This window comes from Peromyscus maniculatus, chromosome 5, assembly GCF_049852395.1.
Source record: "Peromyscus maniculatus bairdii isolate BWxNUB_F1_BW_parent chromosome 5, HU_Pman_BW_mat_3.1, whole genome shotgun sequence".
NCBI classification, from domain to species: Eukaryota; Metazoa; Chordata; class Mammalia; order Rodentia; family Cricetidae; genus Peromyscus; species Peromyscus maniculatus.
In genome coordinates, this window is record NC_134856.1 from 84,471,680 (window position 1) to 84,543,768 (window position 72,089).

Sequence of the window (72,089 nt, forward strand, 5' to 3'; positions counted from 1 at the left end):
TGTATTTTAATGACTTTCTGATTATAATACACACATATATACATATATATGTATGTATGACCAAAGGTATATCCCTGGCTATATTTGTCCATAAACATTTTTAGCAAAAATCAATTACAAAACAAAATTCAAGGATTGAAAAGTTGTTTAAAAGTCCATGAATTGTTCAAACATTAGTATTAGACAGCATGCATAGTTCCTTCAGTTGCTCACTGTCTACAGGAGGTCAGTGTTAATATCAATTTTGAAGAGAAGAAAGACATTTCATAGGCTGTTTTGCCTACCTGTAATATTAGTGTGATATTCAATAAAATAATCTCAGTAGTCACTTTCCTACTCCAAGATATAACTACCTATTTAATTGTTACATTTTGTTATAAAAATTTGAGACAAATTTAACTCCCATATAGCTATATTCCTAATCCATAAAACAAAAATAATTTCAAACAAATGTGTTAATAAGCAATCTGCTTGTCATTCTTTTAGGTTAAGTATCTTAAAGCAATGTATTGGTTGAAATATTAAGGCCACTCCGTGTCATTAAAAGGGAGGTTTATTTTGTGGGGTAACTTACAAGTGAAGGGATAGGTAGGTTGCAGGGTCTGGGAAAGGTGTAGCGCATTCCATCAGTGTTCTCTGGAGAACTCTGCTCAGTCTACCTCCAGCGTCCAAGGTCCAGGAAGCGAGAGAGCAGCCCATGTGGATCTCAGGTCTTCAGGGTCCTCTCTCTGCCCCACCTTGTAGGCGTGACAGTTACCGAAGCCTCAATGCGGGTTGGAACTTCCAGGTCAAAGCTGGACCGGCTACCCACTACATCTCCCCCTTTTGTCTAAATAAGAAGGTTCTATCCAAATACAAGACTATATACAATAGGAATTATTATCAAATATTGTTCAGGAGTAATAAGGGATAATGACCTAGATAAGATGGAACTACAACCAACACGAGCAATATCAAACAAGAGACACATGCTGAAATACTAAAATCCAGAGAGGTCTGGAGCATAGGTAAATGGCATGTTACAAAGATCATTCCAAAACGTGTCCTATCCTAAATCTAATACTTAATAAGTTCTATCTATGATAATATTGATAATATTATATATTATACATATAATATATATATATATATATATATATATATATATATATATATATATATTAAGTTGTAACTATAACTGCTAGTCTTCAATCCATCAAAGACCTGAGAAAGAATATAATGATACCTGAGAAATGGAAGATGGATGCAAGCAACTTTCAGGAGTCTTGCAAGAGTAGACAGAGACAGCTGGCAGCCTGGACAGTCACCTAATGTTTTTCAGCATTGTTGGTGTATTCAAATTGGCTACAGGCCTAGAGTATCTGACAGACCATTTTCAGAAGCAGGATTTCTGAGATACCATCTTACCTTGTCTTGGCAGAGTACAGTGGCCGCTTTCCTTGTGTCCCACTTGTCCAGAAAGGGCCTGCTAGCAACCTTAGCTAGTGGCAGCTGGAGGCAGGAGCCGGGATGGCGGGGAGCCAGAGCCGGCACTCAGGAAGCAGGGGTATGCCTCACTCATAGCGTTTTTTCCCTGGTCTGGGGCTAAGCTAGGGAACTGAGACTGGACTACCTGCCCCTTTTTTTTTTCCAGGAATGGAACTGTATAGGCGTTCCCTGGTTCTATGGAACTTTGCAGGTGGGTTTACATACCCACCAGCCAGGGAGGAGGCTGAGGGCGGGAGCCACCCAGGCCTTTAGAATTTGTCCCATGTGAGCACCAGATATTGGCTGAAATATTAAGGCCACTCCACGTAGTTAAAAGGGAGGTTTATTTTGTGGGGTAACTTACAAGTGAAGGGATAGGTAGGTTGCAGGGTCTGGGAAAGGTGTAGCGCATTCCAGCAGTGTTCTCTGGAGAACTCTGCTCAGTCTACCTCCAGCGTAGAGAGCCACCCATGTGGATCTCAGGTCTTCAGGGTCCTCTCTCTGCCCCACCTTGTAGGCGTGAAAGTTACCGAAGCCTCAATGCGGGTTGGAACTTCCAGGTCAAAGCTAGAACGGCTACCCACTACAGTAATGAGCTACACTGTGGAGTAACAAACGTTAATGAAAATTCGTCTCAGTCTTTGAATTGTCTATAAAATATTAGCATACTTAGATAATGGCTGTAGACATCAATATTTGCTAAACTGTATACCGCTGGAAAAAATGCTTTTGAGAAAAAACAGGATCTACATCCAAAATTATCTTAAATGAAGAGGTATGAAAATGTCCTAAGGGAGAACTGCTAAATAAAAAGATACAATTTATAGTTTAAAACAAAAAAATTAAAAAGTCGAAAGTCTAAGGACTATACTTACCATGGCTGGATAAGTTGCTCCCAGAAGCTATAGGTTATTAAATAAAAATCCTCAGTCCTATAGTGCGATAGCTCCTTATGTCCTATCGACAAGGAAGGCCTCTTAGCTCCCCAAGCAATGAACTCTTCTTACTCATCTTGGTTGCATAATAGAGTTAGGTGATTACACCCTATTGTTGAAGACACTCAAACCTTGGATACATGACATAGAAAATTCAATCTGGATTTCAATTAGAAGCTTCCTCCTTGCTGACTAGTTTTCAACATCCAAGAAGGCGCTATGCACGCTTCTGGTGAAGAATAATCATCACTGATCCTATCCAAATGTGACTCCTATGGTCTATGAAAACAATTTGCCAAGCAGGATGTGTACAATTGAACAGTAATGGTACTACTGGTATGGGTGTAACCTACTAATCTATGACTGAATTGGAGACCCCCTCCACAGGAGGACTCCATTTTCAAATCAGCTAAAATGCATGACAGAGGATATCATAAACCAGAGTGGGGTGCTTTGAATACTGTTTTTACCTTTTGTTTTGTTTTAGGATATGGCATAATCCTAACTTCTAAGTACTTATATTTTGTCTGCCTACTTTTAGTGGGAAGAGACACATTTTCTAGTGAAAGTTGACTACAGAAACTCAGGACTGCACAAGGGGCTGAGAATAAATGGCAAATGAGGGTTCAGCCATAAACATAACATTTATAACATCTCCTTTAAGACTCAGGAAATGGTTAAAAGGGGACATGGAAAGTATTTTAGTTACAAAAGATAGGGAGAAAGGCTGTGAATTATCATGTCTTGTGCAAGACACAGCTCTCTTACCCATACCCACACCAAATGTAGATAGATGCAATGAATCTACACAAGAATGAAATAATCAACAGGCAGCCATGGGTGAAGGAAGGGATTAAGGAGGCAACCATCTTTTGTTGAGCTATTAGCTAATGATAGATCCAGGGAGAGGAAAACTGTTGCCTGCAATGTGTACCTGCTGGTGATCCCACTAGGCTTTAATATGTAGTTCCATCTCAAGACTACAAAGAGCTCTGATAAAATGAATGGATCCCAAAATTAATGAAAATAAGACTAATGATTCTGTGAAAAGTACTCCCTGATGAGAGGAGTTTGATAAGAATGTTAGGGAGAGAGGAGAAGAGATGTAGGCGACAGTAGTAAGAAAACATTGCATACATGTTATAAAATTGTCAAAATTTGTTTTAAAGAAAAAGAAAACTTAGTATCTGAAAATACTTAAATAACTGGGATCATATACTTTCAAGACTTACACATAGTTTAATATTATGATAATAATTACATGTTCTCATAAACTAAAGAATTTACTGTTCCATTCTGGAACTGACATATTTTGTACAGCTATAATGATATGGATGGCTCCTTAACTCTTAACAAAAAAAAAAAAGCTGAGCTAAAGAACAAGCAATCCAATTTATTTCTGAATTGTCACAAGGCACATAGACATGTGTGTATTGGGGGAGTGGATCCAGATGGAAGGGGAGGTAAAGAATAACTGGGAATAGAGGGGAGGAAAACCCTAGGATATAGGATATATTATGTGAGAAAAACAAATCTATTTTCAATAAAAGAAAAACAAAATAAAACATTCTTATAAAGTACTATGTTTAATGCAAGTTTGGATATCCTTTTAAAAAACAAAACCATATCACTTTTCCTCAATCCTACCACTGAATAATTTCATGTCTTTTCTGAAATGTGTTTGAATATATATACACATGTGTTACATAAATCTGTATACAATATAAATTCATGGTTTTATGCATCACTGTATGTCATTATAAAGATTTTTTTCACTTTAAAATGTCTAGGATGGGAACACAGGTATATTTAAGTTGCATTTTACTATTTGAAATATTGTATTATAATTTCACTATATATGGCTATATAGTTTATAGCCATAAGTCTACCTGAAGATACTCAACTTCAATTCAGTATCTCTGTTCTGGTTATTATAAAATAAAGACTAGATTTAATATCTCACATTGCAAAACTGGCAACCTGAAGTAGATACACAAATTAGCATTTTTTAGATATGGAGAAATATGTCAGATGTATATTCATTTTTATTAAGAAATTTTTTATTCATTTTATATACCAATCATAGATCCCCCTCTTTCCTCCTCCTTCCAACAGCCTTCCTGCCCAACCCACGCCCCATTTCCTCATACAATTAGGTAAGCCCTCCATAGGGAGTCAGCAGTGCCTGGTACATCCAGTAGAGGCAGGTTCAGGCCTCTCTCCTTGTCTCAAGGCTGTGTGAGGTGTCCCACTACAGGCAGTGGTCTCCAAAAAGCCAGCTCATGAACCAGGGATGGATTCTGATCCTACTGCTAGGGGCCCCTTAAGCAGACCAAGCTACACAACTGTCTTGCTTATGCAGAGGGCCTAGTCCAATTCCATGGAGGCTCCACAGCTGTTGGTCTAAAGTTCATGAGTTCCTACTAGTTTAGTTTGGTTGTCTCTGTAGGTTTCCCCATCATGATCTTGATGCCCCTTGCTCATAGAATCCCTCTTCACTCTCTTTGACTGGACTACTAGAGCTTGGCCTGGTGTTTAGCTGTGGATGTCTGCATCTGCTTCCATCAGTTACTGGAGAAAGCTCCATGATAACAGTTAGGTTATTCACCTGATTACTGGGGTAAGCCAGTTTAGGCACCCTTTCCACTATTGCTAGTAGTCTAAGCTGGGGTCATCCTTATGGATTCCTGGGAACTTCCCCAGCACCCGGTTTCTCCCATCCTCATGATGTTTCCCTCTATCATGGTATCTCTTTAGGAATACACACATGCACACACACACACACACACACACACACACACACACACACACACACACATCCTGTTGAGTACATTAGGAGTTGCTTATATGTATATGATTTCAAGGGTGATCACTCAGTTTTAGCTAACCAATTAGGAAGGTCATCCCTGGAAAATACTAATTCTCACTCTCCTAGCTGTCATTTGTTGCCTGTAGTTCTTTGTCCTGGAGTAGGATCCCTGAGTGTTAGCATATCTATTGATGTTGTCACCTGTTCAGGTCTTATTTAGGCAGCCATGTTGTAGAGGTGTCAATGGTATAACTTCCCTGTATTTTCTAGGAAACAGCAGACTTCCTGGTCCCTGAGCTGTCGCAATCTTCCTGTCCCTTGTTGCATGATGTTCCCTGAGCCTTGGGTGATGGAATTGTGTTATAGGTGCTACAACTGAGGCTGGGCACACCATGATCAATGTTGTCAACATTTGATCGGTTGTGGTTTTCTGTAACGTTCTCCATCTGCTACAAAAAGAAGCTTCTTTGATGATGAGTAGGGGCCACTTAGTTCTTAGGAATTACATTAAACTATGGAAAATTGGAATTATGGTGTTCTAGGAATTACAATGAACATCTGCTTAGATGGTTTTATCTAAGTATTAATTTAATTCTATGGGAATATGGAATCAAGAGAATTCAGTGTTTAAAAATACTGGCTGCTCTTGCAGAGGACCCAGGTTAGGTTCCCTGCATCCACATGGTGGCTCACAATACTAAAGCATTGATGCCATATTTGGTCCTCTTCAGGAATCAGGTGTGTACCTGATGCATGTCCATGCAGAATACACATATACACTAAAAATAAATCCTTCTTTTAAATTTTAAATGTAAACTCTACTACAAGTTAATTCCATTTTCTCTCTCCAAAATTTGTTTTATTTGTATTATATATCTCAAGCCTATTTAATATGAGCTACTAATATAGTTTTTATTTTAATGTAATTATATTTTTAAGCCACTTGAGAGAATATAAAAATACATTCACACTACCCTCCAAACTTTGAGTATAATTGCCTTTCTGTTTGTTTTCTTTGCATTAGAACAGTCTGTACCATTTCCTTCCTTACAAGAACATTTTCTTTTCTTCCTGCTGGGCACATTGTGTAAGGAGAAATTAACTCAGTCCTCTCTGACTCTCATTATTTTGCCTTCACATCTAAAGCATAATTCTGATGAGTTGAAATGGTCAGTTTGATGTATTTTTCTTTCAAAACTTTGCAATGCCCCACTATTTTTAGGTTCTTTTTTTCTGAGATCGCATGTTTTAATTATATTTTATCATTAAGTGGTTTATTTATGTATAAGAAGTTGGTTTTTCTTTCATAGTTTTAGAGATTTTCTAATGTGTTTTACTTTTATTGAAGTTCTTTATATTTTGAACACTATTATAAAGTGAATATATAATGTATTATGAATATTGCAAATTATATTTCTTTATTTTTTAAAAATAAATATGCAATAGTTGAATAAGTATTATAAATTAGATTTTTATTTAAAAATACTCTTATTGTTGACACCTTGCTATTTGAGAAAAGGAAATACTGTGTTCATCTGAACAATTCAAATTAATGTGTACTTCTATATGCTCATATATAGATTTAATAATTTCCAATTAATTGAACAAAAAATATTAAATGGACTTTAAATGCTTTAGTTGTTTAATTTCATGTAAGCAAAATGATTTCATTTATATCATACATCCTTATTTTTGCCTTTTTCACATAGGAAATGCAAGCAATATAAATTTCTTTAGAAATTTCTATCTAGAAAATAAATTCTAATGATTTGAAACACTTAAAAAGAATTCACAAAATATTATTCTCTTCCCATCATTTTTCTCAACACTAATACTAAGGTTAACATTTGCTGATAATGTCATTGTTATTAATCTTGGCCTTGTTTACCTGAAGCCTGACATGAAATACTTAATTAATAGAAATTCTGTAGCTTTGTAACTTGAGAAAAACGAACAAACAACAACAAAGAATGAAAATAGCAAGAGACAGTGTGCTACAGGGGCTTTTTCTCCATCAGATTTCAGTTTTTATTCTAATCATTTTTTTTTTAAGACTAGAACTGCTAAGCCTTAGCCTGGCACATGATTACATGTACTAATTATACTTCTGAGACCGTCTCCTAGCTAAGAATTCTTGTAGGACTGAGTTGGAGCCAATAAAGCACAGTGGATGTAATGAATGTAACCTTGGAGTCATCTTAAAGCTGCTATCCCTAGAATTTTGTCTGTCCTTCCTGGTAAGGAAGGATGACATCAAACATACAGACATCCTGGGATTATCCAGCAGAGCAGAACAAAGTATCTACAAAAGACTTCAGTTCCACACTTAAACTCTTACATGATTTGAAAACAGGCATCTGTCTCAAAAGCTTTGATTATGGAAATTACAAGTGCAGAGCATCAGTGTGCCAATGCAATCCCGACAATCCTGACAGAAATCCATTCTATTTTAAATTACTAGGCTTTTTATACCTGGTTTTAGTCTAATCCTCTACATAAAGCAATTAATGATAAGTTGTTCAGTTAAATCTGCCTTTTTCCACAGTTCTTGATTATTAAGTTGTTCATAGACAATATATAGATCCTTTGAATATAGTTTTAAAGCCGCCATTATATACTAATATTTTATACTTTACCTTACATAATTTTACTTACTTGACTATTTTTACCCCCACATACAAACAGCTAGGAAGTGTATTTTAAAACCTAAGTCATAGTTAGGGAATGATGGAGAGTAATAGCTACAAAGAAGAAATTAGTGTCCCAGAAATTCCATTATCAAGATTACACGATCATAAATCCAGACAAGTCACAGAAAAATATGCATTTTATGATCATTGAATATTTGGAAGTCCTTACTTGATTGAAAAAGCTGCAGGTTGCCATTTCTTCTTAAATAACTATTTTAATTTTATTGAAAGTTATACTGTTTTCCAGATTGTGGGGAATCATGCAGAATCATATCTAAAGTCACATAGGAATCACTTCCACAAGCTCTCTGGACTGAGTTCTAATATTGTCAAATTTTTGCTTACAATTCAGGAAAAGACATTGATGGAGTAATATTGTGTTTTCTTTATTTCTGCACATAAATAAAAGTCATATCAATGATCAGAATAGTTAAGAGGACCCAGAATAGTCCAAGTTGTAGAGTGATAGTAACATCAAAAATAAAAAATAAAAAGAAATAAAGTGCTTCACTGTTGCATACCCTGAAGAGAATTCTCCCTTCTCCCTGAAGTGCTAATACAGACATCATCCTACTCTGCTTTCTCCTTGATTCAATCACAGTACTGATTATAATATTAATATCTACTTGAGCATAGACTCTGCCACTACGCATGTCACTACTCTGGCTATAGTCTAGCATTTTCTATGCAAATCTTATAAAACAGAACATTTTAATTCAAAAACTAAGTATATATTAATAAATATCAGAACTCCAACTCAAATCCAAAATTACCAACTTCAAAACATTTTCTTACAACATGCAAGGTGACCATACTATGCTTCCTATCTAATGTATGCTGTCTACGCAGGCCTGCCTCATAGATCATACATGTCAGCATTGCTAATTCATGAAAGTTTTGCAACAATATAAAACAAGACCTTAAGAGACACATTAGAGAATGAATGCCTATGTGTTCTGTGGCAACAAAGGCTCTCATGACAGCTTTGTTTAAGCAATGAATCACCTAACGATTCTATTAGAGCTGGTCTAGTTACATTCAACGAAAAATATCCCATCAGCTTTGACTGACATAGTGGCAATCTACACAATCTGCCTTGCACAAAATCAAGACAGGGAATCGATAGAGCTTTGGGTAGGAATAGAACCTTTCAGGCTAAATAACCTGCAGGAAGATTATTACAATCTACCTGATGTGTGAAAGCGATTTGACATAGGCGTGGAAGCTGAATTACACTGGCCCTTGTCTGAAAATGTTCAGGGATTTTGTATAACTAATATAGCTGGACTCAAATGCAAGGGTCTTTTAAATGGAGAAAGCACTAGATTTAGAAAAGTTTGCACTGCTTCCAGGATAGTACTTTCCAGATGGACAAAAGCCTTGTGCAGATGGTACAATATGTGTTTTATATATTTTGACATATGTGAAAAGATTTACTTGTTATCAAATTAAGTACAGAAAAATAATTTCCAAATGTCATTGTGAGACATTTAAAGTTATAATTGAGCCACTTTTTTTAGTAGGAAGCAAAGAAAGATGAAAAAGGAGAGAGGGAGAAGGACATAGAGAGGGAGAATAGGAGAAAAAAGGACAGAGAGAGGAGAAGGAAAGAAGAGATGAGAAGAGACTAGAGAGAGAAATCTGGGACAAAATTTAAATTGACATAGGTAAAAGAATTAGTTTTATTAAAATTACTCTCTTAACCCATTAAGAATAGTAACTAAATGTAAATTTCCTTTCCTTTCTTTTTTTTCCTTTTTGCACAACAATATTAGCAAACCTGCAAGCTCAAACTGATACAAGAATTGTAGCAGAGCCATGAATATAGATTAGATATTCAAATTCCCATGAGGACAGCAGGCTTTTGTTGTTGTTTCTTTTTAAATTAAGTATTCTGATTGCAAGCCAATGTTGAGTTATCTGGAATATGCCATGAGGTAATTGTCTCAAATATACTGTGATTAAAGACATTTACCAGTCTTTTGAAGGCCCTGAAAGATAATTGGCTTAAAATATTAAAATGGAGCAGAGTTGATAAAGTAACCATTCTCATGGAGTTTAAGTTAAAGTAATAAAAAGTGTAAGGCTAATTACTACTTTTTAATGTTCTTTTAAAGATCAACTTTCTCCTCAATAGGTATCCTCACTTAGCTACAGATAATTTCATGATTTTACAAATCCGAGTATGTAGACATGTCTTAGACTTTCCCAAATTCTACAAAACATAAACGTAGCTGCTGTTTGATCATATATTGTTGTTTCTATCTCTAAAACATTCACCATGAACACAGCGTAGAAAGTTGCTATGTTGCTGTGGGATGTCTTTCTGTGTGCTGTGAATATGTGTTGCTCCCATTGGATAATAAATACAGCTGCATTGGTCTATGGCAGGGCAGGATGCAGCCAAGCAGGAAATCCAAGGAGAGAGACAGGAAAGAGAAAGGGGAGTCTGGAGAGAGGCTAGCCAGCCACCCAAGGAGCAACATGCCAGCAGACCAGTAAAGCCACGAAAAACATTGCAAAACATAGATTAATAGAAATGGGTTAATTTAAGATATAAGAGCTAGCTAGAAAAGACCTGCCATAAGCCACACAGTTTGTAAATAATATTAAGTCACTGAGTGATTATTTTATAAGCGACTGTGGGACGGTGGGGCTGGACTGACTGGAGAAAACTTCCAGCTACGCTATGTCAGACTTTTCTTTAAGAAGGCACTGTATTTTCATGAATTCTTACATACAAGAAGACATTTTTCATTAATGTTGGATAAATAATGTTTATGCTTTCCAACCAACAGAGAGGAGAGCTCTTATTACTTAACCCAGATTGCAAGAACTCAGTAACCTTAGAGATGCAGAATTCTTCCTTTCTGTTGCACAGAAATGTCTAATGATTATAATTTGTATTGAGCTGATGACGTGTAATGTGGAGTATCTTTTCATGTGTGTATTTGTTATCTGTATATGCAAAAGCATTAATGGCAATGGTGGCTTGTTGTAAGTTGCTCAAATAAGGTCAAGCAATTTAGAAGTCTTTACTGCAAATACTGAAATTTCTGGATTTAAATTATTTAAACCACAAGAAACTTAATACCTAAGGAGCTTTAAGGTAGTATGTATACATATTCAAATGTTCAATGACATCATAAGAAAACAAATATCTTTTATTATTTTCTTCTCCAAGATCAATGTTTTAATCTTACCTTTCTCTAACCACCTCTTGAAAGCTTCTATGGAAATTCTAGCAGGAGGGAGTAGCTTTTTACACACCATTGGCCAAAGATCCTCTATCAGGGAAGGTCTTGGAGAAGAGAAGGCAAGGACATCCCACCTTGTCAACCCAGGCACTAACAAGGTAATAGATGTTCTAGTCAGTCACCCTCACATTCAAATGCTTTCCTATGTATGCTGCTGACAATGGAACCCAGAAACTTATGCATGCACTCAGCCACTAGCCTGAATCTTCACCACTAAACCTCTCTTGATTGAAAAACCTCTGTCAAAGATATAGTTCACAGATGCAAATACATCAATATATAGCAAAAGAAAAAAGAAATGAATTTTCCTTTCTTCTCTTCCTTCCCCTTATTTCCCTGCATTCCTCTCCCCCTTCCTTTTCATCTTCTACCCCAATTCTCCTCTGTTCTCCATTTTTCCCTCCTCTCTTTCTATGTCTTTTTTCCATTGTATATATTATTTATTGTATCCTTAACCAAACATTAACATTTTGAGCTCTACAAACAACACAAACAACTGTGATGTGGCCATTATGCTTTTAATGGAGATATAAAACCAATGCAAAAGAATGTTTTATATATCATTAGCATAGTGATTAACTTAAATTACATTTTAATAATGTAAAATACAGTGTGTTAGACCTCAAATGAGGAACTACAAAGTTGCCTGCAACCTAAGATGCTGGGAAGGCTCCTTAAATTGTTTTTACCCACCAACTTTATAATACTCAGTGGCATCTAAATAACAGCTGAAAAGAGCCCCATATTTTCTTATATGTCTTTTTTTATGATGGTGCCCTCCCCAAAGCCAATCTTTTATCACAAATGGCTTCCTGCTGGACCAAGACATATTCCATCACTAACTATCTTAAGAGAGAGTGTGATCACCAGGCTAGGATCATCAGTGAAGTATATGACTATAGGAAACCCATTTTAAAGAAGGGAGGAGATTGAGATGAATGTTAAGGAGGAAATCCATGTAGCACACTGTGTCCCTCTGCCATAACAAATAAACATGAAGCTTCTGAAAAGTTTAGCAACCAAATTTCTGACAATAAATAACATCCTTTTGCTTTCATTATGTAATTAGTTATTTATCATGACTCTAGTTAAAACAATTCACTAAAATTGGAAAATGAACCAGAGTGTAACATGTCCCCAGACTTAGCACAACTGACACATGTTGAAGGCACCATTCTGACCTTAAAGCCCAGAACACATGAGCCCTAACACCTGCCAAACCAGGAACAATGGCATCAAAGACATACTCAATAATCCATGAAAGTTCTTAAATGTACTAACCTTGTTTACTTGCTTCTGGGTAACTGTTCTTGCTAACCGAAGTTGAGAGCCAGGAGGTGGTTTTGTGCATAAAATATAAAGAAAATATAAAGGGATGCATTATTTGTACAAGGTCTCCAAGTAGTGTCCCCAGCAATAAAAATGTTCTTTTTGGTTTTAAGAGTGTCCATGTTTTGGTCTCTGGTTGGCATACCAACAAGAGACAATAGAATAATTGGGACATGAAAGTATGATGTTCTTGAATTGAACAGAGTAAGAGCCCAAGCATTTATATTTCTCACTACTTACCCTTCTTTCCTTTCAAATAGTTAGAACACATCTTTCCTATCTCTACTCTAGTGCATTGTGCTTGGCTTCACATATGAGGTAAAAGAAACCTGATATCTTAAAGTCTAGGTATGTGTTACAATCAACCTTTAGTCTGTCCACTATCTCTTATTACTTAACTTGCTCATTATCAGAAATATTTAATATGTTATGATCTGGGGAATAATTTGACACATATGATTTCCTGAAATGAAATTAAATATGAGCAAAAGTATTTCTTAGATGTGTGCTACCTTAAGAGCTTAATTAAGCACAACTCTGATATTTTTCCTTATAGGACACAAAATCAGAAGTTCACATCGGATGGTTCTGCTGACATTTGAAGAAAATTTAACTCGGCACCATCTCATAATCCATCTATTAAAAAAGGAGGGGCATGCACATCATTTGACAGTAGTTCTGAAAAGCTCTTCTTACCTGTGGTATTTTACCTAAATCCTATCTCAGCTTAAATGGTCAACAGGAATTCCATTTTATTTCTTGAATCTGACTAGATCACACCTTTTATTTAACCCCACTTCCAGTGTTCTCTCTCAAATGGGTAACAATATGGATGAAATTACCATTTTTTACATTAAAATTTCTATTTTGAAAATGAAACAACTGTCTCATAAAGATGGGTAAACTATATATAACAGAGATATAATTCCACGAGCCTATTTCCATTTCTGTCTTTAAAATGGCTCACTGGAGATCCACATGTTTCTGCTATCTATGCTCAGTGGCTATGGTGAGTTATAATTTGGCCCTGAATGTCCCTCAAAAGTTTATATGCTAAAGGATTTGTTCCCAATGTCCTGGTGCTCATAGGTGGGCTGCTAGAAATTTATTGGCTCTTAAGATCTTAATCTTATTAATGAATCAATCTATTGGTGAGTTTATAATCTCCTGGGCATTGAGGAGGTGGTGGAAACATAGGAGGTGGGACTTAAGTGAATGAAATATTGAGTACTTGAAGGTACTTTATCTTGTCCCCATGTCTTTCTCCCATCCCACTTTCTGTATTTCACAAGTTCTTACACATTTCATGCTATCTGTCATGATGATATTTTGCTTCACCATGAGCTCCAAAATAAAGCAGCCAAGTAAACACAGATGGGAAACTTCAAAAACTTTCATCAGTTTTCCTCAGGTTTTCTTGCCACAGCAAAGCTAAGAAAGTGATGGATGTTCTTTGAGACTTCCACTCATAATCAAAAATAATTAAGAAACTTTTATATCTATATTGGCAAATTTTAGAAATAGTTCATGTATATATGTATAAATGCACCATTTTAATCATCTTTCTCATTTATTGAATTACAAATATTGGATTAATGGCCACTAACTGAAAGGAGAAGTTTTCATTGTATTAAAAAGAGAGAGAGAAAGAGAAAGAGAGAGAGAGAGAGAGAGAGAGAGAGAGAGAGAGAGAGAGAGAGAGAGATGAAATGAAGCACGTGCTTGCAAAATGCATCATTTAGTCACCATCCTGAAGTCATTCTGCTGTTCTGACTCACTCACTGTAATTGAACTAGAAGTTTTTTTTTTTTTAGGTTAAAGACCATAATATCCAAGACAATTTATTTTTCTTGTTTCCCTAGAAGGTTTTAGTATTAAGAAAATTCTCCCCTCAAATATCCCTTGGTCTGCTATGGGATGAAAATAACAGTTGTTCCTTGGGCCATCCACTGTGAACTTCCACTCTTCTAGTTTTATTCATATGGCAACATGATTGACAGTATGAGCCAAGTCAACCATTGTGCAAAACTGTCTCACATGAATATACTGATAAAAACAAAAAGTTGTGTTGTATTAAAGTGTTATAAGACTCCTAGAGCTCAGCCTGGTGCTTGGCTGTGGATCTCTGCATCTGCTTCCATCAGTTACTGGGTGAAGGCTCTATGATGACAGGGTATTCACTAATCTGATTACCAGGGTTGGCTAGTTCAGGCACCCTCTCCACTATAGTTAGTAGTTTAAGTGTGGTCATCCTTGTGAATTTCTGGGAACTTCCCTAGCACCCTGTTTCTCCCTATCTCCATGATGTCTCCTTCTATCATGGCATAACTTTCATTGCTCTTCCATTCCATCCCTGTTCCAGTTCAACCATCAGATTCCCTTATTCTCATCCCTCATCGCCTACCTTCCATTGCCCCCATCACCCCTAGTCTACTCATGGAGATCTCATCCATTTCCCCTTCCCAGGGTGATCCATGTGTCCCTCTTGCTGTTCTCCTTGTTAGCTAGCCTCTCTGGAGCTGTTGAGTATAGTCTGGTTATCCTTTGTTTTACGTCTAATATCCACTTATGAGTGAGTACATACCATGTTTATCATTCTGAGTCTGGGTTACCTCACTCAGGATGATATTTCTGAGCTCCAGGAGTCTAGTCGAAGAAAGAGAAGAGGAATTCTATGAGCAAGGGATATCAAGATCATGACAGAAAAACATATAGAGATAACCAAACCAACTAGTGGGAACTCATGAACTGTAGACCAATAGCTGTGGACCCTCCATGGGACTGGAGTAGGCCTCTGCATAGGTGAGACAGTTACATAGCTTGATCTGCTTAAGGGGCCCCCTGGCAGTGAGATCAGGATCCATCCCTAGGGCATGAGCTGGCTTTTTGGAGCCCACTACCTATAGTGGGACATCTTATAGACCCTTGGTCCAGAGGGAGGGGCTTGGACCTGCCTCAGCTGAGTGTATCAGGCTCTGCTGACTCCCCAGGGAGGCCTTGCTTTGGAGGAGGTGGGAATGGGGGTTGGGATGAGGGGGAAGGCTGGAGGGCAGGAGGAGGGAGGAGAGAGGATCTGTGGTTGGTATGTAAAATGAATATAAAATTACTTAATAAAAAAGAAAAGAAAAATGTTATAAGATGTAAAGCTAGTTTTTGTGTAAACATTTCAGAAGATGTATTCCTCCATTCTTTTTGCTTTCTTGGAGGCAACATCTTTACTCTTATTTTGTGATTATGATTTCCAGCACACAATGCGAACATGGATTCCTATAAATGATGTAAAAGAGGCCTGTAGGTGACACCTTCTCCCCACATCTCTTCCTTTGTTTCCACATATTGTCTGTAAGAATGAGAGCAGCCTCCATTGCTGACATTCCTACCATAGTGTGAAGGGCAGAAATTAGGGCTCACCCTAGCTGCCTCTGAACATGGTAACTACCAGGCCTTTAAACAAGTTCAGCTTTGTCTGACTACTTGTATGACATCTTAGGACCCATGGCAAGTAGATATTAATGTGATATAAAAATCCTGAAAGTGGGGCTGGAGAGATGGCTCAGCGGTTAAGAGCACTGGCTGTTCTTCCAAAGGTCCTGAGTTCAATTCCCAACAACCACATGGTGGCTCACAACCATCTGTAATGAGATCTGGTGCCCTCTTCTGGCCTGCAGGCCTGCATGCAGACAGAACACTGTATACATAATAAATAAATAAATCTTTAAAAAAAATCCTGAAAGTACTGAGATTAAGACTCACAAGTAGATTTCGAGGCCAGCCTGGTCTACAGAGCAAGATCCAGGAAAGGCACAAAGCTACACAGAGAAACCCTGCCTTGAAAAACAAAAAACAAAACAAAACAAAACAAAAAAAGAATTCACATATTAATTTGGCCAGGCGGTGGTGGCACACACCTTTAATCCCAGCACTCGGGAGGCAGAACCAGGTGGATCTCTGTGAGTTCGAGGCCAGCCTGGGCTACCAAGGGAGCTCCGGGAAAGGCGCAAAGCTACACAGAGAAACCCTGTCTCAAAAAAACAAAAAACAAAAACAAAAACAAAAAAAAAACTTACAAGTAGTACAATAGAGGAACCAAGATGAATATCAGCTTGCTCAAAAATTATGCAGGATGAAAACTATTAAGTATTTAAACCCATGTGCACTCCAAAATAGCTGGATAAAATCCCCAGCCAGTTAAAAAAATATTTAACTTGAAATAAAGATTATGATGGATGAGATTCAGTCCTAGCATCACCACACTGATATTCCTTGGAGAAGACTGGACATTACAAACACTTATCTTTGGCATGTTGGAGTGGGTTGTTTATATACATATGTGTACATTCCTGTGAATGTGCATGTGCAGGACATAAAACAACTTCAGTTGTTATTGCTCAGGGCTCACCCATCTTTTTTGAGGTTTAGTCACTCACTCTGCCAAATAGACTAAGCTATTCAGTCAACAAACCCTAGAGAGCCACTCATTTCTATTTCCCGGTGCTGTAATAAGACTATATGCTAACACAATTAGCTCTTACTAAATTTTTAACATGGATTCCGGCTATCAATCTCACATCCTGGTGCTCACAAGACAAGCATTTCACTTACTGAGCTTTCTTCCCAGCTCCTACCTTGGTGTCTGAATGTAAATAACAGATTTCAGTCAATTAGACTGAAATTAATAGCCTGTGATATTCCATTTTACATGAATGAGGATTGTGAAGGTTCTATTGCCATAGCGTGAGGATTATATAAACAAAAGTGAAACCCTCACATCATCATTGCTTATAAGCACAGAAAAGATACAGCTAATAAACCTGGGTTTATTGCCCTGGCCTAAATCGTAACCTCCTAGTTGTTTCCTCACTTGGAGGTTTTCAGCTACTTTGTCACAAGTGTCCTTATAACTTGCATATGAGGAATAAGATTTGGTGCTGGCAAATATGAACCAGTCTTTTTGTTTTTTACATGGACGTGGAAATTCTGGACAGGCGTCTTGGGACAGAGGCTTCATATGAATATACTGACGAGGACAACACTGAACTGGATCAATGTTACAGTTGTATCTCGAGCAGTTACTTTGATAAGCAGTAGGTGGACTTTATCCATAGTGAAAATGAGTATCTTAACCCTGATCTTTAAACTATCCAATGAGCTACTGGGATTCGCCCTCCAACAGGGGGTCACTAAAAGAGAGGGTATGTAGCACCCTAATTTCTACATGGCCCTGAAGGGGTAGTCTTGAAAGTGCTCATTGGACCTGCCAGAGGGCAGGGTCAGCAACACCAGAGGAGTGTCAATGATGTCTTCATTGCCAAAAAGTTACCACAGTTGACCCCTGGCAGTGTCATTAATTACTATTGCTGCCAGTGACCTGGCCATGCCTGTTCCAGCTGCCACTGTAACTCATCTGGCACGGATCCATCTCTCTCCTGAGAAGAGGTGAGCAAGTCTATCCTCTCTGTGGCACAGCTGTGCCTGTGGGAAGCACCCTGAAGAAGCGGCCCATCTGACTATTACTTGGGAATTTATATTACACCAGCCATCTAAAAACACTGTATTTTAAAACTAGAAAAAATAAAAAGGAAAAAAAGATAAACAAAAAACGTACTCTCCGAGCTTTATATTGCAGGAATGCTCAGTTATCTGGCCGTGATGGAAGAAACAAACAAAACAGTGATCCCTGGGACTGGCAAATATTCATTCTTTGCGCTCAGGGGTGTTAGGCAGGACTCACACAGGAATCACCTTTGGTATTATCATGTCATTTCAAACTGGCCATGTGCAATTATTAATTCAACAGAACAACTGACTAGCACTGTTAAAGAACCAGAGAGGAGATGTTGGCCCACAAGAAGACAATGACAAGCTGGGTGGTATCGCTTTCCTCATAGACAGCTCCTCTATATGCTGCTTAAAGAGTTGTTTGGAAATTGCAATAATATTGTTAATTGTGTTGTAAACATTATTTCATAACCCACTCTGCTTTTCTTGTTTAGCAGAACCATTTCAGTGATTTGTTGGCTCATTTTTATATTAAATATTTGATCAAGAATGGCTTCTTGACATCAGGGAGTCAGTCAGATATAATAGAGTTCTGCTAACGAGCCTCATAAAAACATAGAAAACAGATAATAAATCAGACTTCTATGCCTCATACATAATAAGCTGGAATCTGGAATAATTAGTAGCCAGAATCCTACACCACATGCAAAATATTAAGAACTTGATTCAAGTAGAAAAAAAAAAACCTGTAAGTTTATATTTAAAGACTATGTTCCATTTATGCTTATTGAATTATCCAGTCTCCTTGATGGTAGATTAGCCATCCTGACTTAGAACTACAACGTAGGTTCCTAGAAGCAACTATAAGAGTTAGAGCATGTTTGCAGATTTATTGGGGAAGTTGACTAGATAAACAGAGGCAATGTTGAGTAGTTTAGCCACAGCTGGCCAGGACATTTCATTAGTGGCTTTACTATCAATCCTTGGTGAAAGGCTCAATGGAAGACCTATGAATTATTCAGAGCTCTGCAAGCTGGAAGTGTGACTGACACTTAGCCTGAGGGGCCGAAGTTTGAGGAAGCAAAGAATGACTGAGCAGAGTGATTTTCGAGGTTTTTCTAACACACGCTGATTTGATTTCTCTACCCAAATGATACCCATCATATTGAACCCTTGAAATAAAGCATGATACTGTTTTTCCCCCACAAGGTCATTTACATTCAGAGTAACATGCTCAATATTATAGAGTATCAGAATTAAAATGAAATCTTAAACAGAAGAAAATATTTCAATGCCAGTGTTAATTCAATTTGCATAGGTTATTTTTTCATCAAGTAATAATACACAAACAATTGAACCTCTTAAAAACCCTGAAACTAATCTTTAAAGAAGATGGCTGACTTTCAGTTCAAATGCTGCATTCTTTTTATTCTTATATTGAAATGCCTAATGCAGTCTTTCATTCAAACAAAATACATCACAGAAAAGAAATCTGACTCTTTACCCCCTGTGCCATCAAAGGAAAGCTGATGTTTCATTTGGAATCTCAGAGGCTCGTCCACTTGTGGTGGGGTTACATACCAATTAACCCATCACTCATTGAACTTTGGAGGAAGCATGTATTTAATTTACCTTATCGAGCAAATGTCATAACTTAACAACATAAGACACTATGAAGTGTTATGTCTGCACATAAGTGATACCATTGGCAATTGGGGACTGCAACAGCCACCACTATAGCACATCTCAGAGTCTCACTCACAGGGCAGGTCAAACAAAAGACCAAGCTTCACAATTTGAAGCATGCATTCAAGCCATTATAAGGTTACAAGCTGCAGACTTCAATCACTGTAAGTTGGGTATCATGCCCCACAAAGTTTCTTTATATTTATTAAATATATCTTGGAAAGACAAATATGTCTTCAGAAAACAATGATAATAAATTGAAACCCAACATGCAGCATGTGCATGTGAATATAGTTATTGATATACAGAGCTGTACCAAACATTCTCTTCTTTTTCTGTGGTGTGTATGTGGGGGGGTGTAGTCTAAGTGTTTGTATGTGTGTGTACATACATTTATATTCACAGATATACATGCATAAAAATTAAAAATATATCACCCCACAACACTGTAGCTGAAGTTTTCCTGTGTCTTGTCTGGTCTGCAGCTTTTGAGATGCCAATAAACACACAGAGGCTTATATTTATTATAATGGCTTGGTCATTAGCTCAGGCTTATTACTGACTAGCTGTTAAAATTAAATTAACCCATAATTCTTATTTATGTTTAGCCATGCGGCTTGGTACCTTTTCTCAGTTCTGCCTTGTCATCTTGCTTCCTCTGTGTCTGGCTGGTGACTTCAACTCAGCCCTTCCTCTTCCCAGAATTCTCCTCTCTGCTTGTCTTACCTACACTTCCTGCCTGGCTATTGGCCAATCATCATTTTATTTATCAACTAGTCAGAGCAACACACATTCACAGCATACAGAATGACATTCCACAGCACAATACCCCAGTTAGAAGATGGCAGAGTTGAGCCAGGCAGTGTTGGCATATACCTTTAATCCCAGCACTTGGGAGGCAGAGGCAGGTAGACCTCTGTGAGTTTGAAGCCAGTCTGGGCTACAGAGTGAGTTCCAGGAAAGGCTCCAGAACTACACAGAGAAACCTGTCTCAAAAAAATAAGCCAGAATTGACTGGATGTAGTGATGCATTCCTTCAATCCCAGTACTCAGAAGGCAGAGGCAGGCTGATCTCTGTGATTTTTAGACCAACCTCATCTACAAAGTGAGTTCCAGGACAGCCAGGACCGTTACACAGTGAAAACCTACCTTTAAAACAAACAAGCAAAAACCAAACCAAACAAACAAACAAAAAAGATGCCAGGGTTCAATTACTTCTTGTTCATTTCTCTGAGCTTTTTTCAATCCTAAGAAGTGCTGAATCCCATCAGACTATAATTCATCATTGTAGTTGAAAGAACAATGCCAAGAGACTACTACATGAGATTTATATTTAAGTCCCCTCATTTCTAAAATAAAATTAGAAGTGCCAAGGAGATGGTGCAGTGAGTGAAGATACTTGCTGCTGAACCTGGTACTCTGAATTTTATCTCTAGGACCCACATTGGTAGGAGGAGAGAACCAACCCCTACAAGCTGTCCAATGACTTGTACACACACACACAATCCAAACACAAAAATAAATCTGTAAATAAATAAATACTAACAATTAAAATTGAGCTAGAAGCTTCTTTGAAAACTTTCCTAGTCATGTGAATGTATTTTAGAACATTATTTGGCTCTACCCAATATGTTGAAATGCAGATTGGCTATTACTTATTAATTCCATCACAATTCTTGTCTAGCAGAAGTATAAGTACTTATATTCTGAGGGCAGAAATATTTAAGAAGGTTCATGATATGCTGTTTATAATGGTGTCTAGATGAATGCAGGATGTTTCAATCATCAATGTAATATGTAATGATATACCAAGTTGAACATGAATTGAACTACACTACATCCAATGGGGTGATTAGCTCTAAAAATGTAGAGAAGGGAAATCTCTAATTATGTGACAATAGAATTGTTTCTTGCAGTTATAAAAATGCTCCCTTTGTGATAACTATAACTGTGTTTTATTCCATTTATTACATGCATATTATACTCTGTATTATGAGTATTCTTACATTTGTTTTCTGTTTTTGTTTGTTTGTTTGTTTGTTTGAAGAAGGAGAATATCACTTACTGGCAAGAATGGTGGTGATTTACTTGTTTATAACAATGAAGTCCATAAAGATATTTTCATATAAATCTATCATGTACTTTGACCATAACCACTCCCTGTAGTGTGCCCTTCATCCTCTCCTAGGTCCTGTTGTCACAGAAAATCTTGCTTTTATTTTTATTTTATCCATGTGTGATATACATGTACACACACACAAACACACACACACACACACACACACACACACACACACACACACACATATATATATATATATATATAATGGGTGTTTTTAAAAATTATCTATATGATATTAGTATATTTATGTATGATAAGACTGTTCTCCTGGACCATTCTGCATTGCCTTGAAGAGGAAGATGAAAACTTGTTAGAGAATGTTACTTATAATATGAATGCTTTATCTCAAGTACATTTTAGCTCTCTCAGTAATATAATCTTAAGAAAATTTAAATTACTTAGCAACTCTCAACTTTAAAGTTTTGATATAAATTTAAATGATCATCTCTCAGTAGCTGTTACAGAATTGCTTCAGTGCCATCTATGTAAAGCATCAGATTATCACCTGAAGGAATATATGTGTTTATTGCAAATGAGGGGAGAAACAACTTAAGATTCTGGTTCCAATATCAAGAAAAAAAATTTTTCAGTTGTTAACAACCCTGAGGAGAATAGTTGAACTGTCAGGGAAAGTGGAGTTAATTGAAATTACATTAATACTCACTTATGTATTATTGCTTCAAGTCTATGTACAAATTTTTCTTCAATGAATTAAGAGTGAAATATCTAGAGTTATTAACTATTTTAAAACAGGAGTTCTGTACACTTACTGATATTATACAAATATTTTATTAATACAATTTTAGCTAATCTTTCACGGTTTTGTAAAAATATTTCCTAAAGTAGATTTGATTGTTCCAAGAATATACTATCAAATCTATCTGCTGATCAAAGGGCTGACATGGAGGAATTCTGGAGGTTGGTTTAGATGATAGAACGTACATGGCAGAAGAAGGAGAATCAAGTTCTCTTGGTGATGCTTGTGTATGGTCATTTCTTAATCATTTTGGCCAGAGCTTGCTTACTTTTAGAACCACTGAGTAGGGTGCCAACTAGTGGTATTCAAACTGTGCCGTCAAATACTTAGAATCCCTGACAATGACTCATGGAAAATCGTAGTAGTGACAAAAGTTGAATGAGTAAAAAATTTCATTTGACTAAGAATCGTCTTATATCCTTAAGTACCAAAACTTATGTAAAATATATAAATTCCCACTAAGAACAAAGGTTTTCTGGTGACAAATTAAAAAAAAAAAACAACAACTGAGAAAATATTACTGATGATTAACATGGTTTTAGTTGTTTTGATTTCACAATGCAATGGAACGGTTGCTATTATTTATCATGAGGTACATCTTACTTTAAGCAAGTGTAACTAGAGAGTTTCTCTCCAGGTCCTGCCAAGTCCCAGCAGTCCCATAGCCCACTTATAAAATAAACACACAGACACTTATATTATTTAAACTGCTTGGCCATTAGCTCAAGCTTACCAGTGTCTATCCAGCTCTTACACTTAAACTCAGCCCATTTCTGTTAATCTATATATTGCCACATATTCCTTGGCTTTACCTGCTGTCTTTACATGCTGCTCCCTAGAAGGCAGGCTGGAGTCTCTCTACCTTCCACCTCCCAGCCTCTCTTCTCTGTTTGTCCTGCCTATCCTATACTTCCTGCCTGGCTACTGGCCAATCAGTGTTTTATTTATCAATCAATCATACCAACATATATTCACAACATACAGGACATCCCACTGCAAGCAAGTAATGGTTTTCTGTTCGCTTTAGGAAGTGATTGATAAGTTCCACCATGGTCACACAACATTTCATTGATGGCTAGTAAATGGAGTCAGGGTTTTTGCTCACTTGAGTCATAGATGTTTGCAAACCACAAGAGGCATGAATAAACAGCTCCCACTTGCTTATTTTATAGGTGAAAAATATAAACTTCAAAGAGATTATGTGGCTGAAATTCAAGTCTCTAGTACCAAAAAGCATATGCCAGATGTTCAATGTATTGCTACATATTATCAGTTCACATGTGCACTCTGATAACTTCTTTTTTCTATGGTTAAGATAAAGAGCTGGAGAAATGTCTCTTTCAACTGAAAACATATTGTAAACAGAGGCTTTTCTGTCCTGCCCAGTCCTGCAGTCACTTTTCAAATAATCTTTCAGAGGCTTAATATTAATTACAAAATGAAATGTGAATGCTCTTACATTTTAATGTGCTTACATATAGTTAAGCCTTTAAAAATAAATGTCTCAAATATTAACATGCAATGGAAATGCTTATTGAGTAATATTTGTGCACATTAAAGTATTTAGGAACTGTAAACATTTAAAGACATATGTAGTAATTAGAAATACTAAATGGACAGAACTGAAAGAATGAAAAATTACAAAGGGTTTACTTGATTGGCTTATAGGCTGCGTTCCAAGTCGTCTAACAATTTCTGTTTCACAACATGAAGGCTACGAAAATAGTAGTTATTCATTTCAGGAGGATGAAATGAGTCCCAAACACAGTGTCTAACATAGTTTGACGCTGGTGGGGATAGGTATACATCAGGAATGTCACACAGGCTACACAGAGGTAGGCACATAGACATACAGGAACACACATATAGACAGTGTGGTGAAGGCTGTATGTAAACAGAATTACATGAGTTATCTGCCAAATATAAATTACACTAATGCTTATTTTGGGGTTCCCTGAAAATATAATCTCAGCCATTATTAGCTGACTTATGGTGCCCCAGTTAACTCAGCTACTTCATACTGGATATTCATATCATTTCTAACTTGTTTTAGCACAAATTGGCTCATACATTGTTCTGTTGTCTCCCCAAAACCCATCTTAAGTTTGGGTAAAACCGTTTCCTAGGCAGGAGATCCAAAATTAAATAAAGCAAGCTGAGTACTAACAAAACATGCATACAACCATTGCAATTTTTTTCTGACTCCAGAAATAATGTGATCAGCTTTCTCAGGCTCCTGCAATTGTGAGTTTCTGCTGCACTGGACTGTAATCGGGAACTGTGAACTAAATAAACCCTTTCTCCTTTAAGTTTTTCTTGTCAGAGTACTTTAACATAGCCACAGAAAAGAAACCAAGACAACGTAGAATAATTCCAAAAAGTAACTTTTGAGAAAATTAAAAGAGCACAGTACTTTATAAAACTGCTCATTTATCTTGAGGCATTACATATGACCCACAGTATGATCAAAGGACCCACTTCCATGTACTTGCTGAAAAGCAATGAAAGCATGTGTTTGCATCAAAAGAACTCAAATGATTGTGTAGCTTTATTGGCTAAATTCCAAAATGAGAAATAACCCAATTGCTCACTTTTGGTAAATTGATAGACTAATGTACAATTTTGCAATTGAGTCTTCTAAAGAATTACAGGGGGAAAATGCCACAAATATAATATGAATGAATATTGAAATAATTTTGTTGAGGAAGTCAGACTAAACAGTATTCATACTGTAATTTTTTAACAAATGTAAAAATAAGGACCAATGGTTGTCTGAGGATCAGAGGTGATTGAGCACAGGAAATGTAGCGGGTATAAGAACATTGTTCATGTAGATAGATGATGTTCTTTTTGTGATTAATGATTTGCAGGAGTGTACATGTGTTGAAAATGAGCAAAACATTCCTTTTAAATGTTTAGCTTGATATCTGTCAATTATATTTAGATAAACTGTGAAAACATAAAGCCGAGCAAATTAAATAACTAAACATGTATAACAATCTGGGACATAAGGAATCGACAGAAACAGATTGTGCATTTATACAGCCCCTAAGGAATCAAGATATTCAAACTAGTAAGCTATTTTCTGCTCTGAGTTAAACCCAATTCGATGATACATTTGCATTTCATTTATGGATCCTGGGAATGATGAGTGATTTTAGGAAGATTTTACTTGAAAAGAGGGTTGCTTTCAAATTGTTTTAAAAGAATAAGCACAGTTAACTAACAATGCCAAGTAAGTTGAAAAGCTGAGACCTTGAACATAATGGGGAAGTGTCAATCTTCCATTGTTAGATCCATTTTCCTTAAGGCAGGAGATCTTACAAGCAAAATTCTTTAACATTTGGTGAGTGCAAATGAATTGTAACTGCTGATCAGTCTCATGCCTGCAACATGACAAGAAAGCCATGGTTAACTACTGCACAGCAGATAAGGAGGGCTATGGCTTTAATTTGAAACAACCTCCAACCATATGAAGAAGCTCTAGCAATACCATCTGCTTCACAAAGGAACCAGGCTGATGACTATGATTGTGAGTGGAGCTGGTTCCCTCCCACCAGAGCAGAAGGTAAGAGAGAGTAAGAAACATTTGGGGAACTCATGCTTGTTTTTAAGGAGGAAAATTTTTTTCTGTAGACAGCATTGGCTGTGAACTCATGCCGATTAGCAAAGGAACCACTAAAGACCAGAAACAGTTGGGGAGAAAAGCAAAACAAAGAATGTAATTTTCTTCTACCTCCCTACTCACCTCCCTGGCTTCCTACACTTACCACTTCCAAACAAATACCTCTCCCAAGATCCAATGTGCTTGCTTAGCTAGATGGAGCCAGTTCCAAAAATGACTTTTACAATATTTAGTTCAGCATTGTACACAGGAGATCATTCAAGTAAAAACCATATGATTATGTGGTACCTCCTTTGTTCATTTTTTACTGTAACATATATAGAAGATAGTTAAATGTTCAGCAAGCAAAATGAAAAAAAAGTTTAATTATCAAATATAACTAACGGTGCCTAATTTAAATTAATCATCATCAAAATGAAAACTAGATTATAAAATGTGGTTAAGAAAGACAATAGCTGTTCAAAAGACTTGAAGAAGTTTGGGTCAAGTCCTTCACTTTCATGAGACCTAGTTTCTGCATCTTAAAGGTCTGAGCAGAAGTGAGGATGCCTAGGAGACCCTGGAGGACAACACCACTGATTGCTACACTATGAAGAAGCATATATTTCGGTATGGTGTTCCATATGTGTTCCTTCTTATTCTCAAACCTTGGAATTGAACTAGAATCCAGAATGTTTAAGTAGCCATGAAACATAAGGCTTGGCAAATCTGTACAATGGTAGAACAGAAGGGGAGTTTTTAGAAATGGCAATCATCCATTTATTCTTTCCAGGAAAGTGTTGCAAGGTACTAATTTTAGTCACAGAGCATGAGTAAATACTAACTGCAAAAGAGTCTGGATTTCTCACAGACAGAAAAGAGTTAATTCATTTTAATCCATGCATATACTACACATATTAGCCTATATTAGCCTATTTTGTTGATGAATGAAAGCTAAAATCCTTTCCTGGAAATTTAATAGGAAATAATCAGCACTTCACAGAAATAAAGTTGTTGTCTAAATAATTCATTAACTTTGAAAGGAACTCTTCAAATGTCATTCCTATTCTCTCTCTCTCTCTCTCTCTCTCTCTCTCTCTCTCTCTCTCTCTCTCTCTCTCCATATATGTGTGGGTTTTAAAATTAGATAACACTCTATTATTTTATATATTGAATCACAATTCATTTTCTATGTAATCATTTATGAATACCATATTATGAGTGCTCCAATATCCCCACATAGAGACTTGAAACCATAGATGGAAGTGATCTCTCAATACAGTTTTCCTTATAAATATATACTTATTCCAATAAAATTAATCTAAAATTCAAGCACAATAAGAGACTGTCAATAATAACTAGTAACAACATAGGATGATTATTTAATAGTTCATCACAAAATAAAGTTAAGGTCTCTCTTCCTCTGAAATTTCATAATGATAATTTACCTATGGTTGATAAGGATAAATGAAAGTACAGAGAATAAGCACTACTATATATCTCAAGACACTATAACTGAACCTTAACATGTATAGAATCTAGAAGAACTATTTCTAAGAGATATTTAAAAATAAAATAAATATCTTAATAATAACAACAATAATAAATATATTAGTAATATAATACCTCAAAGGATTTTCTAAAACTTGAATGAGTTAATAGAAGCAAAAATCATTCCTTCCAAGCAATCAGTGCTTTCAAGATTTCTAGTTTACATCTTTACATGTGACCAACAATGTCATAAGCATCAGAAGACAATGTTGAAATCAGACTTGTGTTTCTTTTACAACAAAATTAAACATGAAGGAACAAAATCAGTTACACAGTTTCAAAATTATTGATTCAATTAGGAAACTGCCTGGTTATTTTTTAATCAATCCCTTGACCAGTTTTGAAAAATTGGTCACATACATCTATAATAATAAAAAAAATCTTAATTATGGATATGTATGGAATAATTGTTTACATTTGCATTTGATATGTTTATGAGTATTCAATTGTGAAACTGGCAAGAGCTTAAAATCAAGGGCCTTTCCAAATACAAGATAATGAGCCTTGGAGGAGCCATGTAATAGATTACATCCTGAGCACTAGATGAAGTACACATCATCATTTTTCCCCCATCCAGGGTAACTTTCATAAGTCTGACTGTAGATATATTGTTTTTCATTTTCACAAAGATATTTGGCTCTTACTCAACTGCTTACTTGGGGATACATCTGAGTTGGCCATTCTACACATTTCCCATTGTCAGATATGAATAAAGTTCAAGTTGTAGGATGAGTCATAAAAGTCAAAACAAAACTCTTTTATGATCATGCTGTGTACTCACATGAATCATTGGAAGACCAAACTTCTTTCTTCCTTTTCCTAGTTATATTTTCATGTTCCTCTAACCTTCACCCAGCTAGAAAAACAGGGCCCTTAGACAAGTAAGTTTACATATGTGGAAATATTTAGAAACTTGAAGATGCTATACAATTTAGACTTAGCCATGAATGTTATTATAGTGGGTCCTTCCATCGTTTCTGTGAAATCATTACTAGGTCCCTTAATATGCAACATATCCTCCTTATGAATATTACTACTGTAGTCTTGTTAAACTGAGCGCAAATTTCACACTAAAAATCATGTTCTCAAGTAATCACATCAGCATGGAAATCTTCCTTTCCTCTTTTGCTTATTTTAAAGTATAAATTGATGACTTTCATGTATAGGATATTATTCTATAACCTGGAACATAGAAATGAAAGTGTAAAAGTATGCATAGATGTTTTCTTTATTTCTACAAGATAAAGAATGAAAGCCAGAAGGTTGGTATACAGTAACCTTGGAGAAATTAACACAAAATGAATCAGCAAAGAGAAGCTTGCTGAAACATATGAACAGCCTGGAAACCATAAATGCCATGTGTTATACTTGCTTGCAGAGGGAAGACACTGATAAGAGAGAAGGCAATAGTGACAAGTGGCCTGATGTGGGTTTCTTTGAGAGTCATCTGATTTAAGCAGTCTTTTTACAAACTTAGTCAATGTGAGCCCTCTGTCTCGAATCCTATCATTTTAGAAAATGTTTTATATCATAAACACACATACATGGGTACATCCCTAGTATCTGTGCCTACCTAAGTCTCTCAGAACACAAAGCACAGTACTGGCAGAATATAAGTGGTAACTATTGGGGCATTTATTAAGGCAACTCCATGTAGTTAAAAGGGACATTTATTTTGGGGTAACTTACAGCAAGTAAAGGGATTGGTTACAGGATCCAGGAGAGGTGAAGTGCAGTCCAGAGGTGTTCTCTGGAGAACTCTACTTGGTCTACTATCCAGCATCCAGGATCACTAGGAACCAAGAGAGCTGGCACATCTGGATCTAGCTTCTTAAGGGCTCCCATCTTGCTCCACCTCAGGGAAAGGTAATAGGTAGGCGTGACAGTTACCAGAAGCCTCATTGGGGTTAGTACTTCCAGGTCAAAGCTGGAACAGCTACCCACTACATGTAACTGCATATATTTTAAAAATAAACACTGTTTTGACCCTTGGTAGTTCACATATCTTGTTGTACGTCTTTAAAACTAAAAAGACCTGTGCTTTAATACTGTATATGTTGGTCATCTGTGTTCTATCAAAGTCAGAAACATACATCAGTCTGGACAGCAGGCACAGTTAGGTAAAAGAATAAAAACAAATAACCCACATATATGTGCATTCCTGCCAAATGCTTGTTCTCAGACAGCATGCTTAAAACAGATTTCTTCACAATGAAGTATCACTGCAGACCAGTTTCTATTGATCATCTCCTGATATGCATCTATTGACCATTTTGTGTTTTTAGAAACACATATCTATGCAGCATTTACTAAGGACAAGGGATCATTTGCAATTTTTAAATATTTCCTAAAATTTTTGAAAGTGTATTGGTGTAGATATAGGTCAGAAATCAAGATAACAAGCTACACCCTCAGCTAAAGTCTGAAGGTATGCTATTTATATGAATAACATTTTATTGTACACAGTCCCACATTCATTTACTTTGTATTGGCCACATCTACTTTTGACTCACAACAGCAGTACTGCAGCAACATATATTTGTTCAACTCATTTAATGTTTCACATAGACACTGAATGCTGCTAAACAGATACACACAATCCTGAAACAATTGCAAGTTAAGGTAGGAAAGTTTAACAGAACTGAGGAACACAGGTTTTTAGACAGAAAATGGTGAAGAGATTGAGGGAGAAGAGGAAGAGAGGGGGACAAAGACCAGGAAGAAGATACAAATTAATTTGACATTTCCAAACAGTTTTGATAATAAAAAAAAATCCATATCAGAGAAGAAAAAGGCAGGAAAAGGTAACAAATGCAGTATCAGAGGAAATGAAATTATTAAAACATGACTGAATGTTAAAAATAATAGAGTCAATCCAAATAAAAATGCATGTAATCCGTTTCTAAATGAAGTGAGACTTGAGAGGCTGGGAAGAGTTAATCCAAAAGTCAGGAAGAATGCTCCAGTGCTGCGGAATGCTTGTTCAACCTGTAGTTCATGGATCTATGGTGAAGTCAAACATATGCTTGCAGGTTTTTTTTTTTTTCGTAAGTTTCACAAGCACTTAGTTGACTTCAGAAAAATCAAATGATGGGAATATGTCAATATGAAATTTCTGCAGGCTAATACATTTGTGAGTGATGGGCCTATTGTGAGTGATGTTGACAGGGGCATAATTATAGGAAGAAAAATATCTGGAACACGAGTGGGCTGTGGAAACAGCACAGCAGGCTGCAGGCAGAGTGAGTCACGATGTGCAGTATGGTCCTAATGCCAATGGACTGAAGTATCAGGGGCAGACAATGAAGGCAGATGAAGAGCCCAATTGTATGAACTCTGTGGATGATATAGATTTGAAGTATCTTTTTAAAGCAAAATAAAAAAACTAAATGTAGAAATACGTTGCTTAAAAAATATTTTTAACTTTTTTTAATGTGTAAATACTTGTGAAGACTGTCTGCTGGGGATTTGGATGGAACTCCTGCAGATGAAGGTTTAAAAATGGAAAAGTTATTATCTTCAGAAATAACAAGAGGGTGACTGTTTGACAGAAAGTTGGAGGTATGGGGTCCAGTTGCAAATTTTGCAGGTACTGGTGAATGTAAACAAATTCTGTACTTCAAGTGTTGGCAGGGGGGGTGTCAGATCACTGGAGTGGGTAGAATGGGAAAGAAAAGAATCTTGAAAAAGAGAGTTGGATTATTCTAAAGAACAGAAAAGCTCTCCAAAAGCAGATAAAAATGTCACTCATCCTGATAGCAAATCCTTCAATGTTTATGTCTTGCATTTCATTCTTAGCCCTTTGCACAATTTTTTCCTATACCTTTTTATTATTTTGAATTCAAGTTAAGAAACTAAGAAATAAAGTCCCAAATATGTTGTTTCCCCCACCAAAATAGAAGTGTCTTTGTTTGCTTGCATGATTTGTACTGCTTTTTCTCTCTCTGTTTCTTATGGTTGTCCAAAGGTCAGCAGAATTTTCAAGAACAGCAGAAACCTTCTGCAAATCCAGCATATAACTGGGTTCTGTGTGTAAGAGTCTCTACACTCTCAACCACAACACAATGGTCCTAGAGTAATTCATTTACATCATCCTGAGTTCCTTCTATCATCCTTGTATTCCATTCCCTAGGGGTTGGTGCTTGACCTTGTAGTCCAAGCTAGTTGCAATCATTATACTATTATCTGCTTAATGAAGTAGCTGAGTAAATAAATATATCATTTTTATTCATAGTTTATCATTGACAATTTAGCCACATGGCCAGCCCTCAGGCTGGCACCAAAGTGTTTGATTCAGTGGACAGACATGAACCCTTCTAAGGTCAATTTGCTGGCTATAGGTTCATTACCAAATGAAAGAGGGGAACTTGGATGCAATTCACAATCTCTATCTGGCCCCTTCGTGAATATTCCTCTGGTTAACACATTTTTGTGTGTGTGTGTCATTTTGCACACCCTTGAGGGAAGACACCTTGAACTCAGAAAGATTGGCTTGTGGACCCTTCTTTATATTCCCACAGCAGTCTATACTTACAAATTTGGCTAACACCTGCTGTCATATTTATTCATCAGTATCTTCTCTATTCTAGCATCTTGTTAGTTTATAAACATTTACAGTTGAATATATGTATGAATGAATAAATAATTGATGGGTTCTATTTATTTTAGCTCAAGTTCAATAGGTTTTTACTCATTCCTAACTTTTTTTGTTTGATTTTTCTCCATTTCTTCCACGTGTCTGTCATGTTAATGTCTTGTGCAAGAAACTATCTTAAAACTCACATGAATATCTAAACTACTATTTGTTTAGATGTATCATGATGAGTATTAACTAGTACAATATTAATTTAAATTAAAAACAAGCATAGTAAGTTTGCACTATATGTAACTATTTCATTCAATGACACAACTTATTGAAAATATAATTGTAGTACAAAATAACTAAAAAGAAGTCACACATTCCAGACATGTGAGTTGACTAGTTACTGAATTTGTTCATTTTGTGATTAAGCATTTATTGAATTTCTATCAAGTTTTATGTATATAACATACTTGAAATGTGCATGAAATATGTATTTGTATATGTGTGTACGTGCATATGCATATGTGTGTGTACAAGCATATGTATGCACACACAAACACAAATAAACAGACACACATATAATTATCCTATCATAGAATGCTTTATTATCTTTTGTGGAAAGATATAAGCAGGACTAAAATCTTGAAGTGATCTGTCATTAACTGGAAATTGACAGCTTTCACAGGATTTCTTCTTGAAAAAGATTCCCATCTTTTGCCGTTAACAGTAAATTAGAATTACTCGATTGTACCAGTTGTATTATCGCTTTTGAAGCAACTGCAAAATAATACTGTGGAAAGGCTTTCCAACACATCCCAAACGGAAACGATACAAATAAATGAAAGAAAAAAATACAATCTTTCTGACATTTCCATGAAAATTGAATGTTCTTCTTCTACAAACAGAGAAGAGCAGTTTCATTACGGAATGCCAAGGATCACATATCCATAAAATACCAAGAGATTCTGCATGTCATTCAATCACACAGCTGACAGTCTTCAAGGAGAACAGCTTTCAGCCAGATAGGATATTTTAATGAGCTAATTAGCTAGCTCCTGAAGGTGAATCTTTGGCATTACTTATAGAATTACGATAAAATCTACATATCCCTGCTGCTATTTTAGAATAAATCATGTTACCTAATGGCTCTTACTCTAATATTTACTTTAAATATGGAAATTTTATTAAGATCATTTTTACCTCGATGGCAGGTATTTATTTTTATTCAGCAGTGATTTTTAACTCTTTCAGTTCTGAAGTACTTTCTTCTATATATTCGAGTAGCTATGCCATCACTATAAACATTCTGGTCATTAGAACATTTCTGATAATATATCATACCAACATAGAAATAAACTGAGTCCTAATAATTAAGAAAATTAAGTTCTCCTGTGCTGTGTGTGGGGGGGGTGTATGAATGTAAATGGGTGTATTTACTGTGCTTATGTGCTTGGAAACCAGAGGTTGATGTTGGGGTGTCGTCCTCAATAGCTACAATATTTACTCAAGTTAATCTATATCTTCAAAGATGTATCCTGTTGTTAATAATGTGTGTGTGTGTTCTGTCTCTGTGTGAGTATGTGCACATAAGCGTAGGGACATTCAGAGTCCCAAAGAGGGTGTGAGCTTCCCCGGAGCTGGAATTATAGATAGTGCTGGAAACTGAACTTAGGTACTCTGAAAGAACAGCATGTGCTCTTAACTGCTTTGCCAACTTTCCAACCCTTGCCTTTATGTTTTGAGGCAAATTCTCACTCTGAATGTGAGCTTACTGTTTCCACTAGACTGGTTGGTCCTGAAAACCCCTTAAATCTATCTGTCTCTGTCCTCTAATGCTAGAACTATAGACATGTGCCATGCTGGGCTTTTTACTAGATGCTATGGATCTGAACTTAGGTCCTTGGGCTTGCACAATCAGCCCTTCACTCAGGGAGCTAACTTCTGATCTCCAAATATTTACTGTGATGTTAAGGCATGGAAGATAGGGAAACCACTGCATTCATTATTTTGCGGCTTCTTATTCAAGTCACAAAAGACTTGGCTATAAATAGTGGTCAAAATAAAAGGCTAACTAATTGAAATTATGATGGAATGAAAAATATTAGTACACAATTACCCAGAGTCCTATGTGACATTATCTTTGACAAGCTAGGATATTTAAAATGACCATGGAGGGCAATAGCAAATGACTGTAAAGATATGGGGTGGTTCTGTATCTCTCTCTCTCTCTCTCTCTCTCTCTCTCTCTCTCTCTCTCTCTCTCTCTCTCTCTCTCTCTCCCTCCCTCCCTCCCTCCCTCCCTCTCTCTCTCTTTCTCTTTCTTTCTCTGTCGTGTCTGTCGTGTGTGTGTGTGTGTGTGTGTGTGTGTGTGTGTGTGTGTGTGACTAAAAATATGTGCTCTAATTGTTTAGGCTACAGACCTGTGACCCATTTTCTTTGAGTGAGCACTTGCCTCTCATTCACTGAATTTTCCAACAAAATAATTAGGAACTTGTTTCCAACCTGTGTTACCATTTGTTTTTTCTCTAGTATGTGTAGCCACTTATAGAAAACAAACTCATCTACCTATTAAGGTGTGTGTGTGTGTGTGTGTGTGTGTGTGTGTGTGTGTGTGTGTGTCCCTACCTATCTTTGCGTTTACCTGCATCTCCATCTAAAGAGGATTTGTTCTAAATTTGAAGGCTTAGAAAATTGTGATAGGCAAGGCCAGCAGGCCTAACATCTGCTGTAGATGCAAGAAGAGCCAATCTTGCAGATGAAGTCTGGAGGCCGTCTGCTGGAGTATTCTCTCTTTCATGAAAGAGGTCAACCTTTTCTTCTATTCCGGTTTTGAGTGATTAGAAGAGCCCAACCATATTATAGAAAGCAATCTGCTTTACTCAGAATCAACTGATTTAAATGTATATTGCATCCAAATTACCCCCAAGAAAACATCCAGAATAATGACACATAATTAGAATGATGTATGAACCAAATATGGGCTCTATGGACCACCCAAGTTGACACACAAAATTAACCTCTACAGTCAACATGGTGTACTGTATCCTTGCATTTTAGTAAAATGCTTGGCTAAGCAGGTACTTAATACATCATATGTGGAAAAACAAATCAAAGTTGTTAAGTACTGCTGAAGAAAAATCTTTCTGTCTCAGTGTCTATTGTTGTAAGTTACAGAAGACTACTGAAGCACATGTAGGGTGCTCAGTTATAAATCTTTAGGCAACAATGACCTGAACAATGACAACCATTCAGAGAAGTAAAGGGGGATAATAAGCCCTATAGTAAGGCTGTTTTTAGTGAAGTCACACATGCTGTCTACATATACAGGGCAGTAGCAGAAATGTCCTAAGAAATGTGTGGTGAAGTGTGAAACTGTCATGGAACAAACTGTAGTGTACTTTCAATAACCTAGGTTGTATGGTCTACATTCAACTATAATTTTACGGATGTCCATTATATACATGTTCTAAACATGTGTGTGTGTGTGTGTGTGTGTGTGTGTGTGTGTGTGTGATGTATGTATGTATGTATGTATGTATGTATGTATCCCTTCCCCTGGATGCTGCCATAAGTAATAATTCTATACATGTTTCCTTTTAAGGTCCCCACAGTTAAAATTAGGAATTATTACAGTGCCTAAAATAGCATACTGTTATAAGAGCTTTGGGCCATTCTTTCAAGCATAAAGAATCTGACACATGAAATACCCTCTGACATACATTATTTTTAAAAATGTTATTTATTCTTTGACAATTTTATTCATATGAACATCTTGATACTTGTCTTAAGTACATAATCCAAACAACTCATCTTGACACTCCCAATATATCCCCTCTCAACATCATGTCTTTCTTTCTTTCTTTCTTTCTTTCTTTCTTTCTTTCTTTCTTTCTTTCTTTCTTTCTTTCTTTCTTTCTTTCTTTTCTCTCTCTCTCTCTCTCTCTCTCTCTCTCTCTCTCTCTCTCTCTCTCTCTCTCTCTCTTCCTTCTTTCCTTCTATGTTTTTGTCTATTTTTATCACCCATTGATTCCCATTAGTATTGTCTGCATGTATAGCTAACCAGGAGCCATATTCCTAAAGAAAATTACTACTCTTCCCTCAGCAGCCATTAGTTAGTGAATAACTCCACAGCTAGAGGTAGAAACCTCATGAAACCATCCTCCATTCATCCTGGGATTATTGACTGGCTTGATCTTGTGCAGGTAACTAGCTGCTATAAGTTTATGGGTACAACATTCTTGCCATGTCAAAAATACAACATTTCAAAGCATTCATCTCCATCTTCAAAATTTTACATTCCTTATACCCCCACTTCTGTGATGTTTTTTGAACCTTGCAGCAATCAATACCCCATGTAGGGCTGACCATTCATAGTCACATTTTCTGTTTAGCACTTTTTATCAGTTACTAGTCTTTCCATTGTCTGCTACACACTGCAAAAAGAAAAGTATCTGCAAAAGTTTAGAGTAAAACTAATCTATGAGTATAAATGAAATATTTAAAAGGCAATTTAACAATATATCCACTAAGTAAATTAACAGTAGTAGGTTCCCCCATTATGATTTATACTTTTCCCAGCCATGGGCTTTGATATGGCTTACAATACCAGGTATGAATGCCCTCCTGTATAGCAAGTCTCAAATTCAAATCTAATCTGCAAGCTTTTGATGACCTCCATAAGAGTCATGCTACTAATTCATTTGTGGGCACATCTTGTCTATCAGGTCAGTATTACAGCATGCAGAGTCCACCTCTAGGTAGATCCACTGATGTGTTTTCTTCCCAAGGTTTCTGCATAGTACCTTCAGCCTTCATGGAAGAAGCATCCAGGACAGTATCTTTTTTCTATGGAACTAATTTGTTATGTCTTCACCAACAGACACTATCTTATTAAGGTGGGCATCTAAAAGCAATGACAATAGTCTTTGCTGATTTGCGGGCCTCTAAGATCTCCCTGAGCAATACCTGTAGAGAGATATCCCACATCACATCAGTAACTGAGATATTAATTTAATAACTCGTGTCTACTGGGAAAATCTTCTAATAATAATTGTTTCTTAAACTTACAAAAGAGCAAATGAAAATTACAGCTTTATATTCACATACCTTTGACAAAAAGTTTTAGTCAATCATCAATTCTTACTTAATAAAAGAGATACATATCCATTCAGCTTTTAATTTATAAAAATCAGTTTATATAGAATTGGGAATATTTCAAGAAATGCATTTCTTACACTTCTACAAATTTCAGTTCTATATAACTCATGATTTCAACACTTACCTGATAAAACACGTTACACTTAATTTTAAACTGAATTTGATATTTTAATATGCTAGTTTGTTCAAAGACATCTTAATGTGATTCAAAAGAGAAAACAAATTCCATGACTTTAATATATAACACAAACATACAAAATTCTGTTTATATCTTAAATGTTAAAATGTCTTTACAGTTTAAATTTTGTTGCTTCACTGATAGCTAGTTTTATCACTATTCTGTACATATGTGCATGGACATGCATGTTTGTTCACACATATACAAGAGTGTGTAGAGGCTAGAGGACAGCCTTGGGTAATATCAGGATTGCTGTTTTAGTGTTTAAGGTACCACCTGCCATTGGCTTGGAACTTACCAACGGGGCTATATTGGCTATTGAGTGAGACCTGTCTCTGCTTTCCCAGTTTCAAGCATGCATCATTGCATCTAGCATTTTTCTAGTTTTGAAACAAACTCAAGACCCTAAGCTGCAGGGAAAATATTTTACATCAAGCTATCTTTCGATCCTTAATTTCATTAATTGAAAGAGTCTATTTCTTTTATTTTAAATGTTTTCTTTGTATTTATTCTTCTCTCATACAATGCATCCCCACCACAGCCTCCATTCCTATCACCCCACCTCACCTCCATTATCCCCCAAGATCCACTGCTCCTCAGTTTCCTTTCAGGAAAAAAAAAAAAAAAAAAAAACAGGCCTCCCAAGGTTACCAACCGAACAGAGCATGACAAAATGCAATAAGACAAGGCAAAAACTCTCATTTCAAGGCTGTAAGAGGCAACCCAGTTGGAGGGAAAGAGTAGTCCTAAGTGCAGGAGAACAAGTCAGAGACAATTCCACTTCCACCATTAGGAGTTCAACGAGATCACAAAGCTATACAACACTTATGCAGAGAACCTATCGCAGACCCATGTAGGTTCCATGATTGTCACTCCAGTGTCTGTGAGACCCTATGAGCCCTGCTTAGTTGATTTTCTTGGGCCGTGTTCTCCTAGTGTCTTCAACCCCTCCTGACTCCTACAGTTCTTGCTCCCCCTCTACTGCAGCCTTCCTGGAGCTCTGCCTGATCTTTTGCTGTGGATGTCTGCATCTGCTCCTATCAGTTTCTGGATGAAGCTTCTCTGATGACAATTATATTAGGCTTTGGTGTGTGAATATAGCAGAATATCATTAAGAATAATTTCATTGACTTGTTTGTTTGTTTGGTTGGTTGGTTGGTTGGTTTTGCCAGACAATTTTGGTTTTACCCTATGTCTCTGAGCCATTCAGCTTCCGGTTCCAGACAGTGTTGGGCATGGGCTCCCTCTCCTGTCATGGGCGTCAGATTAGACCAGTCCTTGATTGGTCACTCCATTTCCAACATAAGAACTTATTAACCTCTGTCTACAGAAAATTAATAAAAAGCAGCAATATTCCAAGATAAAGTTTGGTTTTCTACACAATCTGTTTCCTTAGCTTGAATGATTATGAGTCTCTTTCCTCAATTGCTAATGTTAAGGGCATCACTGAATGACCAAAATAATTCTTGTGTATTTTTTAGATAAAGAGCCTTGGGGGTGGGGGAAGGACTAGAGGTAGACTCTGGATAGCTTCTTTTATTATTCTCCACTCTATTTTTTGAGACAAGCTTTCTCAGCAAAGAAACTGGAGATCACTATTTCAGCAAGGCAAGCTGGCAAATGAAACCCAGAGGCCCACCTGTTTTCACTTCACCAGAACTTGCATGACCATGTGTTACTTTTATGTGTGTGTTGGGGAACCAAGCTCTTAAGCTTGCTGAGCTGACACTTTATCCACCGAGTAACTCCTCAGTCCCTAAGAAATAGAAATAAAATTTTCTATATATTATTTTATCTTATTTGTAGAACCGGGGACAAAGCTCACAGACTTGTGTGTACTAAGCAAGCACTCTAAAACTGAACTGCATCCTGAGCCCGTTCACTTATTTTCTCATCCTCCAAATGATCAATATAAAAGTAGCTACATGAAAGTTTTTATACTTGGAAGTACAAATACACACACACACACACACACACACACACACACACACACACACATATATATATACATATATATCAGAATAAAAGACTATATTTCTCTAATTAATTATTGATTCAAGAGCACCATAAATAAAAATATCTCTTGATAAGTCTGTAGAAGTGGGAAAATCCTTAGTCCTTAGAAAGACTCATTCCAATCACATTAGATGACTCTAGCCACTAGGAAGTTGTTTTTAGTAAGCGCCTCCTATTAATATTCTCCTTTGCATTTTAAATTTGCCCTTGAGGGCTATTTCTAGGAAGTTTTAAGAGCCTGCACCTTAAGGAAAGTTGAGTCATTTCTCTATCTACTCCAAATGGAATTCCTTGAATTCCAATTGTGATGATTGAGGCAAAGAAATCCAAAAGGTCAAATCCAATTAAGATCTTATAATGACTAGGATCCAGAAATTAAATCCTAAAAGAAGGATTACTTGGGGCTAGAAATGACTCTGCACTGAAATGTACTTACTGCTCTTGCACAGGACTCAGGTATAATGAGCCACACACACTTCAGGCAGCTCACCATTGCCTGTAACTCCAGCTTCAGGGAAGAAGATGATCTTTTCTGGCTTTTATGGGCACTGGCACAAATGTAGAATACATAAACACTTACATAAATATAATTTTTATTCTTTATAAAAAATGCAATTGGTCAGTTGAAGGAAGACTCTTACTGATCAAGAAAAGAACTGAAGGCAAACTGGGAGGTCAGTGACCATCTTGGGGTGCTTGGTGAAAATGCTTCCAACATAGTTGACAACATAATTGATGTTAGGTAGAGTGTAAACAGTCTGCAGATGTGTGGAGAGGGTATAGGGATCAGTTACTATCTCCACACTCCTCAGCCACTAATATAAGCAGTTTTAAGTACACTAAGTTTCAAAGTTGCTCTGTGGAAATATGCCCTACTTTTTTTTCAAGTTCTCTGAAAGTAGCATGAAGTATTGCTACCTAAACTAAGCCCCATCATTCTAAGTGACAAAGACATCTTGGTACTAAAAATAAAGCCCAATTTATATTGATGGAGATTTTGTGACTTATTACTTGGCCAATATTAAGCTGATAATCAATAACTTCCTTGAGTATATATTGCTTCTTTTAATGCTCAAAATATATGCTTTTAGACAAAATTTAATTCAGTTGAATTTGACCCAATACTAAAATTATGAAGATTATTTTAGATACTAATGCTTTTAGCCAACATATTGTATCTTTAGCTTTATGTCACCTGCAATTTTGATAAGTGTCTGTGTTAAGTGGCAGAAAGTTCATAGCATAATTGCAGTCATTTCTTTCAGCATAAGATTCCCCACAGCATTATTGCCTGTCTGTTACCTTTTGTCAAGAGTGATGTTTTTGACAGATGTAGTGCTGTATACCTGTAATCTCCAAACCTAGGAGACTGATACTTGAGAATGCCCTAAGCTCCAACCCAACGCAACAGACACACCAGGACTTGAGGTGAAGGTACTACAAATATATTTGGTAGTTTGTTCTCTCCTTTTCAGTAGAACCCTCTCAGGACATAATTATTTCCCAAACAAATTCCAAAGTAAATGTTTATGTGTTTTAATTATTTATAATGAAAAAACAAAAACATATATATGTTGAATTTGTAGATACACACACACACACATATATACATATACATATACATATACATATATACATACATACACACACACATATAATCAGGCACTTATATAGTGTTTAGCCATAATGGCACATTTCATCCTTTTTCTATTGTTCTTTTATTGGAAATAGATTTTCATCCAATATTCTGATTCCAGTTTGCCCTCCCTCAACTCCTCCCAGTTCCCCTCCCCTCCCTTCCCATCTCTCTCTAGCTAGAAAACAAACAGGCATCTAAAGAATAATAATAAAATAATATAAGATAAAACAAAAACAAACAACTGGAGGAATAGAACAAAATATGCAAACAGAGGCAAAATAGCCAAAGAAATATACATAGACATATATCCACACACAGAGAAATTCTCCAAAATCAGAAAATATAATATATATTTAATGACCTTTAAAGTAAAAAAAATTAATAATAACCTGAAAAAGAATTATGATGCAAAGAACCTCCAGATATGACATTGAATTCGTTTTGTGTTGGCTGTCTACTGCTGGGCATGTGGTCTGTCCTTAAGAGTGGTTTGTCTACCCATTGAGGTTCTGACAGAGAAAACTAATTTTCCATTTGCAAGGTTAAGGATGTGGGCTTGTATCTACTTTCCCTCTCAGTGATGAGACCTAATCTGGCCCAGACCTGTGTCGGTGCTGAGCATGCTGCTACAGTCTGTGAGTCCATAAATGTATTAGTCTTCTGTGTTTAGAGGGCCTTGATCCCTTGGTGTCCTCCATGCCTTCTGGCTCTTACCCTCTTTCTGCCTCTTCTGAAGGATTCCCTGAGTCCTAAGGGGAGGAATTTGATGGAGACATCCCATTTAGGACTCAGTGTTTCCAAGGTCTTTCACTTTCTGCATATTTTCCAGCTGAGTCTCTGTATTTGTTCCCATCAAAAGCAAAAAAATGAGATTAAAAGGAAGTAAGCCAATCTTCAAGAATGTGAAGCTAAGTTTCAGAATTTTGTTTTAACACAGGAAGCTGTTCTTCAGAATCCACATGCCCAGTTCACTTTTCTTTGCTGACATTTGTTTTACCAAATTTGCTAAATAATACCAGATTAAGGAAGGGATTGAGATATCTAAGAAAGGTCCACTCTGAATGAAGCAGAAGCTCTTCTCATCACTGTGCAGTTCCACTTATCAGACCATGACAAAGGCATTGGACCAGTGTCTCTATGGTATCTGCAATTTGCTCCCTTCTTAAAGGCTATGGTTAGATCCAGAATAAAGGCCTTTGAATCCATAATCCTTTGAAAGAGCAAACTAAACAAAATGGTTTCTGCAATAGCGTCAAACAAAATGAGACTGTGTACCTGCTCTCTTTGAGAGTGCCATATATCCAAAATATTGACTGACACATTATAGCACTGAATAAATATTTGATGAATGTATAAATTCTATATAAGTCAATTGAGGACACTTCTTATTTACATGCTTCGTGAAAAGACAGTGCACACATAACAATCTGTGCTATCATTGTGCATGATATGAAGACAAAATCACACAAATTCTACCTTCAATAATTAGACATTTAAAATTTCTACATATCAATTGGGTAAAAATATAAATGATACAATATCCAGCAATAACATATGGGCAGAAGTTTTCACCTTTTGATTTGAGATTCTGTATTTTCCTATTAAATGCTGAGGAAGTTGAAAAGACTTTTTCATAGGGGTTATATCTGTCAATACAATTGCTATAGACATGAAAAAATCCACTTGAAGTATGCATTCATTGTTCATCTTTGGAAGACAATAATAAATTCACTATAGATTACTGTTATTTCTTATAGAAAACACAAATGTTTTCCGAGGAAAACATATTAGATAACTATGATGAGTATTATACATTTTCTGTTTTTTCCAACATATATTCTAGTAGAAAGCAGCTGGATAACTATGTCTACCCCTGTATTTAAACTTTTAAAATATGTTGTTTACATTAAGATAAAAGAAAAATGAATGGCATTATACAGACAGTTAAAAACAGTGTAGTGTTTTACTAGTCACCTTAGGTAGTTATTGATATCACTCTTTGGCACTACATTCAAACTTAAGTGATAACACCTTAAACATTAACTGCAGTGGAGACTAGAAAAGCCAAAGCAGTAAGCTGTCTGCATTCATTATTTTCCTCTCTACTGGGTGTTTTATCTGTGTGTGCTTGTGAAAAGTGTTTTGAAAATCACTGGATGTTCCAAGTTACCCAGATTTTCTAAAGGTTGCTGTGTTTCATATACTAACAAAAAATGACATTTTAAATGTCATTCCCACTAGAATATTCTTTATATATTGCAGAGCTGTCAAGCTTTCAGTGGCAGATATAAGTTTTCCAAAATTCAAAGATTTTATTGCAGTGCTAATCTCTTCCCTGGGATAAAGCCTAGTGTTTCTTTTCTTTAAAGTGACCACCTTCTTTCATTTACCTTCATGTTGTCTGTTTGTACATGGATACATACATGGGTGTGCCTGTGCATGGGTGTCAGAACTCCACATTGGGATTGTTCCTTAGGACATCATCAACATTTTTTTTGTTGTTATACTTACATTTTTTAAATATATTACAGGGTTTGCTTGTATGTCTATGCAACAACACACGTGTGCCCAGTGCCCATGAAATAATGAGAGGGCATTGCATTCCCTGTGGGTGCTGGAAATTGAACCTGGGTCCAGTGCAAGTGCAGCACGTGCTCTTAATCACTGAACCATCTCTCCAGATCCTCAATTTTTTTGAGACAGGCAATCACTTTTATTGGAAATTTGCCAACTTTACTAGGCTGGCTGACCATGGATGAACCAGTCTATACCTCTCAGCACTGAGATCACAAAGGTGTACCACCACACTTAGCTTTTAAATTTGCATTCTGGGGATCAAATTCAAGTCCTTGTGTATGCATGGTAGGCCCTTTACTAGCTGTGCCAATCTTCATATTCCATTTACTTTTGACAAGATATCTTCTAATCAATCCAATATAAAAAGCAATCCATCTTTTATTTAACAGTTCTTCCAAATTAAAATGAAGTTTGAGAACATAAAAAAAGAAAACTAGTGTATCTAATAACTCTAATAATTGCAAAGCCTTCCTCAAGGCAGCAATCATCATACATTTGCATGAAGGAGAAATGTTTTAAGATAGACCTTCTATTTGTTTCAGTACATAATATATATATATATATATACATATATATAGTAGTTTTATGTATATACATATATCTTAGTTTTTTATATATTGAACATGTGTGTATGTGTATGCACTGATGGTTTATACACAATTAAAATAATTTTCCTTTTCCTCTAAATGTATGACAGTATACAGTACGAGTTTATGAGAAGTATACAATAACCACACACACAGCTTCAAGCTAACACTTTATGCTAAACCATCAGCTGTCTTACTCTCTTGCTCTTATAGTAAAAATGTTCATTTCTACCCAGTCCCTGTGACATGACTCAAGATTAAATATTTCAACATCAATTTTGTTTGTTGCCAAGAAAGTACATGGAGTATATTCTTTTCCAAATGTCACTGAGATGGGAGGCCTGAATTGATGTATGATATAATCTGTGTTGTGGTGGTTTAAATGTGAACTATTCCACATAGGCTCATCTGCTTGGCTACTATGTCTAGCCCTTGGCAGGTGGTGCTTTTTAGGGATGCCATATGACTTTTTTGCTGAAGGAAGTTGCTCACTGTCATCAGGACTTGAAATTTTAATGTCTGGTTCTTTGTGACCATTCCATGCTTTCTGATCAACCCAGATTTGCACAAACAGCCCCATGATCTTACTGCCACATCCTCAAGCCAGTCCTGCTCCTAAACCTTCCCTGCTGTGATAGTCTGTATCTTTAAACCATGAGACAAAGAAACCCTTCCTCCTTTGAATTGATTCTCAACAGATATTAATGGGTGTGATAACATATCTAGTGAAAGCAGTAATACTGCTCAATTGCCAGGTTTTTATTTTCTTCAGATTATGCTATATTGGATAAAGTCTCCTACTCAGATAACCTTCTGTACCATTGGTTTTCTGTAGATTTCCCACTTATTTCTAAGTGATGAGTTTCATTTTTCTGGTGATGGAATTATTCAGGCAAAGTGACTACATTTTCTCCTGGGTGGTAGAGGTTGTGCAGTTTATTGACACTGCAAAGCCCATGTCCTGGTGATTCAATTGTGTTCTACTCCAAGTGCACCCTCAAGTGATATTGTGTGGTATACCTTGTCCTGTCTCCTGAGATGTACATATCTGAGACTAATAGACTGCTGGTGAACTATAGTGTATGGTGTCATGAATTTGAGCATCCTCAGAACCTCAGGGTGGGAGACCCACCATCACCAACTGGTGAATAAGAGACTACAATAGAAGCCAGATACATTCAAGCAATTTCATAACTTAGTAATTAATTTCATTAAGATAAAAGCATTAAACCTGGCACCCTTGTACATTCTGATTAGGAATGCAAATTCTGTAGCCACTATCAAAAATAACTTGACAGTTTCTCAAATAATTAAAAAGAAAACAACTGTATAATTCAACAGCATTACTTCTGGTCAGGTAGCACCACCCCTTCCCCTGCCAGATTGAAAACAGCATCTGAAAGGTTTACTGATACACCTGCAGTATTAATAGCGTCATTCTCAATAGCTAAATGGTAAAAGTTACCCATTGTGTATTGACATTGGAATGTACAGATGTAAAGCTATGTATCCATGTAAAGGTACATCATTCAGACCTTAAAGGAAAGGACACGTTGACACATTTTACAGCATGGAATGTCATTAAAAACATTACAGTTGAAGTAATCTAAACACAGAAAGATGAACCTTATATGACTCTATGTGATGTAACAATAACAGTTAAATTTATACATACAGTAAGAAGATTGATGATCCCCAGGAGCTGTGAAGAGGAAATGAGGAGTTGTTTAATGGATATGTCTTCACTCTGAGAATACGGAAGGTTTAGAGATGACTGGTGTAGATAGCGGAAGTAAAATATGAATGTCTTAAATACCATTGAACTGCATATTTAAATTATTTAAAATGATAAGCATTATGTCAGTTGTAACAATCACAAATTTTTGGAATATATGTATTACCTCTTCAAGTGTAAGATTACAGTGTTCAGAATTGGTTTTAGAAAAAGAATGTGTTTTTGGCTGATCAAATGGTGAATGTTATGAACACAAGTATACATTCACCTAAAAGACAATGAATAGAGAAATGTATTGAAAATAAAACTGACATGCACACTTCACAAAAACATCAATTCATCAGGTAGATATAAAGTCCTAACCCTATATACACAGAATAGCAAGGCTGAGGCAAACACACTGTCTCAGAACAAGGTGAGAAGGCGATAGAGGAAGATATCCAAGCACTGAACCTAGAAGAGTCTCCACAAGGGCCCACATACTCAGGTACATAAATACATATGTAAGTAAAATATTTTAATTCAAATGTGTTTTAAAACACATTAAAACTGATATCAATGAGAAAGGAAAATATTAATTATGATGTCAATATTAATTATGATGTAATAATATTAATTAATGATGTAAAATATAATAATGAACACATGGAAGTAACTTGCCAGGTAACCTGTCATGCAGTAGGATGAATATCTTAGTAGCTAATATTGAGCTGGAATTACCTCCTCATCCACCCTTCTGAGATTATAGAATGCCACAGTATATCCAAATCAAAGACTGATCAACAAAATCATTTAACACCTAATGGGAGATAATTATATGATCTATGTTTTCAATTGGAATAACACAAGAAATATCATGAGAAAATTTACCGTGATTGGTGCAGAGGCTTTATCACACCTTCTTTCGAGAGTAGTGAAAATGGAAACTTAAGGAGATTATACATTACTTTGTTACTGTGAATTGAACTTATATCCCAAAAGATTTGATGTCAGTGTGAGCATGTGTGTTCATATTCATGTGCCTATATGTGTTTATATTGGATTGATTGATGGAAGGATGTCAGAAGACAAGAAATGGAGATAAATTCCCTCAGTGTAAATACAGAAAAGGAGAACTTGATTGCATAATAACAGCTGTACAGGACAGAGGCAGGAAAGAGCACAGCACTGTTCTCAGTCAAAGACAAATGTCCATAATCTTGAACCTTCACAAAGAGATGGAAGGCTTGAGCATCTGTGTGTCGGCCAGCTGCCATTGCAGTGACCCCACAGGTGCCCCTGTGTGAAATCAGTACAAATGATTTGGGAATGGATGTGTGAAGGACATTAATGTACATAACATGAATAACCCATAGAGCTTTCATCAATGTCAATACAAGAATATACATGTCAGAGTTTTAAATAACTTACATAACCACAGAAATATTCTATGTTTGGAACCTAATTCAAAAATGCAAATAAATTCCCAATATTTTCTGTATGTATGCTCATATAAAAATTTTTACGTACTAGTATCAGGCTGTGACTTCATTTTCCCTTTCTGATTAATCATACACATTTTCATCAGTTTTCATATTTCCTGTGTCACCTGGGTAAGTGTGATAGTGATTTGGAGATGTGCTGCCATTTGTCTTAACAATCATCCCTTGGGGATGATTTTCTCTGATTGTCGGGCCTCTTCTCTAAGTATTCATATGATTGCCATCAAATATTATTCTATGTTACATTTATTTAGTTGGTTACAAATTAAAGAAATATATATATGCTTGCTACTTTTTGTAAGAATCCTGTCTCCTTTTATATCATTTCAGTGCAATTAATTATTAATTGTTAAGGGGCAGTTAATGTAAGCCACATAACAAGAAGCAACTATTCTTGTTTAGAGGACTTTTTTCCCCTCACAAACCTCTTCATATGGTCTTAAATACTGCTTTAAGTGCAATGTCCTTTCTGTGGAACTTGTGAGTGTGTTCCCTGGGGAAAAAAAGAAAAATAAGAAAAGTGAAGAGAGATGGAAGGAATGAGGGACTGAGGGGATGCCTAATTTGCCATATGCTAATAGTTCTACCTGCCAATCGCTTCATTTTTAAGTAAACTCTTCTGAAAGAGGACTTTCTCCCCCACTTTACCCTAAATATTTCCTACATAAGAGCACATTGACTACATTGTCAGAGAAGATCAAAGGTGTTCACAGAGAAGAATCTGAAAAAAGTCACACTTTTGCTAGAATTTGGTACATATGGAGTTTGTTCTCACAACTCTACAAAAGAAATTGTAAATGTATAAATAAACTGTATGAAGTCTGTGTTTTATTTTGGTCTTCTAATTACAGAGAAGAGGTGCCTTTAATTTGGGGTTCAGAGGCCATATGTCTCTTTCTATAAAGAAGAATGTCTCATTATAAACAATATTGTTCTGAACTCTGGTTCAGTAAGTTAGACACCATTTTCTCTGTGAAGGAAGATTTGACTCAAATTGTTATGGAGTTCCTACAAAGGAAGTAAAAGATAGCTATTATTAATAGTAGCCAGGAACAGAATGTATATTAAGTGTGGTACCCAACAAGAGGAATTTTATTCTCATATATATATAAAAAAACCAACTATGCTCTAAAAGTGTCTATTTTCCATGCTCAACATCAAGAAGGCTTCAAATCAGAGGAGCTCTGATAAAGAATTCACTTTAAAAAGTAAACTTTATTTTTTAAAAACATATTTATTTTAAACGTACAATGAAAATAAAAATGTAAATAATTTTAAAAATCACACACCTCAACTAACCAGATTAAGCTGATCCCTAAGACTATACAACTCAATCAAATGGCCACACACTCAGAGTAAGCTGTTCAGAATGGAACTGGGGAGTTTTACATTGGATTTTCATCTTTCACTATCAAATTTAGAGTATATGTTTTCGCACTTATCTATATTATTCTACAAGAAAAGGTGTAAAATCGAGAGCAAGAGCATCTGAGAATCAGGAGATAAGGAAAGACTGAGCACATGGTAGTAAAAAATTATGAAAGAGCAAATAAAGCTGTTTTTCTAGTTCTCTATCATAGGTTTTTCTGTTTATTGGGTGAATTAATCTTTGCTTTTTAATGGGGGCCTGAAAGTTGGCCACACAATACCTACATGCCCAGCACACTCATCATCACAAAAAGTTGCTACTTTTATAGAAATGGTCCATGTTTTAAAAAATATTATATATCTTTTCTTTTGTAAATAAGGTGAGTTTTGAGAAGTATTTGTTCCAAAACTCATTTTTATACATTGCATATAGCCTTCTTTTAAAAAAATTATGAGCGTGCTCCAATTATTTTCTATGCATAACTTTCCTCTTTGGTTCCCCATTTTTGTCTGAAATTAAATACAAAAAATTAAAACGATTGCTGTTACTAATAAATCCCAATATTTAATTTATAGAACAGATTTAACGCCTGAGATTGATTATTTGAGTCCTTAATAATAAATGCCAACAGCTTATCATCCATTCATGTCACTTATGTGAAAAAACATGAGTAGGAGAGAGAAAGCAGAGTATTTCCTAACTGGTTAGATGGAGCATAGAGATCTCGTAAGTTAGCATCCACCAATGCTACAAGGATTGTGACACGGAAAGACCCCAACAGGGAATGTGAGTGCTGGGAGTGGAGAGAGGGCACTGTTGAGCTACAAGCTCTAGTGCTCCTATGAGGGCACTTGTCACATCAAGAGAACCTGGAGAGGTGGCTGCAGGAAAAAGCATACCTCTCACATTATTTCTTGTGCCAGCAATCCTTCAGGATACCTGGAATTTACAGGAGCAGAATAGATGTTGGTCAGACAGCTGAGCAGACAAAGCTCTTTATGTATATCCCCACCCTCCCACTCTAGCTATATGAATACTTCACAAGGGTTAAAATTCTTAAGATTACAATCAACCTAGTAAATTCATTGGAACATAAATTATGGGATACTGGCACATACAGAAAATTAGGTAGCTGGTTGGATTTCAGGCATACCTACATTTTTTTTTCCTTATATAAGTTTAGAATGATTTGAGCAGCAAGAAAAATGTTAAGTTTTCTTGTTGACAAATATCACAGAATATCTGTGTCAATTAATGACGAGTCTACAAGCTTTACTAATTAACCAGGTGGAAGGCAGGACTGACATACTTATTAAAACAGGTATTGGAATCCAAATCACACCAGCACAGGGAAACACTCCTCTAATGGTGCTGCTCACAGCCTTTTTCCTCTACAAACAAGACGTTTGAGCCTAAGTGATTAAAATCACAACATTTGGGGCCTTAAATATCCATCTACTGTGCTAGATTTTTTTAAAAGAACACAATAAGACAGTAACCAACAACTAATTGGGCAAGTCATGTGACTAGAAATTTCTCTCAAATTAGTTGAAAATATTTGATAGTAACTTGTAGAGAAAATGTGACTATAAGCCAGTGGTGTTTTCCCCAATGAAAACATCATACAACCTAAAATCACTGTAACTACATTTTATCATTTCTAAGGAAAAATAAATTTATCTAATATCACATCAAATATAAGATTCATCATATACACAGAGTAAATTTTTTTCTTTTGTCAATTAAAATTACAAATCAATCATGGAGTGCTTGAAAAAAAATGAACATTTAAAGTTTTGCAAGGAAAGGCATTTTCCTGAAACTACATAACCTTCTTATAACTTCTGGGAATAATTCCTATTAGTGTTAGGTTCAGAAATTATTGTTTTTCAAGCCTCTTTGCTTTCCATGTATAGTACCTGCTGAAAGACCACTGCTTCTCCTTACATTGATGAGGACCATCCTTGCTAGCCTTTGAAGCACAATGTAATTGAGGGCTTCTTTTCCTTGTTCTTACTTGGCTCCCAGTATTGTAGATATAATATGTCATTTATATCACCTTGTAAAAGTGTATAATAGTTTGAATAAAAAATAGTCATGTTTGTAGTTACAATGAGGTTCAAAAACAAAGGGACATGTGAGTCGTCAAAATGGCTTGGCTCGACTCTCAGATTTATGATCAAGTAAAAACTTTAGTGCAAATATCATGTGAATTTGAAGAGGTAATCAAAGTCCTCTGTATCCATAGGGTTCCCTTTAATTATTCCTTTAGGATATTAGTTCTGTGAATTCTATCTTACCCAGCCACAACAACTGTGTATGTCAACTTCCTGGAAGAAAAACTTTATTATTTAATACATATACAAGCATAAGTATATGCAACTATGTGCAAGAGATTGTTAGTATAGAGGTGTAGACAGATATATGTGTATCCTAATAGTAAAACTTCTCCTATAGAATACTCTCTGATACATAAAAGTACTAGTAATCATATTTTCTATTATTGTGGGGGTTGTTGTGGCTGGTCTTGGTTGTCAACTTGACTACATAAGGAGCTAAATGAAACCCAGGCAGCTGGATATAGCTGTAAAAGATTTGTCTTAGTTGGATCATTTAGCATTGGAAGGCCTACCCTAAATCTAGATTTTTTTAAGGTGGGAATATAGACCTTAAATCTGGGCCACATCTTCTGGTTTCATCCTACAGAAAGGACATGTAAGAAGGAAATTCTTGCTTTTTGCTAGCCTGCCCTCCATCTTGTTGGCAAGTTCATTATTCACTGCTATTAGAGCCTTGTGGACTGAACAGCTACTGGATTCTTGGAGTTTTCATTGGGAAACAGCCATTGTTGGAATTGCTAGAACATAACCTATAAGCTACTGTAATAAATCATACATGATTTATTTTATGAACTTTAAACTTCACTGCTGTTGTTATGTGAATCTGAAGTTGTAATCAAAGTTTCCAATCAGGTGCACTAAGGGTTTAACTTTTGACTAAGTTGTGATGCTAGATCTTCTTTCAACATCTATTCTAAATCCAACTGAGGTCTCTATATAACTTCAAGTTTCTAGACTCAGGCCAGTTAGATGGCTCAACAAATAAGGTACTTACCACCAAGCATGATGACCTGAGATTTTAGAATCTATATGGAGAAGAAAAGACGCTAATAAATGATCCTCTGACCTTCATAAGTTCTCTGTGACAACTGCAAAACAAATATATAAAAGAAAAATTTAAATAATTGTTATATTTTCAGAGGAATGTGGGTATATATTTGTTTGCTTTAAACTCAAGCTAATATTCTATTTCCACAGAACTTGTTCAAAACTCTAAAAGAACTTTAAGGAAATCGGTAGGAGACTACTCTTTTAACCCAGAATTTGATGCTGGAGATCTAGTTTTGTGTAACAGAATGAGCTGAGAGACCAATGCAGATGGCCAAACATCTGATTTGCTGAGATAAAAGATAAATGACTAAGCCACACTCCAGATTAAAATAAGGCAACTGCATTTGGATTTAAACCATAAAACTTTCCTAAGTTGTCACAGTCAATAGAAGTTATATTATTTTTGATGATTTCAAAGTAACTTCTGCTAATTTAAAACTCAGAACATAATTGTGAAACATCAACAGTGAAAAACAAAATCATGTAACAGTTCATCATCCATAACATTAGCAAAATTGCAAAATATAATAATGATGTATTTGTTGGTGTTGTAGAAACATGAGCATTTTCATAGACAATGAGTGAAATGAAATCACAACAGCCAATTTAGAAGACAACAACATTGCATGAAACTTCTAGCAATATATATTATTCCATATAGATTGTATTTTGGATATATATTCTAGAAAATATTGAACTGTGTATGGAAGTAGAAAGAGACAATGATGACTATTAGAACATTATATAGTCTCACAAAGTGAAAAAGGTGTATGTTCAATAATATGACCCTCAGATTTCCAATAGAGACGAGAAACCTAAAAGTATAATGTGTGAAATATAATTTCTATCATTTGCAAGTATCTAAAAGTTCCTTCTGAACCTCCAAAGATTAATTATTCAGATAGGTTCATAGTCTCCAATTTTTATTTTCTTTATATTTGTATTGCCATTTATGAAGGGAAGGGAAATAGTAATGACTGTATGGAAACAATAAAATGTGGGTGGAATTATGCTATGTTGTCTCATGAAATAACCTTCTTTTCCTCCAAAATGTCCTGTACACCACCTTACACAAACACACAAACATGATTTCACTAAGTAGACTAAGGCTTCTTTTTAGTGAGATTTTGACATTTCCACAGGGAGCTTGCAGTAGATGTATCTTTACATTTGTATTAAGATGGCTTTGTGAGGTCTAGTCTAATTGCAGACAAAAATGCAATATCATAAGTTCTTCTATCCCATAATGAAAAAATAAAAATAAAAAACAAGCTCCATATCTCTTAAGGACTTAAAGAGTGTTAACCTGTTCAGCTAGTTGCAGAATACACAGAACCTAGAGAGAAATTGGAGGCAGTAAGAGCAGAGGATAAAAACTACTGTGTTTCCATATTGGAATATTTCTACTCTGAGCCCAACAAATGTCAGCTAGTGGTGGTCCACTTACAGATTAGAACCAAGGCTATTATATCTGCAACACTAAGCAAACAATGAAAAGGAAATTGCTTGTTTTTAAGTACAACTAATAGAGCAATCTGTCTCACTATTAGGACATTAATAACATGTAGGGCTAATTCTAGGAAACAATTTAGTCCAAGGGATGGTTAGCTTCATTATTATTTTTTCATGAACAAAAATGAGTGGTAATTTGTAATTTTCATTGCAAAGTGGAATATGGAAGAAGAGAGAAAATAAGAAAGGCTCTTTTTAAATGACCAAAGTCGTCACCAACAATCTTAGTCTTTGTAACAATTCCCAATGCATAAACACTAACAAATATAATATAAAATCTATTAGTTAATATTAGATGAACACTGAAAACAAATCTACATAATTTTTCAACCTGTTCCAAAAATTGGCTTACTACATTTACATCACATTAATTTGAATGAATTTACTGTTCAACTTTATGGTATTCAATAAATATGTAAGAATTAAATTCCCACAATTAACATGAATATGAAATAAAATTAATGAATAGAGCTAAAATGCATTTTTCATTAAGAAAATACACTTTTAACAAAAGATGAATAGCAAACATCCAGTTGTAAAAACAATAGGGCAAAACAATCATTACACATCATCAGAGCATCATGAAGAAGAGAAATCTTCAGAGCCAAAGGCATGCACCTTTATGCTAAGTTTATTTCTTCATATAAACACTTTAATTACACGCATTGAAAAAGCAAGATTAGAGAATTTATTACTTTTATATAAAGAGAATAAATATAAACCCTTTCTTGTAAAAAGGTGACCTTTGACTAATTTTGAAATAAGCTCTGAAAAAATGTTATTCAATATCAAATAAATATTGTTTTGGATAAGTAAGAGAATCCATAATTAATATTAACTGATTCCATTTTTGAATGTCAGGTGGCTCTTAATTGATTACAGACTTACTCTTCAGAAAGAATGCTTGAGTGAGAAATGTGACAGGTGTTGCTTTTCTGTATCAGTTTAGGGACAGGTCAACAATCTCTTGCAGCTACTAGCTGTACTCCTCACTTCTGAAATACACCATACTGGAATGCTTATGGACCCATTTCATCAAAGGCTAACAAGGCAGCCTGGGCTAGAAAACTCTAGTTTATTTCCTTGAAAGTAACATCATGAATCAAATCCTTACTTTGCTTTCCACAGCTATTAGTAACAAAAAAGGCACTTGTTATGCAATTAAATACTGCTTCTCATCACAAGGAATTTCTTTAGAAGATGTCTATTGACAAGAAAAAACAAAGACAAACCCAGAATGCATGTTGTCAATAAGTTCAGAACATAGAGTCCTAAAAGCCAAAGTGGTCCCAATGACCATGCAAATTTCTGTAGGTTAAATACACAGTGCTTTTTATTTACAGACTTTTAGTAATATAAAAATATTAAAACTCAGCATCAGAATTTATCCCTGGAATATGAGGGGGCTTTTTGGAGCCCACTGTCTATGATGAGACACCTCATGCAAACTTGAGGCAGGGGGAGGGGCTTGGACTTGCCTCTACTGGATGTGCCTTCCTATGGGAAGCCTTGCCTTCTTGTTGGGGGGGGAGTCTGGGTGGGTTTAGGAGAGAGAAAATGGGGAGAATGCAGGAGGGAAGAGGGGGATCTTTGATCGGTGTGTAGAATGAATGAAAAATTTTCCTTAATTAAAAAAAATTAATACCACATTGATTAATAAAAATCAGGAGATAAATCAAGAATGTAACACAAGCACAGGTTTCTACTAAGTTCATGGGGATCACCTCATCTTCATGGTGGAAGCCAGAGAGGTAAGCTAGCTCATAAGTATGAGACAAAGCACATGGAGAAGGTTTGCACAACAACGAATTCTCCCAGTAACTAATCCATCCTCATGAAAGCAAGAACACATTTCCTGGAAAAGAAATGGCTTCTTCTCAGTAACGTACGTAACAAAATCATGGGCACCTCCCAATACTGTCATATGGAGTGCTAAGATTCAATATGAGTCTCCAAGGCAACAAGTTATGCTCCAGCTGTATTGGAGGAAGCTTATAAAAAGGGTGAAAATATATGCATAGGCTCTCATTATTTGTACAAAGCATTTCCAGCTATTTATGGTCTTTCTAGAAATCAGACTAGAAAATAAAATAGTCTGGACATTGAAAAAATGAGCCTCTCTCACGTTCTCTCTCACAGCCTCCCCAATTAGTTTAGGAATAGCAACATGGCCTGTTGACCAGACATGATCAAATGTCCCAGTGAAACCATCCACGGGTTGTTGCAGCATCCGGTATGTGTGAAGAAGCATTCTCTACAATCCACAAAGTTATTAAGCTACAGTGGAGAAATTTGTTTTGTTGCCAAAGACAGAACTAATCAAAACATGTTCAACAGATTCTCCTAAGGTAGGCAGCAGTGTGATTTAACAATTTACTGATGAATCAAATAGAAATATGGAGTTAAATGCTAGCCCTTTAAAGACATGAAGCAGGCAACAAGCCCAACACTCTGAACCTCCAGAAGTAGGCAGCAAATTGTCAGGTGTTCACACACTGAACATTCTGCTTACACTTGGTAGAAAAGAGAAGTCAGACACTCAGAACCTGTGAAAACTGTTTTGCATTATTTTGGGATCAGTATGTCTCCATGTTGGAAGTAGTGAAATACTCACATTTTTAACTTTTTCAAAAGTAGACTATATTCATATTTGTATTTTAGGCATTGTATTTCTGTGTGTTCAAAAATAAGATCATAGACAATTTTAGTACATTGTAGAGAAAATAAGATGATTTACCCAAGAATGCAAAAAAAAAATTTTTTTTTCTAGTTTCTCATTCCACTTAGTGACAGTTTTACCTTCGTGGACTTAAAAGAATGTACTTATTAGTTACTATACAAAATTGTATTTGTGGACCTGATCATTTCTCATTATTATTTGGATAATAATCTTGAATGAACAAACAAAAGAACTATATATTCTTTAAACACTGGGACCAAATACCATTTAATTATAGTTCTTCTTTACCCAGCATGATATCAAGGAAATATGTAAATACTACCTGACTGAAAAGTTGCCTTGAATTTTTATAATGTTGTGAAAAAATGAGCCTTTGCTAGGGCTGTTCTGCACCCTGAATGACATTCCAGGTGACCCTTTGATAATGTTGTTTGTGATGCCTAGAACATCCCATTCTAAAACAGGCCAAAATACATAAACATGCAGTGTCCTGGCTGTTCCATTCTTCCCATCTTAATGCATTTAGCTTCTTCAGCAACTATTTCTAAAGTTTGTGCTTTCCAATTATTTCTTATGTTTCCCCCTTTTCACTGTCAAGCTTCAATGTGATTCCTCCAATAGACTCATTTCCTTCCTTCCTTCCTTCCTTCCTTCCTTCCTTCCTTCCTTCCTTCCTTCCTTCCTTCCTTCCTTCCTTTTCTCCCTCCTTCTTCCCTCTCTTCCACCATCTTTTCCTCTTTTCCCTGCTCCCTTCCTCTTTTGTCTTGCACCTCTCTCTCACCGTCCCTTCCCCATCCTTTCTTTCTCATCTTTCTATGTCAAAAAATAGTCTCCAAATCTACATGTGATTATGAAAAATAAAACACTTATAGTTTCGTACTATAAAAATTTCTCAACTGGGCTGTGCATTCAATAGTTCCTACAAGGCATCCAATAGTGCCCTCTAATGCCAGTTTGTAAAACAATTGTACCTCACTTCTACTTTATTTAGTATACTAAATTTCTGTCGTTTAAAAATCCAATATCAAAGAATAAAGCCTTTCAAAATACTCCAACTTGTAAGGACGAATTTTACAAAACAACTTTTCAGATTTTTCATTTAATTAAAATGTGATTACATCATTTCAATCACCCTGATTATATTGTTTGATTTATGCTACTTCTGTTGGTGGACACAATCATTGTCTAAGACACCCTCTACAGGTGCTCAACAATAAATAATGAATCAAAACCAGCATTTTTAATGACCAATAATGGTAATTCCTATGTAAAATGTGCATATTATCACCATAACCAGGTGAATTTTCAGAGTTTTCTACTTAAACATTTTCATAAACCTTGGTTTGCCAATCATATTTTAAGTGTATAGTTATTAACTTCTTGTTTTCATTAATCAAAATTCGTAGCATATATCAATTCTGTTTTCATGAATAATTAATAGGACTTTATATTTTAAGTAGTAGTTTTTTTCAAATATGAGGAATATTTCAAAATCTTTTGTTTTGAGAAGTTGAATTTTTTGTCTGTCTATGTCTATATGTACACATACAAGTATGTGATGCACACAGAAGCCAGAGGGGGAGTTGGGTCATTTGGAGTTGCAGTTACAGGTGTGTTTGTGAGCCATTCCATGTAGATGCTGGAAACTGAAGTTCCTTGATAGAAAAGTAAGTGCCTTTAACCTCTGAGCCATCTCTCCAGCCTTGCAAAACGTTCTACAGTTGTCACTGTAAAATGACAAAGCTTTTCACCCAAATTTAAAAGGATGCATTTCTACTGAGTAAATAGTTGGTGATGTCAGTGTTTTGTCGTGTAACACAGTCATAGAAGTTGAATATGTGAACTGCATAGTGACAGGAAGAAACACAGAGGTAAAAATGTGCCTATCTGAGCCTCAGTGCTGTGTATGTTGGAGGATTGAGTCTATTAAATAAATCTATCAAAGGTGAAGAGAGACAATGTTAGAAGAGAGAGAGGTCAATCTCTCAATTAATGAACAGCGAGAACAGCGACAAGAAAAGTCCTGGAAGGTAAGATGGAAATGTCAAAAGGGAGACAAAAGTTTAAGAGAAATGAATTTACTCTAGCTGTATGAAGTGTAACACAGCTTAGAAAGAAAATGTAAACACTTGTTCACCTTGACACATCTCAAGCTACTTGTAAACTTGAGGAAAGAGACCTTGGTGTCATCATACAGATCAATGAAAGTGAGTCTTTCTATCCTTCACATTCCACATCCCATCACCAGCTAAAGACTGTGTTGTTACCCTCGTTTTCACTTTCTGTGACCTTGAGGCTTCACAGTCTGCCCCACAAGTATGGGCTGCAAGGGTTTTGTTCTGGCAAATGCTCCACATATGTAGGTCATCTTCCTTAACCTCCTGTTTCTCTGTCACTTCTCCTGCATTCTCTTCCCAGGCAGTTCTCTGAGGCTTGTGTTTTAGTGACAAGCTACCTTCTTATAGACCCTTTCCTGCTCACTCATTATCTCCAAAATCAATTATTTCAGCACCAGGCTCTGCCTCTCTATTAGTTCTTTTGGCCCAGATTTTGAAAAGATTTCCATTTCTCCTGGTGGAGAAGGCAGGCAGGAAGAATAGCTCCTTCTGGGGGCAGTGAGCATGTGAAGCAGTGAGAATGTGAGACAGTGGAGCTTCACATAAGAGAAGATCAAGAAAGAACTGCAGGCTGGAACCAGGATCAGATACAATCTGCAAGGCACATGTACCCCATGAACCATGACTTACTTCTATCAACTAGGACTGATCTCTGCAGCCTGAAAACATAAGAATCATGAAACTAAAATATAATTCTCTATGAGGACTTTCCAGAATCAAACCATAGTGTCCCCACAGGCTTCTTAATTTACTCAGAAAAAAAATCCACTCCTGTGTCTACTTGCCCTCCTTCTCCCATCCCTTCCTAAGAGAGCCACATAGTTTCCTCACCTACCCCCTTCATTCTGGCTGCCCAAGTGTTCCTCCCTGCCATCTGAATCCACCCACAGGAGCAGGGACAGTACTTTACTGAGAGTTAGAATAACATTAGGTTGAGTTTTCCTGAGGAAGAGAACAGACAGAATGAGTATCCATTTCAAAGAGGGTTTACTAGATTGACTTGTATGATAATGACTGAGTAGTTAAACAATGGCTGTTTTGCACTAGAGAGGCTAAGTATACTGTAGCCTTCAGCCCAAAGGTATAGATGCCTTAGCAGTCACAGTCAGGCACTCAAGGAATGGAAGAGTATTGGACAGCTGCTGGGCTTCAGTCTACCTTGGAACACTGAAGAAGTTTGGTTCTGATGGCAGAAATAGCAGTACAACCAGCAGCACCTCTGTCACTACCACAACCACCATTACCTGAAGCAGAAACAGCAGCAACAACAGCAAAGCAGATGCACTCACAGGTAAGGACCAAAGGATGAAAGATAAAAGCAACCCTGATTTTCCCTAAGACCTTCCTTCTACCCCTGCCACCATTGGAAGGCACTGTCCACTCTGCAGGAAGGGTCTTTCACTTCTGCTAATCTTACCTAGATTGTTTTCACAGAGCTCTGTCTTTTAGTTTACTTCAAATGCTAACAACTAAAAATAACAAAGATTCACAGTAACCAACCATTATTTTAAAGGAAACCATCTACCCTGTTGGCCTACCTATACTTTTCTATTAACACACTACAACTCAAAATACATGACTCCCAATTATTCATAGGCCTTGTTTGTTTAGTTTTCGTTTCAGAGTAGAATCTCATGGGTAAGAAAAAAGATTATTTATAAACCAATTTCCTCCATAAATGAATTTCACTGGTGCATGGTAAATACCAATTATGCAAAAGACAGATTTTACCCAACCTATCCTGTGGAAAAACAGCTGAAACCCAAATGTAACAAAAGCATTCCTTAACTATTCACAAGCCTGTTAGTCTCCAGCTTTTACAAATCAGAGAGATTAGACTAATGTTCTGTTATATATCCTTTCAGTTCTGGAGGGTGAGGACTCACTGTTAGTTTTCCCAAGTCTTGGAAAATGAGAAACGATATCGAACAAAAAGAACCTTTCAGATTGTAAGCCACCTAATTGCTAATAACAAGAAAACCACTTCTGCAAGTCAAGCCTAGAATGCATATATATAGAACAGTTCTGTATTTAAGGAGGCAAGAGGCCTAAACTGGATAGAATTCAACCTGACATTCCAAGCTGAATGAATTTAAAGCTTTATACTTCAAGGAAGAATATTCAAGGATTTACAAATGAGTAAAAGGCAATTACCCCAAATCCTAACAATACTAATTAAATCATCTTAATTTCAGAAAGGATTTATTATCTTCCATAGTACCTGTCCTATAGTTTGTATTCATATTTCACAATTTACACATTTGATCTTCATCAAACTCTATGTAGATGATCATCAAATAGTTGGCTATTTTATTTACTGTAAATATTCATGATTGACACTGTGATGAGCATCAATCTAAAATTATTGATAATTAAATGAGGCCTGATCACATCAATAGTCCTTAGTGAATATAATTAATTTCCCAAATGGAATGCATGGTTATTTAAATTTATAAGATCAAAGGAAGGTTGATAAATGTTTTATTCTGTAATCATGACTAATCTACTTTATTAATAACTCAGAAATGCATGGTTCCTTCAATTAGTTAGATTTTTCTTACAGAGATTATATTGCTAAGATATAAGCTGGTGCCCCAAGCTCTAACCTCTATTACATCATGCACCATGAGGAATCATCTCCATGCCCCTAGGGAACCCATACTGGATGCTCTGCAGAGTATGTGAGACTGGCACTTCTGTCTCAATCAGGCAAACTCAATACAAGTACCTGTTTGCATGCAGGAAGTAGGTAGAGTACTGTACAGATAAGTGATCCCACATATCTTACAGCAGGAGAGAGAAAGGGCTTGCCTCTCCACCAAGCACATCATCTGTGGCCTCCAGAGCTCTGGCCCTTTAAGAAGTACACCCAGAGGACCAGAGTGATGCTACAGATTCACAACCTGGCTCAAAGTTTATCTTTTCGGGTAAATAGAGAAATCCAACTGTTTCACATGAACATAATGATATACTGAGAAATAAACTCTGGGGACTAGATAAAAGGACAGAATTCATGTCAGATGGACAGTCATCTGATGTCTCAGTTTGCTTCAGTGTGGGTAAAGTGTCTGTATAATACTATGGAAAATTAGATACTAAACATTCATGTGAAAAAAGTAGCTTACAGATTTAAAATCATTATTTAGTGTGTTTTTAGTTTTAAAAAGTATTCACAGTACTAAAAACTACCTAAATATAGAAGTTAACATTTCTGTTTTTATATTTTAGTATTCTTATGATAAAGAAACAGTTTCAGCCAAGTGGTGGTGGTACACATCTTTAATCCTAGCACTTGGGAGGCAGAGCAGGCAGATTTGTATGAGTTTGAGGCCAGCCTGGTCTACAGAGCAAGATCCAGGAAAGGCACCAAAGCTACACAGAGTACCCTGTCTCAAAAAAGAAAGGAAAGAAGGAAGAAGGAAGGAAGGAAGGAATGAAGGAAGGAAGGAAGGAAGGAAGGAAGAAACATAGTTTCAACATTTTTCACAGTTTAAGCAAATACACCAGTCAATGACCAGTGACTTGAGTAATTTTTTTGTGTGAAATCTGCTGTCATTCTCATTTCTGGTCCTCTCTATAATTGTTCTTTTGGTTGTTTTTAAGGTTTTCATCCTATCACACATTCTGTGCCATTTGCTGTTTTATTTTGAAGTTTCTTGAGAGAATTCTAGAGATTTTCTTGTGCTTGTCATTCATGGGGCTTCTTATGGCTTGAGTGTGATTTTCATTTTATTTGGTTTGATTTTGATTATTATTTCTTCAGGTATTTTTCTGAACTCTCCACCTTATTCTGGTAGGACAAGATAGAGCTAACACGTTTATGTCGTAAAATGAAAAATGTACTTCTGCACAGATCTAATAAACAATATTTAATGCAAGATTACTAAAACATGTAGTATTTTAGGAGATATAAACAACATGTATCTTAAAAAGCATATTACTATAAATGAAATGGAACATTAACCAATTTGTCAAAAGACAAATTTCTTAAATAGTTATGAATGTAACAACAAATCTTCAAAATATATGAAACAAACTAAAATTTGTATCTAAAGAATAAATGGGCAAATCCAAAATTATAACTATAAATGTGACAATCTACCCTAATAATTGATAAACTACTTGACTGAAATTTGGTAAATTATAAAATGATCACTATACCAAACTGGTATTTATTAAAAAAAAAAAAAGTAATCTTGCCACTGTAGAAAAAACATTGTGCACAAGTATCTATTGAATATTCATCAACAAAAGCTATATTTTAGAACATAAGGCAAATCTCAGTAAATTTAAAAGGGTTTAAATTATGTGTCTTGAGCATAAGTGAGATTAGATATTAATGATAGAATGGCAAGTACAAATTTCTCAAGTATTCTGAAGTTAATTCCTCTGTAAAGAAGAAACCGTAAGGGACATTAGAAGACACTAGAGACTATTCTGAACGGAATTGCAATACAATATATTGGGGATGGGAAGATGGCTCAGTTATGATTATAAAATGTGATCATAGTGCCTCCCATTTGCCTCTTTACTTCACTCACTATTCCCCGCACCATGTTCCTCTGGTAACTTCATGTTGTTTTAACGCTTGCCATGCTAAGTTTGTTTTGACAGCTTGGTCATGTTTATTCCTTTACAATATTAATTCTGCAAAATCTGCTGGATCCAGCTTAGCTAGCTCAAGGGTCTCAGAGAAGAAGGTATGTATTCATTACTCTGGGACTGAGACTCAGAACAAGGGAAAGAATTCAGTGGGATTAAACTGTTCTTACTTCTCCCAGGTGAGAACATAGCCCAGCTCTTTGTGAATTCAAAAGATATGTTGTTAGAAAATAAAATAATTCTCAAATAAATGTTTTACTTGTTTAACCTTAAGCTTAGAAGAATTCAGTTATTAAGCTAAACTCAAAGTAAATATAAGGCGTGTAACCATGTGCTGCTGTATAAGTACCGTGTGCTAACCCATTGTGCCACTGGAGCTCTGGGCAGACCTGAGTCCTCTCGTCTGCCGTGCTGTGGCAGGGGTGAGGAAAAGATGCCCTCCCCTCTCACCCATTACCACCTGTGGCAGTTAATAGAGCTGGCTCTGGGCTCACAAGAGTGGGAGAGTTAGCCCTGAACCTCACTGACTACAGCATACTAAAGCAGCCTCTGCTTCCCTTTTAGGGTAAGGGGCACAGGTGAGCCAGCCATGAGGGTGTGATAGCAACAGAGCTGATCCTGCCCTGCCCCCTTGTCTGCCATGTTGTGGCATGGGTAAAGGAAAGATGCTCTCCTTCTCTGCACCTTGCTGTCTGTGGCAGGCCAGAGAGCTGACCTCAGGGTCATGAGAGTGAGAGAATTAGCCCTGCCCCTCACCAGCTGCAGCACACTGGAGAGCAGACCCTGCACCCTCCCTGAACAGCACCCTAGAGCTGACCCTGTTATGGGGATGTAGGTGAACTAGCCATGAGGGCATGAGAGCTGACCGCCCCCGCCCTGTAAGCACCCTACAGCAATTACGAGAGAAGGCCCTACATCTTGCCTGGGCAAAACAGAGATGGCTCAGGCGAGACGAGTGAAGGTGACCTGGATCTGAGGGTCTGAGCACAAGAGAATTGGCTCTGATCATTGCTGTAGACTGCATTGAGTGAGCTAGTCGAGGCAGTGCCGGAAAGCCGGCTAGGATGTGAGTGATAGATGGCGGGCTGACCAATCCATCTACTACCCAGGCTCAGAACCAGAGCTATGAGTTGGCCCACCCCAACATCTACCTAATCTATAAACTGTTGGAGCAAGTGAAGGGAAAGAACCTGTTGATCCAAAACAGCAGGATCTTCATGATAATGACACAGGACAACAACAGAATATCCAAGAGGAGCCCATTATTGGTGGAGTTGCAGAAACCAGAGGTCTTGAACCAGACCAAGGACTCAAGGCAGTGAACATTTGGAAGTAAAGATGAATGAACACATAAAAGGTTAACTATGTGACTCAACAGGCTACACTACAGCTTCCATGACAAGATTCTTCTTCTTCTTCTTTTATTTTTTTTGTTTTGTTTGGTTTTATTTCTTTGTTTTGTTTGATTTTTCGTTTTCCTTTTAAATTTGGTTTTGATTGTGATTGGGAGAGAGTACAAGGGCAGAGGGCAGAGGAGATGAGATAAGTAGAATCAGAATGCATGATGTGAAATCCTCAAATAATCAATAAAGTTTAAAAAAGATATGTAACCATCAAGATCAAGAAAAACACTAATAAAATAACAAAAATTAAGATCTAGTGTTTAAAAATATCAGTCACTCAACAAATACCTATGACAAGACCAATGAGCAAAAGAGGGCATAAAGACAGACAGTGTCCATGCGAGGATGAGAATGAACCATCACTACAGGTACTAACTAAGAAGTGACTGAGTGTTCAGTGAAAAGATGACAAATCATAACCAGAGTCATGCATATGTGAAGAGGTTGTTTTAATGACGATTTATTGGCAAAAGAATTCTTTTTTTTAAATAAATGTAGGAATAATTAGTTATCCACATGCTAAATGAGAGTAAGAAAGAGACAGATACAAAGAGAGAGAGAGAGAGAGAGAGAGAGAGAGAGAGAGAGCCTACAACACAGCCAAAAATCTATTTGCATTGGGTTAGATATAAATGTCAGAGATAAAACTGTAAAACTCTTAGAAGAAAACAGCAGAAATATTTATAGTCTTCTTCTTCACAAAGATTTCTTAACTAAAAAAACAAAACAAGAAACAATTATAAAAATATGATGAATTAACCTTCTTTGCAATGAAACTTGCCTAGTGTTCAGAAGACACCGCCAGGAAAATGGCATACACAGCCCCCACTGGAGCAGATATTTGCAAACTCAGAGAATTCACTGGCAGAAGAATTTGACTTCAAGAGATGATAAAGACATGTTTTTCTTTTTTATCCAAACCTTAGATTCAGAAGAGCTACATAAAAGAACATCTACTTTTTTTAAGGTCCCTGACCAAGCTTCTAGAAACTTCCTTTTATCCATGCAGAGGTCAATTTTGAGATACTTCTAAAGGGATCCTTTATCAGCAGTCTGACTACATAAGAGTATTCCCCTCCTGTTTTCTCATCTCCTACCATTCCATCTTCTTTCTATTCTCTTATTGGTCCTCCAAATTCTGACCACTTTCTTACCCCAGCCTCTGATCTCCATTTTCAGTGAGACCTCAGCCCCTCGTGTCCTTCCACGGGGCAATAGAATGAGTAGCTAGCCATGTTAGTGTCTGTTCTTTCATAAACTTTATTTAGGGGCAGCAGGATCCCATATAGCTCAGGCTGACCTTCAACTTCTTTGTGGACTCTGGGGTGGCCTTGAAATTCTGATTTTCCTGCCAACATGTCCCAAGTAGCATTACACGCATGTGCCATCATGCACAATTGTATGTCTCTTTTGTCAGTGATATTATCACTGTACTACCCATTATTCTGTGTGTGCACACTGCTGTCATGATTATTCTACAGTTCTCCAAATGTTTAAATAGAAGACAAACATCTAGACCTCACTTCTCCAAGTAGTCAGAAGAAGTGTTCACTGGATTTTAAGAATATATGGAGAAAACTATCCTAAAAGTCAAATATATTTTTCTCTGACTTTCCAATTATGTTATTCTTTTAAAATATTAAATCTTATATCATAATTAAAATATCCTTTAAAATTACAGGTATTTGTGCTTTTAAAAATTCTGACTTACTCAAAAATTTATCTGTCATTCATTTTCTCTCCAATTTTCAATAAGTAAGCATAACATTGACCACATATGTATTAAATTCAAACATAAACACGTTCCTACTTCCTTTAAATATTTTATGTACTCCATTTTTTACAATGAGTTCTACAAATGAATTCTTTTGGCATTGCAAAGCTTTATAAAACCTATAATGTGCTTACAGTAAATGTGTGGAAGGCAAAGGTCTCGCTCTAGCCTGTAGTATGCTTAAATTAATGTGCTAACTATAGAATATGTTAAATTAAAATTAATTTGATTGTGACCTTACTGCATAGAAGGACTTTGGTGAGCATAATTTGAAAGCTTTTTTAGAAAACTTGTTTTGTGCTAGATGGAACTGATTCCTTTTTATCCTCTGAGACTATTTCTCTAAAGAAGGCAAAGTCCTTCATAATTATTTCAGGGCCTGCACAACTGCTTTAGATGCAGTATTAAATGTTCAATTTATTTTTCATAAATATGGATGAATATAGTAGTATTTCTTCCCACTAAAAGTATATTTTCAAAGATAAAAGCAAAGAACATTCCCCCTTCTCTTTACCTTATCTTCTGCCTTTAGTTTCCTTCACACTTGGCACAATACAGAATCCAGTAAAGGCTACTTGAAAATAATGATTTTCAGCCTCCAAAATGCTCCATGCTTTAATTTCCCAAGTTAATGAAACCATTGGAAAATTAATGGAGAAAAATAATAATTACCATTTGCAGAGAACTTAATTTGTATGAGATGAGACCCTGTGATGGAGTCCATTATAAACATTTTTTTCACTTAATCATTCTTGTTGTATGCATGAGTAGTTATTCTCACATGTAAATGAGAAACTTCGAATCAATATTTACCTAAAATTTCCAAGGTCACATAGTTGGCATTAGAAATGGCAATGACTTTATTCCAATCACTTTGATCTATAGGACACATTCCTTTGACTAGCTGAGAGAAACCAGCCACATTGTTGTTTTGATCCTCCTTTCCATATCTACAAATTGTTGTGTGATATTTTGTTTATGTTCTGACAAATAAAGCTTTCCTGGAGATAAGAAGTTAGAGGTAGTCACTAGTTAACCATAGTTTGGAGGTCTGTATAGGCAGGAGACAAAACATGAAAAGGCAGGGTGGAGACAGGATTTTGGCCTGTTTGGTCAGAAAATTTGGAGAGGTAAGAAGTCACTTGTGGCTGTTCCTCCGCTCCTTTGATTCTTCTGCATTTACCCCAATATCTGACTCCTGGTTTTTTATTGATAAGACTAATTAAGATCATGCTTCATCTGGCACCCCATGTTGGACACCAAATGTAAATGGATCTTTCCTGTCCTGACCATCTGGTCCCAAATAACCAACTCAGAGGCTGAATATGAATTATAAATGTTCAGCTGACATCTCAGGCTTGTTACTAACTAGCTCTTACATTTTAGGTTAACCTATATTCCTAATTTACACTCTGCCACTTGGCGGTCAGTACCTTTATTAGTATGGCATTTCGTCTCTTGCTCCCTCTGCATCTGGCTGGCCACTCCTGACTCCATCCTACTCCTTCCCATCATTCTTAGTTTAGTTGCCCACCTATACTTCCTGCCTGGATACTAGTCAATCAGCATTTTATTTGAGTGAAAAATCTTTATAGTGTGCAACAGCATTTTCGTACAATTAATCATGATCAGCCTTATGCAAACTTCAAAATAACACCAAACTACTACATACAGCTGGTGTGGATATCATAGACTTATACTTTTGTGTGCATGTATGTGGTGTGGGTATGAGTGTGTGTGTCCTAGTTATCTTTTTTTAACTTGACACAGCCTGCTGTCATGTGAGAGTGCCACATTAAGAGAGTGCTCTCTTAATTGAAGTTTGATGTAGGATAGCAAAGTCCACTTTGAAGGGTACCATTTTTAGGCAAGTGGTGTTGATTAATAAGAGATTTAGGTAAGTATAAGCCAGCGGATAAGTGAGCTTTCAAGCTGAATTCATTCGTGCTTTCTGCTTCAGTTTCCTGTTTGAGTACCTTCCCTGACTCCTGTCAATGATGCACCATGTCCTGGAAGTGTAAGTTAAACAAATCCTTTCTTTCTCTAAGTTGCTTTTGAGTCTTGCTTGTCACAGCAACAGAGATGACACTAGAACTGTATAAAATTTTTTTTTCTTAGATTTACATAAAGATGAATTAAATCACACACACACACACACACACACACACACACACACACACACAGAACAAAAAACTATTCCATGGGAGATAATATTCTAAAAATAATTCTAAAAATTAAGTGGGGATACTTTGGCAGTTTAGAAATCATCTGTGAATTGTTGCTTCTAGAGACTTTTCAGGGTTCCATATACACTAACAATAAATGAGTACACGGATATACATAATTAACACACAATGCCTTTGGGAAAGGTTCCCCATCAGTTCATCTGTTAACTCTCAATGGTACATGTGTCAAGTGATTTTGTGTCCTTAGCTATTCAAAAGCTATTTCTGTACCCCAAGCATTTGACTCAGCCATTAGTATAAAGTTGTTCTTTTCCTTCATTTGCATAACAATCACCTTCCCCCTGCATCTGGATGAGACATGTTTTGTTTGTTTGATATTTATTATTTAATACTTAAATTCAGTGATGGAAAGGTATTGCTTGCTTCTAAATCTATGGCAGTGCATTACATATCCAATATATTTCCGCAGCATGTATTACTTTGAAATTGATTTTACTCAAAAATAATATGCTTATGGGCATAAAAATAACTCTTAATTTTCTTTTTGATTTTAGGGAAGTTAAACTTCTTGGTAGAGATAGTGCTAACAAGTTGTACAGTATCAACTATTACTTCTTCACTTATGATTGGACATGTACAAAACATCAAAAATATTTTATTTTATAGACTTCTTTAGTGTTCAAATAAATGCAATAAGAATTTCAGAAGTCACTTGTATGGCTCTTTTTTTTTCAGTCATTGATTTTAATTATTCTATTTCACACCCAGGATTGCTAAATATGATACAGGTCACAAAGAGTTTGAGGCTGGTGCTAATTCATGTGGGGAGGGGGACTGTGGGAGTGGTATATGTATATTGTGTGGGGAGAAATATGTATATTGTGATATACATACATTGCAGTATGTGTATGTGTTCACGTATATGTAGGTTTATGTGTCTACTCACACATGTGTGAAAATCATAGGAGGGTGTCAGGTGTCCTGCTCATCACTCTACCTTATTCCCCTAGGACAAATTAGGGTCTCTCACTGACTCCAGAATTAGGCTGTGGTTAGTTAGCCCCAGAGAACTTTCTGTCTCCATGAGGACTAAAATTCAGGTCCTAATGTTTGCAAATCACGTGTTCCTAACTACTGAGCCATCTCCCTAGCCTTCTCTGCCCGTGCTCATTTAGAATGCTAACTTCTTACCTGATCCCTTCGAGTCAAACATACTCAGTTAGACAAGGCAATCCTTTATTTACTTTCAAGAACAAACCCTGCAATTAATACTACACATTTCATTAATTATTTATTATAATGTACCTGGAGAATGGTGAACTAATGTTACACACAGAAGGATAATAAAAGTTAAATAAATTAACCTCTTTTCAAAAGTTGTTTCTAAACAAAGTTTCTATTCATATATAAGCTGATGGTGACAGGGCAAGACAGATCTGTGCAATAGGTTAAAGTTTCTGATTGCTCAGTTTATCTATTGAACAGGTGTGACCTGCCTGCAAAGAGTAAAATTTGTACAGAGTCCTCTGTTACATGCCGACGATCTCAGAGCCATCCCGTCCCACAGTTTGATTTTCATTCTTTTCCCTTGAAGTCTTTCAAGATTTATTGCACAGATAAACCTTGTGTGTGTGTGTGTGTGTGTGTGTGTGTGTGTTTGTTTGTTTGTATCTATATGTATATGTATCTATATTTATGCTAGCTCTTGAAATGCTTCTGTATTTCTTAATTTTGATCTTTAATCTTAAATATTGCTTCTCTTTGGGTCTGTGCATTCCAGCTCCCTACTCTGGAAGGAGACTTCTGCAAAAAGCCTCAACAGGAAATAAGGGCTAGTTACCTTTTCTTCTATCTCTTCCCCCATTTAAACACTGCATGTTTTACCTTAATAACATCCAATGTTTTGCATTCAATGACTTAAAAAATAATTTACAGTTTCTTTTATCTAGACTTAGCATCAATTAATTAAGCATATTTAGTAAGATCCTGTCTTGATCCTCAATTAACGCAGTACAATTCCCATGGGAGTTTCAAAATGTTTACCACATTTTACATGTTTCTTGCTTTTAGTATTGGATGTTTGCTTTATTCGTTCATCATTAATATTTATAGATGCATGAAATGCCTGCTGCTTCCCAGATATTGTCTTATACCTGAGGCATTTAAGTTTAAAAAAAATACTGATTTTTTTCTTTTGTGGAGGTTAAAATGCATACATTTCAACAGAAAATAAAGGAGTGCTTATAATAATAACAATAATATAATAGCATTATTAAAAGAGAGCGTACCAAGATTATGAGGAGTAAGATTACAATATATTAAACATTAGTTAAGTAGGCTTCACTGATTTGGTGACATTTGAGGATAGATGATACTGATGAAAGAAAGATTTGAGTGTGCTCTAGGAGAAGGTGCTGAGAACAAAGAGGATGACTTCAGGATTAGGGCAAGTATGAAAAGAATAGGGTGGGAAGAGAAAGGCTCTGCAAAGCAGCAACTTCCAGAATCTTGTAGGTCATTATAATGACCTTAGCTGGTCATCTAGCAAGACACTGGAATATGTTGTATGAAAAAGCAGCAAAACACAAGTAACTTAAAATTCCTCCCTCCTACTGATTGAGAAGGAGCAGTCAAGGAGTCAGATCAAGGAGACAAAAACTGGGACATGTTAATGGCCCATGTAAGTTTTCAGGATGACTAACAGTGGGTAGTAGAAAATGTCATGAGACGTATTCTCTGCATTTTTGATGCAGGCCTAAGCCTTAGCAAAAAATCTTCTAAAAAGATGAAAGGGGTAAAAAAAAAAAAAAAAAAAAAAAAGAGACATCAGTGTTTTCACTGAAGAGTTAAAGGACGCCCCCACAGAAGGACAAAAGGAAGCAAAAAGTGGGGGATTCTGAGATTGTAGAAGGGAAGTGCTTTCAGGAGCTACGGAAATGTTAAGCACACATGACTCATGACATACACACACCCAGCCCATGAGTCTGGAGTTTAGGGGAAAGAGTTAGTAATGAGGATGCAAGTTTTCTAAGTTGTCAAATTGAGTATCACATGTACATGCAGTTAGTTCAACACTATCAGTTTTTCACATACAAATTTGTCAATATATTCCAAAACAATGTATTTCTTTAGTTATCCCTCTGTTTATGGGCACCCCAGCTGATTTCATAACTAAAATATCATGACTAGTGATGCAGATATGGGTATGTATGCATCACTAGGGTATACTGTCTTGGGCTCCTTCAGGTACATGTATCCAGGAGTGCTGTAGCTGCATTGTACAGTAAAGATATTTTCAGTATCTTAGAGAACTTTGATACTGGTTTCAATAGTGGACTAACTAATTTACATTCTCACCAACTGTCTCTATGGCTTCTTTATTCCTATGACCTCACAATCATTTATTGTTACTTGTTTTCTTAAAGATAGTATGACATGGATGAGATGGAGTCACAACATACTTTATTTTAAGTTTCTATGAAAATGAGTCATAATTAATATTTTTCGTATGTCTATTAGCTGTTTGCATTTATCTTTTGAAATATGTCTGTTCCTCCCTTTTGCATATTTGTTCATAGAACTGTTTAAGACTAAGACATTTCTTTGTATTTGTCTTCA